Genomic DNA, 72,089 nt, shown 5'->3' with positions numbered 1-72,089 from the left:
TAATGGAAAGAAAAAAAAATGCTTGAAAGTCCTCTATTTCATAGAATGACCATTTTTTCCCCTGAAGAATTATGTTTAGGTTTGAAGGGTAGGAGATTCTTGATTCTAATCTTATTGCCTTTGACCTCTGGGGCATCATATTCTAAATCCTTTGATCCTGAAGTGTAGAAGCTACTAAATCTTGTGTTATCCTGACTGTATTCCCACAATACTTAAATTGTTTCTTTCTTGTTGATTACAATATTTTCTCTTTTACCTGGAAATTCTGGAATTTGGCGACAATACTCCTACAAGTTTTCCTTTCACAATTGCTTTCAGGAGGTGATTGATGGATTCTTTCAATATTTACTTTACCATCTGATTCTAGAATAACAGGGCAGTTTTCCTTAATAATTTCATGAAAGATGATGTCTAGGGACTTTTTTTTTGATCATGGCTTTCAGTTAATTCCATAATTTTTAAATTGTCTCTCCTGGATCTATTTTCTAGGTCACTTGTTTTTCCAATGAGATATTTCATATTGTCTCCTATTGTTTCATTTTTTTGGATTTGTCTTGCAGTTTCTTGGTTTCTCATGAAGGCATTAGCTTCTTTCTGTTCTTTTCTAATTTTTTCACATTCATTTTACTTTTAATTTATGGAACAGACAAGCATTTTCATAACATAGTATAATAAAAAATGATTACACATGGGAACAGAAATCTATGTACAACTTGCTATTGTTATTGTACATGTATAATAAAGTTATCATGTAAATTTCTTTTTTTCTTCTCTCCCATCAGAGATGGTTACTAGACACCAATATGTGCATATATATATATATATATATGTATATACATACATATATATGTATATGTAAAACCTTTCTATACATACTTCTCTTCATCTGTTTTTTCTCCATATGCAGATAGCACCTTTCTTTATATGTCCTTTATAATTAATTAAGATATCTATAATAGTCAAAATAACTTAATCGTTCAAAGTTGTTCTCAAAATCAATACAATGTTGTTTTGGTTCTGCCCGTTTTACTCTGTATTATTCTGCGCAAGTGTTTCCATGCATTTTTTAAAATCACTGCACTCATCATTTTTTTGTTGTTGTTATTTACCCCATTGCCTGTATTTCTCATTTCCAAGCTGTATGCAAAAACAATTCTCAACACTCATTCCTAAGACTTTGAATTCCAACTTCTCCCCCTCCTTCCCTCCTCACCCATCCCCAATGAGAAGGCAAGTAATTCAATATAGGCTATACATATGTAGTTTAGCAAAAGACTTCAATAATAAGCATGTTGTGTAAGAAAAACTATAGTTCCCTCCATCCTATCCTGCCTCCATTTATTCTATTCTCACTTTTGACCTTGTCCTTCCCCAAAAGTGTTTTCTTCTCTTTGCTCTCTCCTCCCTTTTGCCCTCCCTTCTATTATACCCCCCAACTCACTTATCCCCTTCTCCCCTCCTTTCACGTAGTGTAAGATAGATTTTTATATCAATTTTTTAAAATTTATTTTTCATTTTTAACGTAGTTTATAACAGATAAAACAATTCAGACTTTTGGTTTGAATTTTGGTCTTTTAAAAATATTTACAATATAGACAACAAAAGAAGTTTTTTTAAACATTAACCAACTGAGACACAAATAATATTTATGTTGCTAACTTCACAAGCTCTTGACCTAATAGTCTCCACAGTATTACTAAGAATTAAAGGACCCTAACTTATCGTTGTTGGTTTAAAGTCCTATGTCTAATAGCATAATTTTAGACTTAACTTCAGATGTTCCCCAACCAATAATCTATAATTTTATAGATCTGGTATTAAGCTTACAAACCTTTTGACTATAGGAAACTGACACCACGTGTAGGGACACTGCAGGGAAACAATATCTCCCCAACTTCATGTCAATTCCAAGCAGGAGTAGATTTTCAGCTTGCATTCAGTCAGGCTTAAAGTCTGCCAAGTATCAGTGGGGAAATTGAGTAAGAAGAATCCTACCTCAACCCAGGTTGAACATCTGCCCCCCCCACCCTTTCCATGAGATCAAGTTTTGCGGTTCATACGTGCATCTCACAGGCTTACTGGCATCAAGAATTGGAGGCACAGACCACCATTTTTGCTATTCATATCTGGTGTTAGACTCAGAGGAACAATCACTTAATAGTCCCACAGCATCTTAAAATAGCAAGTTCAAATAACAAGGTTTCAAATATGATTGTAATTTCACTTTGGCTAACGAACATCTTTTGAAGCAAGTCTTAAGTGGGTTACATGCCTTTCTATACCTGTTCTAGTTCATGATTAAGTAGTAATCATAAAATCAAATTTACCATTAAAACCTTAACTTTTCCATCAATGCCAAATTTTACCCGAGGTTACTTCCCTCTAGGAAATTTAGACTAAAACTCTTTTCCCCAAAATAAAGATGTCATTGATTTATTTTTAGTAATTAATTCAGTCAATTGTTATATTGCTAATTGTTTTTACCTCACTTTGTAACAGGTCCAATTTTTCTCCCTATCACTTCCCTCCCCCCGCTTCCTAATACCTTGCATTCTGATTACTCCTTCCCTCAATATACCCTTTCTTCTATCACACCCCACCCTTCCCTTGTCCCCATCTTCTCTCTTTCCTTGTAGGGCAACATAAATTTCTACACCCCATTCCCTGTATTTCTTGTTTCCCGAGTATATGTAATAAAAATTTTCAGCATTCGTTGCTAATACTTTGAATTCTAACTTCTCTCCCTCCCTCTCTCCCTCCCCACCCCCACTGAGAAGGCAAGCAATTCAATACACTAAATATGTGTCCTTTTGCAAAAGACTTCCGTCATAATCATGTTGCATACTACTAATTATATTGCCCTTTGTCCTACTCTATCCCCCCTTATTTTTCCCCCTAAATTTACCTTATCCCTTCTCAAAAGTGTTTATTTCTAGTAACTCCCTTCTCCTATTTACCCTGCATTCTATCATTTCCCTCACCCCACTTCTTGTCTCCTCTCCTACTTTCCTGTGGTGTGATATAGATTTGCATATCAAATTTAGTGAGCATGTTATTCCCTCCTTCAGCCATATGTGGAGAGAGTAGCTTCATTTTTCTCCTCTCCCCTTCTCCCTTTCTCCTCCTTTGAAGAAGATTTTTCTTATCTCTTTTATGAGTTATAGTCTGCCCCATTCCATTTTTCTCTTTCTCCTCCTAGCATCTTCCTCCACTGCTTAATTTTCATTTTATTTTACTTTTCTTATTTTATTTTATTTTTTGTGTGGATATCATCTCTTCTGATTCAACACACCCTGTACTGTCTGTCCATATGTGTGTATGTGTGCGTGTGTGTATGCGTATGTACAATCTCTCCATCTACCCAAATACTGAGAAAAGATTGAAGAGTTAAAAATATATTCTTTCCATTTAGTAATGTAAACAGTTCGTATTTAGAGTCTTTTATGATATTTTTTCCTGTTTACCTTTTCATGCTTCTATTGATTCTTGTATTACAAAGTCAAATTTTCTATACAGATCTGGTCTTTTCCTCAGTATGATTTATTGAAAGTCCTCTAAATCATTGAATAACATTTATTCTCTTAAAGTATTATACTCAGATTTGCTGGGTAGTTGATTGTTGGTTTCAATCACAGTTCCTTTGACCTCTGAAATATCCCATTGCAAGCCCTTTGATCACTTAATGTTGAAGCTGCCAGATCCTGTATTATCCTGGTTGTATTTCCACAATACTCACATTGTTTCTTTCTAGCTGCTTGCAGTATTCTCTCCTTGATTGGGGGACTCTGAAATTTGACCACAATATTCCTAGAAGTTTCTCTGTTCGGGTCTTTTTCATGAGGTGATCAGTGGATTCTTTCAATATTTATTTTGCCCTCTGGTTCTAGAATATAAGGGCAGTTTTTCTTGATAATTTCATGGAAGATAATGTCTAAGCTCTTTTTTTGATTATGTCTTTCAGGTAGTCCCATAATTTTTAAACTGTTTCTCCATGATCTATTTTCCAGATCAATTGTTTTTCCAATCAGATACTTCACGTTATCTTCCATGTTTTCGTTCTTTTGTTTTTGTTTTGTGATTTCTTGGTTTCTCATAAAGTCATTAGCCTCCATCTGTTCCATTCTAATTTTGAAAGAACTATTTTCTTCAGTGAGATTTTGAAACTCCTTTTCCATTTGGCTAATGCTGCTTTTTAAAACATTCTTCTCCTCATTGGCTTTTTGCCCCTCTTTTGCCAACTGAGTTAGCCTATTTTTCAAGGTGTTATTTTCTTCAGCATTTTTTGGGGTCTCCTTTAGCAAGGTGTTGACCTGCTTTTCATACTTTTCTTGCATCTCTCTCATTTCTCTTCCCAGTTTTTCCTCCACCATTCTAACTTGATTTTCAAAATCCTTTTTGAGCTCTTCCATGGCCTGAGCCCATTAAATATTTGTTTTGGATGTTTGGGATACAGAAGCCTTGACTTCTATTTCTTTCCCTGCTGGTAAGCATTGTTCTTCCTCATCCAAAAGGAAGGGAGGAAATATTTGTTCACCAAGAAAGTAACCTTCTATGGTATTATTTTTTTTTCCTCCATTTCTGGGCATTTTCCCAGCCAGTTACTTGACTTCTGAGTGTCTTCTCCACACCCACCTCACCACCAGATCCACCCAGCCAGCGCTTGGGAGCTGAGATTCAAATGCTGCTTCCCATCCTCAGAGCTCTCAGTGGAGGCGGGACTGCTATTCAGTATGAGATTAAGTTCAGGTGCTCAGGTGGTGGCAGGGCTGCCACACAGGTCTCATTTCCCTCAGGGGGGTTATGCTGAGACCTTCAACAATGGATCTGAGCTCCTGCCTGCTTTGGTAGCCCCTTCTGCTGCTGCCTCTGCTGCTGCCTCCCTAGGGGGCCTGAGTTTGAGGACTCCCCATTCCCCTCTGGATAAGCTGAAAAAACCCTCTCACTGACCTTTGGCACCTGTGAGTGGAGGGACCTGAACTGCCATTGGAGATTCTGTCCCTGAAACCTGAAGCCTGCTGAGATCTGCTCCTCTTGGTGCTGCGTGGCCAAGGCAGGGCTGGGCTCTACTCTGGGTCTGAAGCGCGACGGACCTTTCGGGTCAGTTTTTCAGGTCTCTCTGGAACAGAAATCTCCTCCACTCTGTTGTTCTGTGGCTTCTGCTGCTCCAGAATTTGTTGGCAGTTCTTCTTTACAGGTATTTTTTGGGCTGTAGGTTGGGAGCTAGAATATGTGTATCTTTCTACTCCACCATCTTGGCTCCTCCCCCTCAGTGTGCTTTTGAATTTTCTTCTCCATTTGGTTAATTCTGCTTTTTAATGCCTCCTTCTCTTCATTGGCTTTTTGGACCTCTTTTTCCAATTGAGTTAGTCTCTTTTTAAAGCAGTTATTTTTCTCAGCATTTTTTTAGTTCTCCTTTAGTAAGCCGCTAAGTCATTTTTCAAGGTCTTCTATCGTCTAAGGCCAGTTTAAGTTCTTTTTGGAGACACTGGGTGCAGAATCCGTAACTTCCTCTGACAGTATGCCTTGTTCTTCCTCACCCAAAAGGATGGAGGGAGACATCTCTTCCCCTAGAAAGTAATCGTCTATTGTCTTGTTTTTTGCCCTGTTTGGGGGCATTTTCCCAGCCAGTTACTTGACTTCAGAGTTTCCTCTCTACAACCACCTTGCCTCCAGTTCCAAAAAGTCAGCACTGGGGTTGAGATTTGGATAAGCTGATCCAGTCTTTCAGGGGTTTTAGGCTGGGTCAGGGCCCCTATTCAGTGTGAGATTAAGATCAGCTTCCCAGGTGGGGTCAGGGCTCAGTTCCCTCAGGGCCTTTAAAATGAGACTTTTAACAATGCGTGTGGGCTACTGTCTGCTTTGGGAGCCCCAGTCAACTGCTGCCTCCACTGTTGCCACCTGAGGACGCCTGAGTTATGGGGATACCCTGCTCCCTTCTTGGTCAGCCAAAAAAAACCCTGTCATTGACCTTTAGATCTTGTGGGTTGAGGGATCTGCTCTGCTGATGGAGATTCTGTACCTGCAATCTGCTCGGTTCTGCTCCTCCAGGTGGCATGTGCCAAGGCTGGACTGGGCTCTGCTCCTTGTCCAGTGTGACAGACCTTTCCTGTGAGTCTTTCAGGTCACTCTGGACTAGAAATCTCTTCCACGCCTTTGTTTTATGGCTTCTGCTGCTCTAGAATTTCTTGAGAGTTCTTCTTTACAGGTATTTTATGGGCTGTGGGGTAAGAGTTAGTGTATGTACATCTTTCTACTCTGCAATCTTGTCTCCTCCCCCATTTTTATACTAAATTGAGTGAGGATGTTATTCCCTCCTTAAGCCAAATGTGAAGAGAGTGAACTTCACTTTTTCCTTCTCACCTATTCCCCTTACTCCTCCATTGAAAAAGGTTTTTCTTGCCTCTTTTATGAGAGATAATTTATCCTACTCCCTTTCTCCCTTTCTCCTCCCAATATATTCCACCCTTGCCCCATGATTTTTTTTTAGATATCATCTCCTCTTATTCAATTCACCTTGTGCTCTCTGTGTATATGTATATGTGCATGTGTAAGTGTGTGTGTGTGTGTGTGTGTGTGTGTCTGTGTAATCCTTCAAACTACCAAAGTACTGAGAAAACTCTCAAAAGTTACAAATATCATCTTTCCATGTAGGAATGTAAACAGTACAACTTTAGGAAGTCCCTTATGATTTGTCTTTCCTGATTACCTTTTCATGCTTCTCTTGATTCTTTTGTTTGAAAGTCAAATTTGCTGTTCAGCTCCGGTCTTTTCATCAAGAATGCTTGAATGTTCTCCAGCGCAGTGGAGTGTGAGGGTCCCAGGGAGATCTGAGACAGCAGCAGGCAGAATGGCAGAATAGCAGCTCAGGGCCAGAGATCAACAGACTTGAGTGACAGCTGTTGAGCCACAGAAATCAGCCACAGCAGTTCCTGAGAGTTTCACCCTGCACATTAAACTTCTGTAAGTCACCTATTTCAACTTCCAGGAGCCAAGATGGCAGAATGATTAGTACATGATCTCTCTTCCCCCTTTGATTACCTCAAAAGGACCATAAAATATTTCCCCAGAAAAGTCCTGGATCAGTGGGAACAGCAAAGGAGGCAAATAGTCTCATAACACCTGAGGCTAGGAAAATAGCTAAGGGGGATTCCTCGTATTGTGGCAGAGGCGACCTGGAAGGAGACAGGCCCTAGGGCAGTGGAAACTCACACTAGGATCCAGGCATGTTTCAGAACTCCAGGGGAAATAGGAAGACAATAAGGCAGGTAGGATCACCAACCCCTGGACTTTCCTTTGCCTCAGCTCAAATGAGGAGGTCTCCCCTGATCAGACCAGTGTCTTCACCCATGCTTAACAAGCTAGCCCCAGGGCTGATCAGGGAAAGAGAAAACAAAAAGATAAAAAACAAACAAACAAACAAAAACACTTGCCCTTAGTTTTATCACACCAGTCAGCTCAAAATCAAGTTCTGTAGCTTCTAACTGAAAGAACCAGAAACCACAACACACAATCACCATCATGAGCAGGAAAAAGCAAAATAAAGGTGAAAAAATCATAGAATTTTTCTATGGAGATAAAGACCAAAACATAAATACCAAAGAGGTCAGTTGTGAGACTGTACTTCCATCTGAAAGTTCAGAATGGTCTATGAACTGCATGCATGCACAAAAAGATCTCTTGGAACAACTGAAGAAGGAAATAGAAGAAAAATTCGCCAGTGATTTTAAAAGCATGAAAAAAAAATCCAAGAAGAGAATATCTCTTTAAAAAGGAAAATTGAATAAATGGAAAAGGAAGTTCAAAAACAAACTGGAGAAAATAATTCCTTTAAAGGAAAAAAATTGGACAGATGGAAAAGGAGATGCAAAAGTTCACTGAAGAAAACAATTTGATAAAAATTAGAATTGAGCAAGCAGAAACTATTCACTCAATGAGACAGTAAGAATCAGTCAAAGAAAATCTAAAGATTGAAAAGACAGAAGAAAATGCAAAATATCTAATTGGAAAAACAGCTGACTTGGAAAATAGATCCAGGACAGAAAATATAAGAATAATTGGCCTGTGAGAAAACCACGATGAAAAGTGGAGTCTGCACAATATTTTCCAGGAAATCATCAAGGAAAACTGCCCAGAAATGCTAGATACAGAGGGCAAAATAGTCATCGAAAGAATCCACCATTCACCTCCCAAAAAGGATCCCCAAACCCCAAGAAATATTCTTGCCAAATTCCAGAACTATCAAGTGAAGGAGGAAATACTACAGGCAGCCAGAATGAAAACATTCAAATATTGAGGAGCTACAGTCAAGATCACACAGGACCTTGCAGCTTCTACATTAAAAGAATGAAGGGATTGCAATTCCATATTCCTTAAGGCAAAGGAGCTGGGACTACAACCAAGGATCAACTCCCCAGCAAAGTTCAGCATAACATTTCAGGCAAGGAGATGGTCATTCAGTGAAGTAAGGGATTTCCAGACTTTACTGATAAAAACACCACAAATTAATAGAAACTTTGATCTTCAAACGCAGGTTTCAAGAGATGCATAAAAAGGTAAAGAGGGAGAAAACAAAACAAAACAAAGACTTGTTACTCAATTTGGGCAAATTGCTTACCTCCTATAAGGGAAGATTATACCTATTAATCTTGAGAATTGTACATCTATTATGAAATATAAGAGGAATTTACATAGAGGGAAAGTGTATAAAGTAAATGAATTGATGACAAAAAACATGACTTAAGAATGTGAAGGGATTGTAACAGGAGGTGTGAAAAAAAGGAAGCAAAAAATGGTAAATTATATCACATAAAGTACCAATTTATAGTAGAGGGAAAGAAAAGAGGGAGAAGAGCATTATTTGAGAGGTACTCTTATCTTATTTGGTTCAAAGAGGGAATAATAAACTTAATTATGTATATATTCTAATTAATTCTGTAGACAGTAGGAGGGGAAGGGGGAAGAAAGGAGAGGGGAAGCTAAAAGAGAGCAGAGAAGTAGTAAGGGTAAAGAGGAGTAAAAGGGAGGGGGCTAAAAGAAGGAAGGGAAGGCTGCAGGAGGTGGTGGTGAAAAGTGAAAACTATTGAGGAGGGGAAGGGAGAAGGGAGAATTAAAAGTAAAAATGGGTGGAAATAAGATGGAGGGAAATACACAGATTGTAATCATAACTGTGAATGTGAATGGAATAAACTTTCCCATAAAACGGAGACAGCAGAATAGATAAAAAGTCATAATCCAACAATATGTTGTTTACAAAAAACACATTTGAAACGGGAGGATACACATATGGTGAAGTTAAAAGGTTGGAACAGAATATATTGCACTTCAGCTGATGTAAGAAAAGCAGGAGTAACAATCCTAATCTCAGACAAAGCAAAAGTAGAAATAGATCTAATGAAAAGAGATAAGGAAGGAAACTATGTCCTGCTAATAAATTGTGGTAAATGAATATAAGGAATACTATTGTGTTATAAGAAATGATGAACAAGGAGACTTCAGAGAGGCCTGGAAAGACTTATATGATCTGATGCTGAGCGAAAGGAGCAGAACCAGAATAACTCTGTGCGCAGCAACAACCACAGTGTGCGAGAGTTTTTTCTGGTAGAGTTAGATCTTCATAGCAATTCAAGGACTTAAAAAGAAAATTCCCAATGATCTTCTAAGGCAAAATGCCTTCCACATCCAGAGAAAGAACTATGGAATTCAATTGTGAAATGTAGCCGATCAATTTTTGTGTGTGTATTTAATGTTTTGCTTTGTTACATGATTTCTCCCATCTATTTCAGTTCTTCTACACATCATGACTATAGTGAAAAAGTATTTAATAGGAATGCATGTGTAGATCCCATATAGAATTATATGCCATCTTGGTGAGAGAGGGGGTAGTGAGGGGTAGGTAGAGGGGAAAAAATCTGTTTTATGGTACTGATTATAGAACATTAAAAATAAATAAAATTTATATAAGTAAAAGAATGCTTGAAAGTCCTCCATTTCATTGAATGACATTTTTTAGGGGAAACCCTGAAGTATTATACTATGTTTTTCTGAGTAAGAGATTCTTGGTTTTAATACTAGTTCTATTCAGTTCTAGAATATCATATTCCAAGATTTTTGATCCCTTAATGGAGAATCTGCTAGATCTTCTGTTATCCTGATAGTATTTTCGTAATACTTGAAGTGTTTCTTTCTAGTTCCTTGCAATATTTTCTCCTAGACCTGAGACCTCTGGAATTTGGCTATGATATTCCTAAGAGTTTCTCTTTTTAGATCTCTCAGGAGGTGATCAGTGAATTCTTTCAATATTTCTTGAAACTGAATTTGCACTTTGGTTCTACAATATCAGAGCATTTTTCCTTGGCAATTTCATGAAAGATGATACCTAAGTTCTTTTTTGATCGTGGCTTTCATGTAGTTCCATAATTTTTAAATTGTCTCTCCTGCATTTATTTTCCAAGTCAGTTGTTTTACCAATGAACTATTTCACATAATCTTCTATTTTTTGTTATTCTTTTTGCTTTGTTTTATAATTTCTTGGTTTCTCATAAAGTCTTTAACTTCCATCTGCTCCATTCTAATTTATAAGGAACAGTTTTCTTCAGTGAGCTTTTGAACCTCCTTTTCCATTTGGCTAATTCAGTTTTTTAAAATATTCTTCTGCTCATTGACTTTTTGAACCTTTTTGGACCATTGAGTTATTCTCTTTTTTAAATGTGTTATTTTCTTCAGCATTTTTTGAATCTCCTTTAGCCAGCTGTCAACTTGCTTTTCATGATTTTCTTGCATTGCTATCATTTCTCCTCCCAGTTTGTTCTCCACCTCCCTTACTTGATTTTCAAAATCCTTCTTTGAACTCTTCCATGGCCTGAGGCCATTGCCTATTTATTTTGGAAGTTTTGGGTGCAGAAGCCTTGACTTGCTCTGACAGCATGCATTGTTTTTTCCTCATCTGAAAGGATGGAAGAAAATACCTATTAACCAAAAAATTTACCTTCTCTAGTCTTATATTTTTTTCCCCTTTGGGGGCATTTTCCCAGCCAGTTGCTTGACTTTTGAGTCCTTTTTCAGGAGAAGGGTATACTCTGGGAACTTGTAAGTTCTCAGTTCCTCCAACGTGGTACAATCAAAGGAGAGGAGTAAACTGGCTTGCACACTGGTCTGAGAGCAACCAAAAACGTTTCTGCCCAAAATCTGTGAGTACAATTCGCTCTCCACAGTCACCTCCAGCTCCACCATGCCAAGGATCCTTCTCACCCCAGGGCCATGCTCAGGACTGAAATTCAGATAAGCTGCTCAATTCCCCCTGAGCTTTAGGCAGAGGGCTCCAGAAATGGATGTTGCCACTACAGCAGCTGCTACCAGCGTTCCAGACCACTTTCCCTTCTCCTGGGTGAAGCAGCTTTCTCACTGACATTTGAAGCTGTATTTGGCGTTTGTGGCTTGAGCCGTCTGGGAACTGCTGCTGCAAGTGGAGTCCTGAAACCTGTACTGGATCCTGTCCCTGCCAGGCTAACCTCCCCATACTGCACAGTGTTCCACTCCACACTCAGTGCGATGGACCTTTCCTGTTGCCCTTCCAGTCTGCCTTGGGCTGGAAATTTCTTTCACTCTGTCATTTTGTGGCTTCTGCTGCTCTAGAATTTGTTTAGAGTAATTTTTACAGATGTTTTATGGGGTATGTGGGGGAGTTTCTACAGTCCATCTTTGTATTCTGCCATATGGGCTCTGCCCACTCAATATAAGCCTTTATTCTGAATCTTAAGGAACTATTTTCTTCAATGAGAATTTCCATTTGGCTAATACTGTTTTTTAAAGCATTTATTGAAAGCATTGGACCTCTTTTGCCATTTAGGTTAGTATATATTTAAATGTGTTATTTTCTGCAGCATTTTTGGGATCTCCTTTAACAGACTGTTGACTTGCTTTTCATGGTTTTCTTGTATTGTCCTCATGTCTCTTCCTAATTTTTCCTCCCCTCTCTTATTTGGTTTTCAAACTCCTTTGGGAGCTTTTCCATAGCCTGTATATTTTTGGAGGTTTTGGATGCAGAAGGCTTGACTTTGATATCTTCCCTTGAGGGTATGCATTGTTCTTCCTCACCTGAAAGTATGGAAGAAAATACCTGCTCACCAAGAAAGAAGCCTTCTATAGCCCTATTTTTCCCTTTATCAGGCATTTTTCCCAGTCAGTTACTTGACTTTTGAGTCAAAAGTGGAAAATATACTATGAGGACCTCTACTCTCCTACAAGGTTGCACAATCAAGACAGAGAAGTTCACACCTCTCCTGGCCTGTGCTCTGGTCTAGGAGCAACCACAAGCACTCTTCTGCTCAGGATTTGTGAGTAGGATTCCTTGTCCAGAGACTCCACCAGTTCCACCAGACAATGCTCTTTCTCACCCCAGGAGAACAGCTCAGGGCTGAGATCCAGATTAGCAGCTCAATTCCACCAGGGCCTTTAGGCTGAGGGCTCCAAAAATGAAAACTGCAGCCACCTGGGGCCAGGGCAGGTGAAAGAGCTTTCTCACTGGTCTTTGAAGCTGTCTTTGGCATTTGTGAGTTGAGAAATGTGGAAACTGAAGCTGCTGTCCTTGATTCCATGGCATGAAACCTATTCTGGTCCTATCCTTGCCTCACCCCAAGGCCAAGGCTGGGTTGTGCTGAGTGGGCTGCACTCCCCTCTGAGAACAATGCAATAACCCTTTCTTGTCAGCCTTACAGGCTGTTGTGGGTTGTAAATATATTTCACTCTGTTGTTTTGTGACTTCTCCTGGTCGAGAATCTGTTTAGAGTCATTTTTAAAGGTATTTTATGGGCTATGGGAGAAGAGCTACAACAAGAAGTCCATCTTTCTACTCCATCATCTTGACTCTGCCAACTTTATAACTTTAAAGGTAGTGGCCTATTTGTTTTTATAATTCTAGTAGTAAGAAAGTCATCCTTTATGTCATGAAGAAATCTTCTTTATAACTTTATTTTATTTATTTTCAATGTTCTACAATCACTATCATATAACTTAGACATTTTTTCCCTCTCTCACCCTCCTCCCCCTTCCTTCCCTCCTACCTCCTGGTTTGCAATTTTATATAGGTTCTACACATACATTCCTATTAAATGCATTTTCACCTTAGTCATGGTACACAGAAGAATTAAAGTAAATGAGAGAAATCATAAAGCACACCAGAATAGGATACAAAAGAAAATGATCTGCTACATTCTGTCACTGAATTCCATAGTTCTTTCTCTGGATGTTGAAGGCATATTGTCTTAAAGACTTGAGAATTTTTTTAAGTCCTTCCATTGCAATGAAGTTCTAAGTATACCAGAAAAAATCCTCACACATTGGGATTGTTGCTGTGTAGAAAGTTCTCCTCGTCCTGCTCCTTTCACTCAGCATCAGATCATATAAGTCTTTCCAGACCTCTCTGAAGTATTCCTGTTCATCATACAGTCCTAGAATCTGTATTGCTGGGTCAAAAGGTATGCACGTTTTTGTAGCCCTTTGTGCATAGTTCCAAACTATTTTCCAGAATGGTTGGATCAGCTCACAGCTCCACCAACAATGAATTAGTGTTCCAACTCTCCCACAGCTTCTCCAACATTCATCATCTAACTGTTTTGTCATGTTAGCCAATATGAGAGGTGTTATGTGGTATCTCAGAGTTGCTTTGATTTTCAGCTCTCTAATCAATAGTGATTTAGAGAACATTTTCATATGACTATAGAAATCTTAATTTCTTCCTCTGAAAATTTCCTGTTCATGTTCTTTGATTATCAATTGGGGAATGACTTATATTCTTGTACAGTTTCCTCAGTTCTCTATATATTTTAGAAGTAATGTATTTATCACAGAATATTATTGCCAAATTCCAGAAAAATACTACAGGCAGCCAGAAAGAAACAGTTCAGATACTGAGGAGCTACAAACAGGATCCCACATGACCTTACAGCTTCTACATGAAAAGATCAAAGGAATTGGAAATATGATATTCCATAAGGCAAAAGATCTGGGACTGCAACCAAGGATCAATTATCCAGTAAAGATGAGCATAATATTTCAAGCAAGTAGATGGACATATAATGAAATAATGGATTTCCAAACTTTACTGATAAAAAGGCCAGAACTCAATAGAAATTTGATCTTCAAACGCAGATCCCAAGAATGCCATAGAAGGGTAAACAGGGGAAAAGAAAAACTTGTTTCTCAATATGAACAAACTGTTTACTTCAGTAAAAGGAAAATGATACTTGTTTATCTTGAGAACTGTATATCTATTATGAAATACAAAAGGGATATACATAGATAGAGGGAGCAGGAATAAAGTAAATGATGTGATGATATAAATGTGACTTAAGGGTGGAAAGGGATTGTAACAGGAGAAGTGAAAAGCAAGAAACAGAAAATGGTAAATTACATCACAGAAAGAGGCACAAAATTATGCAATAGTAGAGGAAAAGAGGGGAGAGAGATTAACAGTGTTTGAGAGGTACTGTCTTCTGATTTGACTCAAGGAAGGAACAACAAACTTTATTAAGTATATAAATCTAACTAGCTCTATAGGCAGTGGAAGGAAAAGAGGGAAAGAAGGAGGAGGGGAGGTTAAAAGGGAGGGAAGAAGTAGTAAGGATAAAGGGGATTAAAAGGGAGGGGGTCTGAAAGAAGGAAGGGAAGACTGCGGGAGGTGGTGGTCAAAAATTATTGTGGAGGGGAAGGGAGAAGAGAGAACTAAAAGCACAAATGGTGGGAAAGTGAACGAAGGGAAAGACCTAGATAGTGATCATAACTGTGAATGTGAATGGGATGAACTCTCCCATAAAACGGAGATGGATAGCAGGATGGATTAGAATCCATAATCCAACAAGATATTATTTACCAGCAACACATTTGAAAAGGGAGAATACACACAGGGTAAAGGTAAAAAGGTTGGAGCAGAATATATTGTGCTTCATCTGATGTAAAAGAGCAAGGGTAGTAATCCTAATTTCAGACAAAGCAAAAGCAGAAAATAGTCTCATCAAAAGATAAAGGAGGAAACTTATTCCTGCTGAAAGTCATCTTAGACAACGAAGCAATTTCATTACTAAACATCTATGTCCAAGTGGTATAACATCCAGATTCTTAGAGTGGAAGTTAAGGGAGTTACAGGAAGAAATATCACAACTATGCTAGTGGGGGGCCTCAAACTTCCCCTCTCTGAACATGATCATTCCAACTTCAAAATACACAAGAAAGAAGTTAAGGAGGTGAATAAAACTCTGAATAAGGTAGATATGATAGCTCTCTGGAGAAAACTGAATGGGGATAGAAAGAAATATGCCTTTTTTTCTCAGTGGCACATGGCACATACACAAAAATTAACCATGTACTAGAGCATAAAAACCTCAGAATCTAGTGCAGAAAGACAGAGATAGTCAGTGCATCCTTCTCAGATAATAATCCAATAAAATTATATATAATGAAAGCTCATGGACAGATAGACCAAAAATTAATTGAAAACTAAATAATTCTAATGATTGAGTGGGTTAAACAACAAATCATAGAAACAATCAACAACTTCATTCAAGAAAATGACTATAATGAGACAACCTATTAAATCTTATGGGATACTAAGAGAGCAGTTTTTAGGGGGAGCTTTATATCTTTAAATGCCTACAGCTTTCAACTACTGCTCCTAGACAGTCATTCTGAGGCCAAGGAGAACAACTTTAAGTCACTATCCAAATGACAGACTATCAAATCTTTGAAGATGTTTAACCTGCCACCATTAAGTTTTTCCTTCTCCAGACTCTACATGCCTAGTTCTTTCCATTTGTCTTTATTTGTCAGGCTTTCTAGTCTGTCCATTATTTTCTTTATTCTCTTCAGCTCACTCTACAGACTGACTATAACATACCTAAAATGATAGAAGGAAGATGAAATTCAGTTTTATGTTGACAGTAGCAATCCAAAGCAATGAAAGCTATTTTTGGACCAAAATCTGTGGTGCATCACAGCTATTCAGTGTTGATGGAGCCACATTGATTAGTGAGAAGATCATGATCCTAGAGAGATGAGGTGAACACTTCTATAGTGTTCTCAATAGACCATGATGAATTAATGCTGAGGCCACCGACCATTTATATCAGGTTGAACTCAATCTCCCTTTAACTTAGCTTCCAACTGAAGAAAAGATGTGGAGGCCATTAGGCTTCTTTCATGTGGCAAAGCAACTAATGCTGATTCTATTCCAGCTAAGATTTACAAGAAAGGGGGACTATGGCACTTGCAAAAGCTGATTGAAATTTTCCAGGTTATATAGGAAGAGAAGGTTATCTCCCAGGAGTTCAAGAATACCTCCATTGTCCATCTCCATAAAGGTAAAGGTAATAGATAGTCCTGCGACAGTCACAGGGGAAGTTTTTCTCTTAGTCATAGCTGGCAAGATTCTTGCTAGAGTCCTCCTTAATGGGCAGTTCCTTCACCTGGAAGATGGTCATGTACCCGAGAGCCAGTATAGCTTCAGAAAGGGCCAAGGAACTGTCAGTATGGTGTTTGCTCCCTGGCAACTCCAAGAGAAATGCTAGAAGCAGAACAGAGGTCTGTAAACAATGTTTGTATATTTGACCAAGGTCTTTGACTCTGTTAATTGTGAGAGCTTAAGGAAAATTGTGTCAAAATTTTGTTGCCTAGAGAAGTTCATCAGTATTTTATGTCAATTTCATCATGGCATGTTTGCCTGGGTTCTGGATAATAAACAATGCTCTCTTGCCTTCCCAGTCACCTATGGAGTGAAACAGGGTTGTGCGTTTGCTCCAGTGCTTTTTAGCATGATGTTTTCAGCCATGTTGTCAAATTCTTTCAATAAGTATGAACACAGCATCATGGTCCACTATGGTAATGATGGCAAGTTCTTCAATTTGAAAGGTTATAAGACAAGACCAAAGTGGAGGGAGTGTTCATGCATGTTTTTCTGTTTGCAGAGGATTGTGCACTCAGTACAGCCTCTGAAACTGAGATGCAACAAAGTACGGATAAATTCTCTGCTGCCTGTGCTCATTGTGGCCTAATAATTAACACCAAGAAAACACAGGTGCTCCATCAGCCACTATATGTGGAGCCATCAGTTAGAACAAATGGAGAAGTTTTGAATGCTGTGGATAGGTTCATTTACCTTGGTAGTGTACTTTCCAGGGATGTACACATTGACAATGAGGTTGATGCATGCATTGCCAAAGCTAGTTCAGTGTTTGGGAGGCTACAAAGAAAAGTTTGGGAGAGAAGAGGTATTAGACTGAGTACCAAAGTGAAGGTCAACAGAGCTGTTGTGCTGACCTCATTGTTGTATGCCTATAAAACATAAACAATCTACTAGTTCCATGGCAGGAAACTGAATTGCTTCCATTTGAACTGTCTTAGGTGGATTCTGTGAATCACCTGGTAGGATAAGGTACCAGCCAATGAAATCCTTGCTCAAGCTGAACTGCCAAGCATTCAAACTACACTGCAAAGAGCGTAACTCCAATGGGCTGGCCATGTTGTTCAAATACAAAATGTATACTTGCCAAAAAGACTATTTCATGGAGAACTTGCATGGGGTAGGAGATCACATGGTGGTCAGAGGAAGAAATACAAGGACACTCTCAAGATCTCTCTCAATAACTTTGGATTTTATTATGCAACACAGGAGACAATGGCATAGCAGTGCACAGAATGGTGTGCCCACATCAGAAAGAGTGCTATGCTCTATGAGCAAAGCAGAATTGAGACATCACAAAGTAAATGTAGGATGCACAAATTTGGAGTGTCTACCCAAAATGTTCTCACGGGTTATCTGTGCCCAATCTGTGGTTGAACATTCCAAGCTCTTATTGATCTGATGAGACACAGTTGGACAAACTGAAACTTGAGTTTATCATGGTGATATCATTTTGGTCCTCTTCTATAAGGAAGGATAGCAACCAATCAGCCAGCTACACAGAATGGAGCACCGTTGGCCATATATGGCTTGACCATAGCAAAGTAAGGCAAACCATTCTATCCCTCCTTATTCTAAATCTTCAATATATCTTTGTCCTCTCCTCTTATACCTCCACTTTTTCTATGTGTTTCATGCAGCTTCTAATTTTGTACAAGCTAGGAAATCTGCTAACAAGATTTTTAAAACATCATTTCAAAGGACAAGGCATAAAATTTGGGATTTCACTTGACTTCTAATATGTTAATTCTATGGCCTTTTGCAATTATTTCTTACTTAGTAGCTATGATCCAAAGATTTGTAGTTACTGAAAATGTGTGCTCCAGTTAAACTGGGGATATTATAATCTCATACAAAATTCTTTAAACTAAGTATTCCTCAGAATGATTTTTTTCTTTAAAATGTAATTAATCTTCTTGACTTTCTTTTGACAGTTTTTTTCTCACTTAAGAATACCAAAGATAACAGTATTAATTCACTTTTAACCTCTGAAGATCTGCATCTTGAAAGATCTTAAAGTTCTTTTGTGTGAATCATGTAATTCAAATAGAAATAATAGAATGTCATTTTGATTCCATTAATTGGAAGATATATTCAGGGCTTATTTTTCATTTATTAAGGGAATCACAAAATTGTTATTACTGAGTATATACACATATTATATATATATATATATACATATATATGTAAACTACGCATATTATACATACATGTGTATGATACACAGATACATAATAGATAAATAAGATAGATACCAACAGCAGTAACAATAACCAAGAATTACAATATACATGAACAGCAAGCAGCTTGTATGGCGGGAAAAAGTACTGAACCTGGGGTAAAGAGGGCCTGAATTCACATTCAGTTAGGAAATAATACTGCTAGAAAAACTGTCCAGTGCTTCTGAATATAAAAAATAAAGCAATAATTGAAAGAACTTGTATTGCAAAAACAAAACCATACTCCTTAAACTCCAAGTCCCAAATTACACGGATAGGACAATGTCCTTCAAATATACAGGGAAGGAATTTGAAAAACACAAGGCTTTCAACAGCAATCACTGCAAGGAATGGAATCGTATATTCTGAAAAATCAGAGAAACTCAAGCTACAACCTAAAACGATACACCTTAAATCCTGATTCTAATCATCTGTGAAAGAATATGTTCATTTAACTAAAGAGAGACATTTGAGTCATTTTGAGAAACTGAAAAAAAAATAATGGAATATCTGATATCAGATACCTCAGGCAATAGAAAAACAAAATAAGTACAGTTATTAAGGAAAGAATAATGAAATAAATTGCTTCATATTTAAAAGCTATTTGGAGAAAGAGAGAGAATAAGAGTGAGAGAGATAAAAATACAGAGACAGACAGAGAGAGACAAATAGAGAAGCACAGTATCAGTGATAAGGATGATGGTGATGATGATCATGCATGATCACGACGATGATTATTCCAAAAGTCTATTAATAAAAAGGGCTACTCTCAGAGAATTATAGAAACTACAGAAAAGAAGAATTGAATGAACAATCAGTGCTTGGAGTAAATAACTATTGCATACAAAACTGCTGCCAAAACTACCCAGCCATAATAATAATCCTTAAAAAAAAAAATTCATATCATTATAGCAAAAACTCAAGATGTCTAATTTATGTGGAGCAAAAAATTTAAAAATAGAGATAGAAAATATATATATATATATGTATATATATATATACGTATATATATTTAGAAAAGAGAATAAAATACATATCACCCTCACAATCCTGTCTGCTCCTAGAGTTTTCCTTGAGATGCTTTAAGTGAACATAAGGAAAAGGAGATTTTATCTCAATACTCTTATTAAATATGAAAAATAGCATTTTTCCATCTGCAATATATGTTTTGGGAATATTACATATAAGTGTAATAGATGACTACAACTTCATTGTATTCACTTTCTCTGTGCATTGTGTAGGAAAAATTTAAAGAGAAAAATGCAATTATAATAACAATAATAATTGGTATTGAAGAAATCTAGAAAAGAGGACTCAGCATGCAAAAACTTTAATTCAATGACTGATAGCAGTCATGCCATCCATGCATCAGCCCAATAGCTGGCCAAACAAAGACAAGAAGGAACAATCATATCAAAAGACTTAAAGGCATTGTTTTTCTTATCTGAGTTCCAATAAGCTTAAAGATGAGAACAAGAAATAATGAAGATTGTGTTAATTATGCTGATGGTAGCTTTCCTTGATGCAGTGCTTTAAGGTTTGTAAAAAACTCCATTTTTTAAAAGGTTTTATTTTTCATTTTTTATTTAATATATTTTTAGTTTTCAACATACAAAATTTTGAGTTCCAAATTTTCCCCCCATCTCTTCCCTCCCTCACCCCAAGATGGCATGCTTTCTGAATACTCCTTCCCCCAATCTGTTCTTCCTTCTCTCAGTCCCCATTTCTTATCCCCTTCCTGTTCTATTTTCCTATAGGGCAAGAAAGATTTTTATACCCCATTGTCTATATATCTTATTTCCCATGTTGCATGTAAAAACATTTTTTAACATTCTTTTTTAAAATTTCATTTTCCAAATTCTCTCCTTCTTCCTTCCCCACCCATGCTCCTTGAGAAGACAAGGAATTCAATATAGGTTATACATGTGTAGCCATGCAAAACATTTCCGTAATAGTCATGTTCTGAAAAACTAACTGCATTTCCCTCTAATTCTGTCCTGCCTTGCATAAATTCTATTCTCTCCTTTAATCCAGTTCCCCCTCAAAAACGTGTGTTTCTGAGTACTTCATCCATTAATTTGCCATCCTTTCTATTTCCTACCCTCTTCACTTCTTCCCCTCATTTTCCTATAAAATAAGGTAGATTTCCATACCCAATTGAGTGTGTATATTACCCCTTCCTTAAGCCAAATCCAATGAAATGTTCACTCATTCCCTCTCACCAAGCCCTCTTCCACCCCAATGCATTTTTTCTCTTTTCTTTTAAGTGAGATAATTTAGCCCATTGTATCTCTCCCTTTCTCCTTCTTCCAGTGCATTCATCTCTCTGCCCTTAATTCTATTGTTTAGATAATAACTCTTTATGTTAAATTCATCTTGTGTCCTCTATCTATCTATCTATCTATCTATCTATCTATCTATCTATCTATCTATCTATCTATCTGTCTGTCTGTCTGTCTGTCTGTCTGTCTGTCTGTCTGTCTGTCTGTCTGTCTATCTGTCTATCTATCTGTCTGTCTGTCTGTCTATTCCTTCTAACTACCCTAATACTGAGAAAGGTTTCATGAGTTACAAATATCATCTTTCCATGCAGGAATGTAAACCGTTCAAATTTAATGAATCCCTTATGTTCTCTCTTTCCTGTTTACCTTTCCATGCTTCTCTTGATTCTTGTATTGGAAAGTAAAATTTTCTACTTATTTCTGGTCTTCACATCAAAAATGCTTGTAAGTCCTCTATTTCATGGAATGTCTAAGTCCCCCACCAACGATTATACTCAGTTTTGTTGGGTAGATAATTTTTGGGTTTGATATTCACTCTTTTGACTTCCAGAATATCATATTCCAAACCCTTTGATCCCTTAGGGAAGAAGATGCTAAATCTTGGGTTATCCTGATTGTATTTTGACAATACTTGAATTGCTTCTTTCTAGTTGCTTGAAATATTTCCCTTTGACCTGGGAACTCTAGAATTTGGCTATAATATCCCTAAGAGTTTTTCTTTGGGGATTTCTTTCAAGAGGTGATCTATGGATTCTTTCAATTTCTGCCATGGTGGTTTTCCTTGATAAATTCTTGAAAGATGATATCTAGACTGTTTTTTTTTTTTTATCATGGCTTTCAGGTAGCTTAATAATTCTTAAATTATCTCTACTGCGTCTATTTTCTAGGTGCAATAGCAATTTAAATGGAAAAATCTCTCGTTCATTAATAGGCGTATGTGACTTGCTTATGTCACCTACTAGCCTAAGTCACATGTGGTGGAGAAGCTTACTGGATAGGTGGAACAGGAAGAAGAGAGCACAGCCTGAAGGAAGTGAGTGAGAGTGGTCGTGGCAGAGAAGAGAGGACACAGGCAGAAAGGCACACCAAGGCTCAGGCTCCTGAGTTCTTGTTTGTTTGTGAGAAAGCCCTGGCAGAGGGGGTGAAGCTTAGGAATGGTTTTGCCCCCTTCAGTGATCATTTTTATAGACTCCCTGGTCACTATAACACATTTAGCTTTCTGGTTCTGGAATTTGACTCTGGTGTCTAAATAAATGTTTTTCTTCTGCCTACTATATGAAAAGTCTTTCATACCTTGTGACTGAGAACTATGCTGGCATATTTATAATCATCACCAGGGCTGTGAATATTGCCTTGGCAATACATTAAGTCTGTAGTTTAATTTTTTTCCCAATGATATATTTCACATTGTCTTCTATTTTTTTTCATTGTTTTGGTTCTGTTTTATAATTTCTTGGTTTCCCATAAAGTCATTAGCTTTCATTTCCTCCATTCTAATTTTTAAGGATTTATTTTCTTCAGTGAGCTTTTGGACCTCCTTTTCTATTTGACCAATCCTACTTTTTAAGGCATTTTTCTCCTGGTTGGCTTTTTGTGCCTCTTTTGCCATTTGGGTTAGTCCATTTCGTAAAATGTTATTTTCTTCAGTATTTTTTGGTTCTCCTTTAGCAAGCACTTGACTTGATTTTCTTGCATCATTCTCATTTCTCTTCCCAATTTTTCCTCTCCTCTCTTACTTTATTTTACAAATATTTTTTGAGATGGCCTGAGACAAATTTATATTTTATTCCTAGAGGCTTTTGTTATCTTCTTCTGGTTGTATGTTTTTATCTTCTTTATCACCAAAGTACAATTCTATAGACTGAGGAGGTGTTTTGTTGTTGTTGTTTTGTATTTTGCTGTTTACTTGTCTTCCCGAGCAAATACTTGGCTCTTGAACTCTTTGTCACGATAGGACTTTGCTTCTGGTGGGGATGGGAGTGGGGTCAGGAGTACTGTCCCAAGTTTCAGGGGTTTTGCATCAGCTACTCAATCTCACTGCCCCCATCTGTGGGCCCAGAGTTCTGGAAGCAGCTTTGAATCTAGGAGCTTTGATTTTGTGGTCTTCTTCTGGTTGTATGTTTTGATCTTCCTTGTCACCAGAGGAAGATTCTGTAGTCTGTTTTTTTTCCTTTTTTATGCTCATTTTTCCAGCCAATTACTTGACTTTTTAGCCCTTTTTAAGGTAGGACTCTGTTTCCAGTGTGGAGAGCATACTATTCCAAGCTTCAGGGGTTTTGTGCAGCTTTTTTTCAGGAATATTTCTAGGGAATGGCAAATTTTCAGTTATTCCAAGATTGTAAGAGTAAAAGACAGATGTTTTCTCCTTTCCTGGTCTTTGCTCTGATCAGTGAGTGATGATAAACACTCATTTTTGCCATGGAACTGTGAGAAGGACTGCCTCCACAAGCTCTACTACACCATCACTCCTCCTCATCCCAGGACCACCACCAAGGACTGTGACCTAGATGCAGGCATGGACAAAGCAAATGAATCCTGCCTCAGTGAGGGCAAAGAGATCCATGAAAAACCCCTCTTATCAGTCACTTGGTGTGTCTCCACCCCCCCCCCCCCCCAACATTGTCTGTGGTTGGAGAACAGAAGCTGCAGTCACCCTTGGACTGGGGTCAGACTACACTCCTCTCTCACCAAGGTCCAACAGACCTTTTCTACTCACCTCCTAAGTTGTCTTTGGTATTTGTGGGTTGAGAATTCTGGAAGCCAACACAGCTGCCAATAACTCAGTTGCTGAAGCCTGCTCTAGATTTGTTGGGGCTAGGTCTTCATTGTTGGTCAGCACTCCTCTCCACCACTGCAACAGCCCTTTCTTCTTGACCTTCCAGGTTGTTTGGGCTGTAAATTTCTTTCATTCTTTCATTTTGTGGGTTCTGCTGCTCTAGAATTTCTTTAGAGTCATTTTTACAGATATTTGGGGGTGTTTAAGAGAGAGAGCTCTGGTGAGTCCCTGCTTTTACTCCTCCATCTTAGCTCTGGCCCCCTACATATATTATTTGGTGTGAAATTTACAATAGCATCATTAATTATCATCATCCCCATTTAACAGATGAGAAAACTTAATCTCAGAGTGGTTATGAACTATGTGTATTTAGTTGTTGAAATATAAAGGAGAGAATATTCCTCCAAAGTGAAATAGAGAGCATTATGCATGTAGGTGCTCAATTCTTGAGTTTAACTTCCAATTTTTTTCTGTCAGTAACTAGTCTGTGCATTGTAGTAACTTAGAGTGATTTCATGGACAATGACAAATTGTAGAGCTTCTTCATAACCAGATAGTTAGTGGATATCAGAGAGAGGGTTTGAATCTGTCTCTTTCTGACTCCAAGGACAGCTCTTTTGTTTTCTTTCTTTTTTTTGGCAAAGGGAAAAGTAAGATAATTGGAGGTCCAAGTTCACACAGCTAGTAAATGTCAAGTGTTTAAAGTAGAACTTGAACTCAGGTCCTTCTTATTCCAGTCTAGAGTTCTATTCACTGTAACACCTAGTTGCCTCTCAGATTTTCTTCTAGTATGCATCAGTGTGTCTTTGAAACTGAAAGACAAGAACATCAGCAAGAAAGTCTTAGTGGCTTTGAGTGGGAGAAACCATATCTACACATCACAAGGTTTGAATGCATTTACCAAAAGAATCTATTTGAACCTATTAAGAATGTAATCAGGCAGAAAAAAAGTACATTTTCTGAAATAATTGAACTATTAAATGGATTTAGAAATTTTATAAGCTGCTACTACTGATTTACTTGGATCACAGATAATTTTTATTCGTTATGTACTGCAATGAGTATATATGCATCTGAAAATCCTTCCTGTAATGGCAGATAACTTCTAGCTACCTCTAAGTGGCAGAAAATTTTACATGTTTCTTCTTAAGAGATTTTGAATTACCAGTTAGTACGTAGGTTATACTTATCATACACACACGTATACATACACACACATATATGCATGCCCACATATGTGTACCTCATTCTCTCCCCCTCTTCTTTTTTCTTCTCTCTCCATCTCTCTTTCTTTCCTTCCCCCTAAAATTGATTGTAAACAATGGTTATCCTACCTTGAATATAATATACAGCTTTTGCATTAGAATGGAAATGGACTTCAGGTTCAAACAGACTTTTATAGATGATATGTATATAGAAAATCTATAGAAATGATTAATTTATAGCATAGATCATTGGATTGAAAGATGGAAGTTCCTTTTTAGATAGTATCTATTATAATCTTATTTTAAACCCTTGAGTCAAGTGAGGTTCAGAGAGACTACAGGTCTTTTTAAAGCTCATACAGGTAGCAATTGGAAGAACTGGGATTTGAACTCAGATTCTCTGACCCCCAAAACAGTGGTATTTTTAACACTGTATAATTCATCCAGAGTTTATAATTTTTAATTCTCTTCGAAAACATTTGTAGAAATACTGGAAACATAGAAGAGTGGGAAGTAATCTAGTTTGCAGCTTCTGCCCTTGCCTCAACATAAAGTGTGTGAATAATCCCTAAATATACCAAATATATCATTGAGGAGCAGATTAGTGGTGCACTGGATAGAGCATGAGTGCAGGGATCAGGAGGACCTGAGTTCAAATCTCCCCTCAGATACTTGATATTCACTAAATGTGTGACCTTGGGCAAGTAACTTAACCCCATTTGCCTCATCCTGGATCATCTCCAGTCATCCTGATGAATATCTGGTCACTGAATTCAGATGGCTCTGGAGGAGAAGTGAGGCTGGTGACTGGCACAGCCCTCCCTCATTCAAAACGAAGTCAAGTGCAAGTCATATCATCATTTCTCTGATGGCATGGTCTTCTTCAGCAACAAAGGATGAACACACACAAATACTTTAGTGCCAGAAAGGAAAGAAACTATCCCAAACTGATTCTCACATAAATAATAGCTGGAAATCATCTCATCTTCTGTCCCTTCCAGTGCTCCCATCCAGTCATGCAGTGAGATTCAAATGATACAATGCATGTAAAGTATTTTTCAAACCTTAACTTTCAGTTTTGTTTTGTTTTGCTTCCACAATAGTTGCTGTTAAACTAAAGCCACCAAATCTCCAATCTCTTCATGATTTCATTCTCTCATCTTCATATATCATCCCTGATATTGCTGAGCTCAGTCCATGTTTATGATGTATTACTTGGAAGTACTAGTAAATGTTTAACTGGACTCTCTAGAACACACAGATGAGTTTTGTTTTTGTTTGCTTTTTGGGCAATGGAGGTTAAGTGACTTGTTCAGTGTCTCATAGCTAGTAAAATGTCTGAAGCCACTTTTGAACTCAGGTCCTCCTGACTCTATGGCTGATGCTCTACAGGGTAATACCTACCTCTGAGATGAACTTAGAGAAGTTAAAGATTTGTCCACATTTATCCAGCAAGCAAGTGAATAAGGTAGAATCTCAGTTCAGGTCTTCCTGACTCTAAGTCCAGTATATTATTCAATAAGCTATATTTCCTCAAAGACTGAAAGATGATTACAAGTACACAAATTGCCAGAATGACTAATAAAGACAGAAAAGCTAAGTGACTAAGAGAATTAAACAATATAAGAAAGCCATTTCACTGAATGTCTGCTTCATACAAGAGGAAATTGAACAAAAATCTCCTCAGTAAAATGAGTTTTCCCCAAAGTTATACAAAACCTCAGAAACAAGAAAAGAACAATTCCACAAACGAGAATTATTCTGAAAAAGCAATTTTAAAATGATAAAAATAGGGTTAATAAGGAAGAAACCAACAAAGTTAACATGAGAATAAATGATCAGAAATGCAAAGCAGATGCTCTTTCCAAAACAATATGGTCTTAAAAAAGAGGTCAACAGGTTGGAAGATAAAAATGTAGAAAGAGAAGGAAGATCAGTTGAAGAAAATGAAAAGACAGCCATATTGGAAGAAAACATGAGATCTATATAAAACCAGAGATCCATCCTGAACAACACAATACAAAGAAAGAATATAAGGATGTGTCTTCCAGAAAATAAAATCATGAAAAAATTTTTAAAAAAACCTTCAGAAAAATATATGATACAATTGCCCAGAAATATTGTAAGTAGGTGGCAAAATATAAATCAAGAAAATCTACAAAACACTAGCAGAGAAAAAAAACATTCCAAATATAGCTTATCATGAAACATTATAGTCAAATTTCAAAGTAATCACGTCAAACCCTTTTTCAGTATTTTCTTAGGAACGAGGAACAAGGACAAAGCTTTCATAGTTCAAGGATAGTCAATCGGTATAGTACAGTATTATTCCTTGTTTATAAGAAGTTAAATTAAATATGGAATGTAATGCTCTGAAAAGCAAAAAAAAAGAAAGAGAAGGCAATTTATAAATTTAATTTTTTATACAATTGTTTAAATCTATATTAAGACGTCCAGAGAATAAAAAAAAATATTTCTTCAAAGAACCAAGAAGTCAGGTATTCAGCACCATTCAGAAAACAAACTTACACCAAAGAAAACCAGAATGCAAACATGCGCTGATAGGACCAAAAGACTAAAATATTAAATGTGCTTGTATTGTGGCTAGGCTTAGCAAGACACTTAGTATAATCTGAGAGTGGAGGTGGAGAGAGTTCTATTTTTATATTTTTAAAAAATTTTTAAGTCTCACAAATTATCCCATAGACATGGATAAAGCAAAAAAAACCAATGAGCTAAAGACTTAAGAAAAAAAATCATGCTCTGGGGGAGGGGTGAGAATCAGAATGAAGGTGGGTGAAAATATAAATCAAATGCTTCAGGGCAATATTAAAAAAAGAAAAAGAAAATTACAAAAATCCCTTCTTTCATAACTCAATGTTATTGACGGTATAATAAATAATACAGAGGATTTGTTTCAGCAGAAAACATGTTCATGCTGGCATGGTCTTATAGATACCTTAGCTATTTTGACGAGGGGAAAAAAAATTCTCTACTATTTTACTGAAAGTCAGTGGGAGAGTCAGCATTAGTTGTATCCTAACAAAGAGGCCCCTTTGAAAGAAACCAAAAACACTGTATCTCTTTGGTCCTTACAATACATAGATAGTGCAGGTCTTGGTTTTATTGTCCCTTTGACAAAGATCCCAGTCATGGGAGCAGAAAAGTCTTGAGGGAGGTGGAGAATAGGATCTACTAAGACATACTCATCATGAAATTCATTTATCAAGGAGCCAGAGCATGTGGCTTACCAAAAGGGGCCACAGTACACTTTCACCCCTTGGAAAGTTTTCTAGTTCAATTCTTAATATGTATAGATCAAATGAAATTACTTTTAAGTTGTTAAAAGAAAACCTAGTTATGTTAACAAATGATGAAACTTTTGAATTTCTTAGAGTTGAAAAATATAATCTATTAAATTTTTAAAATTGGAAAATATAGAGAGCTCAACAAATTGCTGGAGAATTAGATATGACTATATATGATAATTTCTGAATACGAATATTCAATAATTAGACTAAATCTTGTCATTACAAATAATAATAATAATTTTGTTCCAGGAAAAAAAAGAAATATGTTGAAAATTAGAAATAATAAACATAGCATTTTATGTCATCAAATTAAAAATTTTCAATTAGTAAGTTAAGATCAAAAGATGTAGGCCAAAAATGAAAACAAAATATTATAACCTTGATTATGTTTAACTCTGGAAATGACACAGCAAAAAAATTTAGCTAAAGCAAAAATAAACACATGTATGTATGTTTACATGTATATATGTATGCATGTATGCATAAATGTATTTGTGTTATATATTACAAATATAAATATATATTGGTATTATGTCTGTGTATATGTATATGTGCACACACGTGCAAGTGTATGTGTGTATACATATATATATGCATGCATACATATCTATCCATATACATATATGCACTCACATACACACATACATAGTCAAGACAAGCATTCTGTCTAAGAAAGATGAAAAGCATTAGGCTGTATCTGTATTTTATTTCTGTCAAGCTGGCAGCATGAATGCAGAGCAGCAATCAGAATTAACCTTGCTTTGGAATTATGTTGTACAGATTATCAACTTTTTTTTTTTTTATGCAAAGTTGTGTGGGAATGGTACTTTTGTGGTCCAATCAGGCACTGCCACCTTTCCTGTGGTTTGATTTTCTCTGTGAAAGGGTAGTTTCACACAAGTCATGAGACATCCCAGGGTATATGAAATAAGAAAGAAATTCAGGATGAAAAGTCCTTAGAGTTTATTGTGGTGGGTGGATCCCGGATGTGAACAAAATTCTGGAGGCAGCTGAATGTTCCTTGAAGCTGTAGAATTTGGCTATGGGGTTTCTACCTTAAAACGCTGACAGAGAAGACATGGTTTAAAGGAGTAGAACCTTACTCTTCCCCAGAGGGTGGGAAGGGGAGACCTAGTTACCCTCAATTGTTTCACCAGATTTCTGCCTAAATCTCTGTATGTATCTATATATCTATATGCACATATCTCCATCTTTATCTGTCTACCTACCTACCTACCTACCTACCTACCTATCTATCTATCTATCTATCTATCTATCTATCTATCTATCTATCTATCTATCTATCTAAACAAATATGGGTGATTCCCAAAGCTAAATATTCAACCCTACCCTCTCTCTTGAAATGTGTTCATATATCACCACCCCATTTGGACATCCAGAATTGAATATTTTAAAGCAACATATTCAAAACACATCTTGTTAACTCTCTCCCCAAACCATCCTACTTTTTTTTTTTTAACTTTCACATCACTCAATAACACCACTGTGCTCCCAGTCACCCAGGTTCACAATTGCAGTATCATCAGCTCCTCACTCTAATTCACTCTAAAATTTCAAAAACTTATCATTTTTATTTTCACAAAATTTATTAATCTATCTATCTATCTATCTATCTATCTATCTATCTATCTATCTATCTATCTATCTATCTATCTATCTATCATGTATCTATCAATCTACCTGTCTGTCTCTAATATATATCTATAAATGGAGATGTTTAGATCTCTTGCGTAGTTTCTCTGTCTCTCTGTCTCACACACACACACTCACATGCGTACACACACACACACACACACACACAAACAAAGCTACCTCTTGAATGAATAATCACAGCATTGTTCTAATTGTTTCCCTCACTACAACTTTCTCTCTCCATTCTAATCTGCTCCTACTCCTTTGATATGATTTTTCTAAGTATTAGGTCTGACCATGTCATTCCCCACTTAATGAGTTTTTGTGCTTCCTGGTACTGCACTAGCAATTTGAAGATCTTCAAAATTTTTCTCTTCCCAATTTTCTGCTCTTCTTACATCAATTTTCTCATAGACTTTATGATCTGTCTACACTGACCTATTTACAATTCCTCTTACATTAACCATTTCTCTGCCTTGGCTCTGGATACCTCCTATGCCTAGAATAAATTGCCCCCTCATATCCACCTCATTGTTTCCCTGACTTCTTTCTACACAGCTAAAATTCCATCTTCTGCAAGAGGCTTTTCTCTTCTCCCTACCCCCTGCCCCCAGCCAGATGCAAATGACATCCCATGCAATCATGTGCTACTTATGCTGTATATTTCTTGGGTATGCATAGCTATTTTAATCTTGTCTTCCTCATGAGAATGCAAAGTCTTTGGAGACAGAGGCTATTTCTACCTTTCTTTGTATCCCATCACTTAGCACATTGGTTTGTTGTTGTTGTACAATCATTTCAGTCATGCTCAATTCTTTATAACCCCCTTTTAGGTTTTATTGGTAAGATACTGGGATTGTTTTATTGATAAAATTGCCGGAGTGATTTGCCATTTCTTTCTCTGGTTCATTTTATTTTTTTTTAAATTTATTTATTTATTTATGTAACATTCATTTTAACAAAATTTTGGGTTCCAAATTTTCTCCCCTTTTATCCCCTCCCCCCCCCAAACACCAAGCATTCTAATTGCCCCTGTGACCAATCTGCTCTCTCTTCTATCATCCCTCTCTGCCCTTGTCTCCATCTTATCTTTTGTCCTGTAGGGCCAGATAACTTTCTATACCCCTTTACCTGTATTTCTTATTTCCTAGTGGCAAGAACATTACTCGACAGTTGTTCCTAAAACTTTGAGTTCCAACTTCTTTACCTCCCTCCCTCCCCACCCCTTCGCCTTGGAAGGCAAGCAATTCAATATAGGTCAAATCTGTGTAGTTTTGCAAATGACTTCCATAATAGTTGTGTTGTATAAGACTAACTATATTTCCCTGCATCCTATCTTGTCCCCCATTACTTATATTCTCTTTTGATCCTGTCCCTCCCCATGAGTGTCGACCCCAAATTGCTCCCTTCTGCCCATGCCTTCCCTTCCATCATCCCCCCCCACCCTGCTTATACCCTTATCCCCCACTTTCCTGTATTGTAAGATAGTTTTTCATACCAAAATGAGTGTGCATTTTATTCTTTCCTTTAGTGGAATGTGATGAGAGTAAACTTCATGTTTTTCTCTCCCTTCCCCTCTTTATCCCTCCACTAATAAGTCTTTTCCTTGCCTCTTTTATGAGAGATAATTTGCCCCATTCCTTTTCTCCCTTTCTCCTCCCAATATATTTCTCTCTCACTGCTTGATTTCATTATTTTAAGATATGATCCCATCCTCTTCAATTCACTCTGTGCACTCTGTCTCTATGTGTGTGTGCGTGTGTGCATGTGTGTGTAATCCCACCCAGTACCCAGATACTGAAAAGTTTCAAGAGTTACAAATATTGTCTTTCCATGTAGGAATGTAAACAGTTCATCTTTAGTAAGTCCCTTATGACTTCTCTTTTCTGTTCACCTTTTCATGCTTCTCTTCATTCTTGTGTTTGAAAGTCAAATTTTCTTTTCCGCTCTGGTCTTTTCATCAAGAATCCTTGAAAGTCCTCTATTTCATTGAAAGACCAATTTTTCCCCTGAAATATTATACTCAGTTTTGCTGGGTAGGTGATTCTTGGTTTTAGTCCTAGTTCCTTTGACTTCTGGAATATCCTATTCCATTCCCTTCGATCCCTTAATGGAGAGGCTGCTAGATCTTGTGTTATCCTGATTGTATTTCCACAATACTTGAATTGTTTCTTTCTAGCTGCTTGCAATATTTTCTCCTTGACCTGGGAACTCTGGAATTTGGCCACAATGTTCCTAGGAGTTTCTCTTTTTGGATCTCTTTCAGGCGGTGTTCTGCGGATTCCTTGAATATTTATTTTGCCCACTGGTTCTAGAATCTCAGGGCAGTTTTCCTTGACAATTTCATGAAAGATGATGTCTAGGCTCTTCTTTTGATCATGGTTTTCAGGTAGTCCCAAAATTTTTACATTGTCTCTCCTGGATCTATTTTCCAGGTCAGTTGTTTTTCCAATGAGATATTTCACATTATCTTCCATTTTTCCAATCTTCTCGCTATGTTCTGTGATATCTTGCTTTCTCACAAAGTCCTTAGCGTCCATCTGTGCCATTCTAGTTTTGAAAGAACTATTTTCTTCAGTGAGCTTTTGAATCTCCTTTTCCATTTGGCTAATTCTGCTTTTGAAAGCATTCTTCTCCTCATTGGCCTTTTGAACCTCTTTTGCCAATTGAGTTAGGCTAGTTTTCAAGGTGTTAATTTCTTCAACATTTTTTTGGTTCTCTTTTAGCAGGGAGCTGATCTGCTTTTCATGTTTTTCTTTCATGTCTCTCATTTCTCTTCCCAGTTTTTCCTCCACCTCTCTAACTTGATTTTCAAAATTCTTTTTGAGTTCTTCCATGGCCTGAGCCCATTGAGTGGGCTGGGATACAGAAGCCTTGACTTCTGTGTCTTTGCCTGATGGTAAGCATTGTTCTTCCTCATCAGAAAGAAAGGGAGGAAATGCCTGTTCACCAAGAAAGTAACCTTCTATAGTCTTATTTCTTTTCCCTTTTCTGGGCATTTTCCAAGCCAGTGACTTGATTTCTGAATATCCTCTTCACACCCACTTTGCCTCCTGATCCACTCAGCCAGCACTTGGGGTCTGAGATTCAAATGCTGCTTCCCAGCCTGAGGGCTTTTTGTGGGGGTAGGGCTGCTATTCAGTGTGAGATTAAGTTCAGGTGCTCAGTTGTGAGCAGGGCTGCCTCACAGGGCTCAGTTCCCTGATGGGGTTTATGCAGAGACCTTCAACAATGGATCCAGGCTCCTGCCTGCTTGGGGAGCCCTGATCTGTTGCTGCCTCAGCTGCTGCCTCCCAAGGGGGCCTGTGTTTTGGGGGCACCCCACTCCCCTCTCAACCAGCCAAAGAGATCGTCTCACCAATCCCCGTCACCTGTGGGTGGAGGGACCTGCGTGGCTGCTGGAAATCCCATCCCTGAAGCCTGCTAGGAGCGCGGCAGGGCTGTGCTCGGTTCCCAGTCTGCAGCTCCCAGTCTGCAGTGCGAAGGACCTTTTTCAAGAGGTTTGCAGGTCCCTCTGGAGCAGAAATCTCCTTTGCTCCACTGTTCAATGGCCTCTGCTGCTCCAGAATTCGCAGTGAGTTCTTTTTTACAGATGTTTTATGGGTTGTGGGTTCGGAGCTATGTGTATGTGTGTCTTTCTACTCTGCCATCTTGGCTCCACCCTCTCTGGTTCATTTTACAGGTGAGGAACTGTGGCAAAAAGTGTTAAGTGACTTGTCCAAGGTCATTCAACTAGCTACTCAGATCCTCCAGAACCTAGAATTGGCACTCTATCTATTGCCCCACTTAGTTTCCTCAAGCCCAGTGCTAGGCATATTGGAAATGGTAAATAAATCTTTGTTGACTAGACGACTGACAACTATAAATCAACTATAAAAAAAAGAAATCTTGAAAAATTAAGTGTAAAAATAAAATTAAAAATATAACAGTGCTAAAAAGCCTTGGATTAAAAAAAAAACTAGCAAAATCAAAGAACTATTAACTTGTTTGATAAAGAAAAAGAGAGCTGAATATTAACCTAGCATTCTAAAGGAAAAAAACTCTCTCCAGATGTAATTCACAATATAGTAGAAGTAAATGAAATTATTATATGCAAATAAATGACAAGACATAAAATTCAAAGTAAATGCATTGTACAATTATAAAAGTAAAAAAAAATAAAATTTTCTAATGAATACACACACACACACACACACACACACACAAGACAAGATTATGAATAATCCAATATGTGGAAGGATAGGGATCAAGGAAGTCATACAAGAATCACAAAAGAAAAATTTCCATTTGGTCAAATGGATTTTTAGTTGCATAATAAAACAAAAAAAAAATCTTAAAAAATAAAATACCAATGATAAAACAAGCAGACAAACAATAACGAAACAACTCAAGGAATAAGAAGGCACTCTACAAACATTTTATGATCCAAATATAGGCTTGATACTCAAAGTACACAGAAATTAGCAGAACAAAGAACCATAAAGCAATTTATTTAGTAAATATTGATGAAAATCCTTACCAGTAAACTATGGAAATGTATTCAGAATGTAATTCACATAAGTTAAGTGAGATTTATACTTGGGATAAAAAATCCACAACTTTGGAAAGCAATTATTATAAAAAAGCAACAACTATCCTCACATGATTAACAGATGTTCAAAAAACTTTTGTTTAAATACTACATTAATTTAGGTTAAAAATCCTAAAAAGCAGAGACAAAAAAAATCCCTTTTTAGTAACAGAAAAAGTATTTCTCAATCCAAGTTCTGTTTTTATTTGAAGTGGGAAAGCAGTAGAAATTTTAGTGAGCAACGATATTGCTTTTCCCCATTATTATTTGGCTTAATTCTACAAATGCTCTTTTAAAGAAATTAGACAAAAGAATAATATTAAAGTATACACATTAGAAAAAAGAGACAAAGTTATCCCTATATGAAGATAGCATACATAGTACTTTGCTTAGAAAACCCCAGAGAATCAGTGAAGACATAGTTTGAAATGATTTATAGCTTCAGTATAGTATAGAAAAATCCAAAGACATCATACAAATTTCTATAGAGTACTAACAAAATCCATGAAAAATATTACATTTTTACATATTTCTGTTACATATAAATATTATATTTCTATTATGTTTGTCTTATTGGATACATTTTACTCACAAAAACTACAAAATGCACATATTTTGGAGTTGCCCTACCAAGACATCCTCTTGGGTTATATAAAAATAATTACAGAACTCTCTTTATAGAAATAAAGGAAGACAGACAATTGGAAAGATTTGAATTGCTTGGGGGTTGGATCATTCCAATATGATAAAAAGGGAAATACTGTAAAAATATATTTACAGATTTGGGCTATAATAATCAAATTTCCATGAGAATGCTTTATAGAACTAGAGAAAACAATTTTAAAATGCCTTTGGAAGAATAAAAGTTATAGAATCTCAAGAGAGAACAATTTGAAAAAGAAAAATAGAAATAAAGAGGTCAATGTCTTACTACAACTCGAATTGTATTATAAAGTAATAAACAATCTAACTTTTTAGTATTCATTAAAAAAACAGCAAAGTAGATCAAGGAAACAGATAATGTAATAAAAACAATAAGCAAAAAAAAGCCCAGTAATCCAGTGTTGGATAAACACAAGAAGGTAAATTACTAGAGAAAGGACTCCTTATTTAGCAAGAGCAGCTTTCATAATGTAAAAGTAGTTCAGCAAACAGAATGTTTACGCTAACATCTTCATAAAATGCATCAATTTACTCCAAATATACACACATCCTGAATATAAAGTCACACAATGAAAGAATAATTTGAAGCGAATGGAAACAGGTATCATTCCCAACTTTGATTACAGACTGAATTCTCAGTGCAAGACAAAATACACACACACACATACACATACACTATATGTATGTATGTACACACATATAACATTTACACATATACACATATGATCACACACATATAATATAGATAGGTATATATGTATACATATAAAAATATACACATTCATACACACAAATCCATGCACACACATAGAAACATACTGTGTACAATACATGTGCACACATACATATTCACATACATATACATACATCCACACCTATACATATATGCATACACATGCATGTGTGTGTGTGTAAAAATTCTTTGTAGCAAAAATGAGGTAGGCAAAGAACCAACACCTATATTCATAAGGCTACATATCAGCCTCACAGAAAGATGGCCAAATCTTTTCCCTTTAAAACAAAGTCTAATCAAGAAGACAGTAATGGAGGAGAATTTCCAACTAAAATTTTTTAAAGGTATCTTTTGGTTCCAGGTCTACAACTACCACCATTGGAAGAGACCTTTGTGATCTTTATTGTTAGCAGAGTTAGACTGTTTGTAGAATATATGTAGACAACCTTCAATCTCTCCAAGGAAATTCTATTGCATATCATCACGACATTCTTGGAAGCAGGCTCCCAAGGGTGTTTCATGTGAAAGGAGGAGGACTATATTAGCAACATTCTGTGCATATTCCACTTTTTTCATGTTTTCTCATTTCATCTCCAAAACAACTCTGTGAGATAGGTGCTAGTATTATTTCTATTTCACTAATGAGGAAATAGGCTAACATGTCCTAAAATACACATCATATATAACTATTATAACAAATAAATAAAACAATACATAATACTAAAACAAATTATATTACATATAATATATTACCTTATATAAAAATAATTTATTATTATTGCTTTATTATTATTATTATTGTTAATTATATATAAAATAATAAATAAAATAAACAAAAATGAATGTATAAATATATGAGCAAGATTTGAACCCATGTTTTTTCTCTCTATGAGTCTAGCAATATAACCACTGTATCACTCAGATGCCTAAGACCCAGGGTCAGACTTTTCCAGGAAGGACACATTCTTTTATTGTCATATGCTTGGCAGTGTAACATTTCTCCTGAGGTCAAGGAAAAGGTGACTTTTTCTCCACCTCTCAAAGGAAGAGTACTTCCCACACAAAGTCTAAGGAAGAATGTCAGATACAGAGCCACTCTCTTTTTAGAGGAGTTCTTGTTATCAATTTTTTCATGGTTAATAGCCAATGAAGATATTTCATCATGAGCAACTGAGCCCTTACTTGCTGAATTATGCCCCTTTGCAATAGACTCCATTAACATGGATAAAAGGAAACCAGACCTGCTTAACATCCCAAACATTGAGCCGGTATTACATATATTTGGACAGATTTAGGGAAAATAACTTTTTACAGGTTCCATATCATGGCCCTGTTACAGAAAAATATAACTAGGACCAATGGGAATGGAAGAGGACTTCAAAGGAGATATTTTTATTTTGATAAAAGGGGGAACTTTTAATCAACTGTAGATGCCCTCAGGAGATCATGGACTTCATCAAGTAATGAGAAAATCGGTGGAGGTGTTCAAGCAAAGTACAATGAATATCTACCCAACATACAGTAAATAGATTTCATATATCAGTTAAGAAGTTGGATTTGATTTACTCTAAGATTGCCTTTGGGTAGCAAGGTGGCACAATGATTAGAGAACTGGACCTGGAGTCAGGAAGGCCCAACTTCCTGTGTTCAAATCCGGCTTCAGACACTTACTTGCTATGTAGCCCTGGGCAAGTCACTTAATCCTTCTTGCCTCTATTTTCTCCTCAATAAAATGAGTTTGAGAATGAAATGGCAAACCACTCCAGCATCTTTGCCAAGAAAACCCCAAAAGGGATCATAAAGAGTAAGATATGACTGAAAAAATTACTGAAAAACAACAAAAATGATCACTTACAATAATAGTATCTAGCTGAAAAGGTAAAATCTCATTCAACCCCATTTGTCTTATGTATGCAACTTCAATCAATTGACTTAGCTACATGACTTTGTTTAATATTGGGTTTTTAATTAATTATTGTTACCAACAGACTTAGTTTGGTGCTTTAGAATGATTTCATAGACATTCTAGGACTGCTAGGTTATTGTATGCAGAAAAGGTATGTGTACTTTTAATAAAAATAAATACATTTTGTTTATCATACTGATCTATACTACCCCATTTCTTATATTCACAATGACTTTGAAGAGTACACTCTTTAATCAAAAGTTCAGATGAAACTGCTCAATCTGGAACAAGTCTATCAGCAAACTAAACTTTTATATTGGTATGGCAGAATTCTTAAGTTCATTAAACATGACTAAATGGCCAGCCTGGTGTATTTCTCTAACTCTCTTAAGCAGAATACCATGAAATTGCATCTTTGGTAGTTGGAAATGCAAGGTTCCTTTTAGAACTGATGTAAACAAAATGAAAAAGACTTTAATTAACTTATTGCTGACAGCTCATTTGTGATGCAGAGATTGTCCTTACTCCTCTGAAAGCAGAATTACAAAACCAAATGGAAACTAGTGTGATGTTTTTTCTACTTGAAAGCCAGGTACTTGATGAATGTGAATGAATAATAATGAGAAATACAATTTATCAGATGTGTCTGGAATCTAGAGACACTGTGATGTAGTGGACAGAGCACTGGGCTTACAGACAGTAATGTTGGGGGTCAAATTCTCTATCACACACATACCAGCTTTTAGATCCTGGTACCTAAACTCTCTGGTCCTTAATTACATCATATGTAAAATAAGAAAGTTCTACTCAGCGACCTAAAATTTCCTTTTAGGTCTCAAATCTATCGTTCTTTGATATAATATTTGAAAGAACATTGGATTTAGACTTAGAAAACTTAGATTTAAATGTCATTTCGATTACTTAGAACCTGTGTGACCTTGGGCGTTTGCTTAACCTCCAAAGGAATTTTTTCCTCATCTAGTGAGAGAAAGATTAGCTGACCTCTAAAGTGCTTTTCACTTCTACATCTCTGATTCCAATGGCAAGTTGTATTTATGTAAGCTAGCACAAAAATTAAATTTTAAAGGTTGTACTTATGTACGTTCACCATGAGTAAAAATTATGGTGTATTGAAAGATTAAAACAAGTATCAATCGACAAGGTCTGAGGTTATTCTTATAGAGGTGCCAAGTTAGAGTTATGGAATTAACTTTTTTGAATGTTCTTTCCTGTCTTCAACACATAAAATGTTAATCAAATTTAAAATCCTTTTTGTAGACTATTCAAGTCTATATCCATTCATTTTATATCTTATCTCGAACTTTGGAGGAAAGCATTGAACTAATTCAAACTATCAAAGAAATATCAATTTCTCCTTTAATCAGTTTGTCAACATTTTAGGATTTTTGCAAGGAATTCACAACTACACAGTCAATCTCTGGCATTATACTACTACATCCCCTTGCTTTTCTCATCCTCATGGGATTAACAGTTCTTTCAGTTGTTCACCACTGCCACCACCACTACCAATATTACTACTGCCACTACTACTACTACTATTACTACTACTACTTCTACTACTACTAAATAGTAATTGTTTCTCTATTACCCAGGAACCTTGAGGGTCTTCCCCTCCCAGTTTGATTTCTTTTTTGATTAAAAAAATCCCATCCCTTGAGTAACTATTTTAAAAAAACCTTTTCATTGAATGGGTGTATTTCACTCAAAGTGAGAAGGTAATAAGACCTTGGCCTGAAAGGGCCAGGGTCTCACATTGCATCGTAGACCATCACCAGTCATCCTGAGGAATATCAGGCTACTGAACTCAGATGGCTCAGGAAAGGAGAGTGAGACTTATGATCTTGCACAGCCCTCCCTTGCTCAAATCAAAGTCATGTCATCATCTTGATGTCATGGTCCTCTTCAAGAACAAAGGGCAAACACAACAACAGCAACTACTACTACTACCACTATTACTACTTATACTACTATGACTACTATTACTACTGTTGTTATTATTCTTATTTTATAATTGCTACTGTTATTAGTATTGTTGTTAATATTTTAAACTTTGTTCTAGACCTGAACGTTAATTCACATGCTGTTTAACACTGAGGAAATATAATCTACATATTGGCAATTGGAGAATGGCAACATATCTACAGTTTTGAATCTTATATTGCTGCTTCAGATAGTGGGAAATTAAGTGACTTGTCTGCAGGCAGTGTATGTCAGAGACAAGACTTGAATACAAGCTTCCCTCTCTCCCAGACTGGTCCTCCATCCACTATTCCATACTCTGTAACGTCCTTCGTCTCCTTCTCCTCCAACTTATCATCATCATCATCATCATCATCATCATCACCACTACCAACACCACCACCAACACTGAATACATACCACTTTTTACTCACTAGAAAAGGCATGGGTTTATTCTCAGAAAATATTGCCATTTCCTAATTTACTAACTATTTAAGGGCAGAATCACCCACTGAGTCATCTAGGATCACAACCTTAGATTGAGCCTTAAATAACCCTACATTATTGTTCTATATAAAGAACTTGAACCTTGTATCCTTATGTCCAATCCTACATACTTTTAAAAATTTCATTAATTCAGGAATTCTGAACATTTGTTTGTATGTGTCATGGACATTTTTGTCAATCTAGTGAAGCTTATGGATCCTTTGAAATGTGCATTCCTACTTTTCTCAGTGCCAGACAGAGACTGACATTATACTTCAGTTTTCCTGGTTCCTCATTTTTCTGGCTAAATATTAGCACAGCAAGAAAATGGGACCAAATTGAATTCTATTGCAATCCCAGGGATCAGTTTGTGCAGCTCAGTCAGAATCTGATGGCTATTGGGGCTACTGAGTAAGAGATTAAGGGTTTAGTGATCAGCTTTCTATGCTGTTATTTTATTAGATTTTCTCTCTCATTCAGGTCTTAATATTTTTGGTCTTTGACAATGTAAAAATGAAATTGTTTTATCTTTTGCTCATAATTCCTAACATGCAGAAGTTTGAGAGGTTGTGAATAACACACACGCACACATGCACACAATGTCTAATAATCTATCCTGTTGATTCTATGATCCAGAAGTTGTGAATCTATGTTTAAAAAACATTTTGACATAATGGTCTTCCTTTGTAATCGTATTTAATTTTGTACATTGTCAAATTCAGAAAGGAAAAATTTAAGTGAATTACAAGAAGACATAGAAATATGAGATAGTGGCAAGAGATATCATTGTCTCTCTCAGGTTTGGACATTTTAAACAGAATGATAAAAAAAAAATTGTTTCAGGAGTTGGGATTTCCCTTTTTCTGAGGCAGGATAAATGGTCTTTCTAAGCACAAAATCCTTTCAGATTATACACTTTGTAATAGCCCATCTTTGTTTATAGAGCATTTCGCTTCCCCCCAAGAAAACTTTCTTCAGTAGGACTTCCTCAAGCCACTGAATTACATAAGATTTATATGTTTCTTTCCCCCTGTTTCAATGCCTACCTTTGCCTTCTCACTCATTCTCTGGCAAACCCTCTACTTCCTAAAAGACTAGAGGAATTATTTTTCCTTCATTCTCCATTTCCAATCAACATTTGATAGAGGAAACTATAGAGCTGAATAACCTTCTAGAGAAACTAGATCTAAAAGACTTATGAACTTTTGTAAATAGAACTGCTAAAGAATATATTATTTTCTCTGTATGGTATAGAACTTTTTAAATATTTATAAAAATAACTAGCATTTACATATCTTGGTAAGATTTGCAAAGTGTTTTACAAATATTATCCCATTTGATTCTCACAATTAGCCTTTAAGGTCAGTGATTTATCATTCCCATATTACAGATCAAGAAACTGAGGCTGAAAGAACTTGATTTGACAAGGTTCATAGCTGTATTAGGACGAAGAAATATTGCATGTACATGTAAAAAAGAACACATAGCATACACATTCCTTACAGAACACATTATAAAAAACAGTAATCACTTCAGTGACCATACAAAATAGAAACAAGAGGAAATTTAACAATAAAATCCAGAGGATGAGAGAAAATGGTGAAGTAAAGGCAGGGACTTACCTGAAATCTCTCCCCAAACCCTCCAAATACCTTTAAATAATGAGTGACATAACCCACAAAAAGACAGAGTGAAACAATTTTCCAGCCCAAGCAAACTTCAAAGATCAGTAGGAAAAGTCTCTTGCATGAGGGTGAGAGAGGAGTATAGTCCAGTACAGGCCTTGCCAGCTTAGACCTGGCTTCAGAAAACCAGAAGCAGGCTTTGTGAGCCACTGAATCAACAGCAGCAGTGGCTGCTTCCAGATATCTCAGTCCACAGATGGTAAAAGCGTCAAACAACTGGTCAGAAAGGGATTGCAGAAATATCTTTTTTAGTACTGAGACAGGACTCTGTTGTGTTACCCATACTTAGATCTAGGTCATAGTTTTGGGTATCAGCACCTGGGTAAGGAGGAACACTAGCAAACAAGAGGTTGTGGCCACACTGGAGCAAAGGTCCAGGGCAGAAATAAGTACTTGTGGTCACCCACAGACCAGAGCAAAGGTCAGCAGAGTGGTAAACTCTTCTCCTTAGATCATACTACTTTGGAAGAACTGAAAACTTACAGGTCTCCAGAAGTTTCTGAAAAAAAAAATGCAAAGAACCCTTGAAACTTGGGATAAAATGGACTCCACCTTGGAAGCAGAGGTCTACTTTCAGAAAGAGTTAAAAGTCAAGTAATAAACTGAGAAAATGAGCAAAAAATAGAAAAACAATTCTAACCATGAGAAACTGCTACGATAAAAAGGAACATCAAAACACAAACAAAGAAGATAATAAAGTCAAAGATCCTACATCCCAAGCCTCCAAAAGCAAAAACAAACAAACAAAAAAAAAAAACATATGAATTTGTCTCCTGCCATGGGAGAAGTCAAAAAGGATTTTGAAACTCAAGTAATAGAGGTAGAAGAAAAATTGGAAAGAGAAATGAAAGTGACTTGAAAAAAATCATGCAAAAGGAATCAACAGTTTGATAGAGAAGACACAAAAAAGACTGAAGAAAATAATACCTTAAAGAGCACACTAGGCCAAATGATAAAGAGGTACAAAAAGTCAGTGAGAATACACAAAAAATTCTGAAGAAAATAACACCTTACAAAGCAGAATTGGGGGTTGAACCAGGATTACAGGGTAAAGGCAGTAAAGGAGCATAATCCTGTAGGGAGAAATTGGTATTCAATGAAATAGAGGACTTTCAATCATTACTTTTTAAAATTTATTTATTTATTTTTGGTTTTCAACATTCACTTGCACAAGATTTTGCATTTCAAACTTTCTCCCCATCTCTCATCTCCACCTACTCCAAGAAATCTTGCATTCTAATTACCCTTTAATCCATTCTGCCCTCCCTTCTATCATACTTCTTCCTTTTTCATTCCCTTCCTCTCTAATTTCTTGTAAGGAAAGGGAGATTTCTATCATTTCACGTATGTCTTATTTCCCAGTTGCTTATAAAAACAATTTTTAGCAATCGTTTTTAAAACTGTGAGTTCCAATTCTTTTTCTTTTTCCCTCATCAACCATGTCCACTGTGAAGACATGCAATTCAATAAAGGTTATACATATGTAGTCATGCAAAGCACTTCCATAGCAGTCATCATGTGAAAGACTAACTATATTTACCTCTATCCTATCCTGCCTCACCATTTATTTTACTCTCTTTTTTGACCCTGTACCCCCTCAAAAGTATTTATGCTAATTATCCCACTCCTCCCATTGGTCCTGCCTTCTGGTATTCCTACTATCCCTTGCTTATCCCTTTCCCCCTTACTTTTTGGTGGTGTAAGATAGCCCAATATGATCAGAGTAAAGTTCACTCTTTCCCTCTCACCTCCTCTCTCTTCCCCTCCATTGATAAAACTTTTTCTTATCTCCTTTGTGTGAGAGATAATTTATCCCATTCTGTTTCCCCTTTCTCCTGCTTCCAATATATTCCTCTCTCACCCCCTAATTTTATTTTTAGATGTCATCCTTTCCTATTCAACTCACCCTGTGCCCTATCTCTATATGTATATAATCCCTCCAACTACCCTAATACTGAGAAAAGTCTCAAGAGTTACAAATATTATCTTTCCATGTAGGAGTGTAAAGAGTTCAACTTTTGGAAGTCCCTTATGATTTCTTTTTCCTGCTTATGTTTTCATGCTTTTCTTAGTTCTTGGATTTGAAAATCAAATTTTATATTCAGCTCTGGTCTTTCTTCTCAAGAATGCTTGAAAACCCTTTATTTCAGTGAATGCGCATTTTTCCCCTGAAGTTATACTCAGTTTTGCTGGGTAGAGGATTCTTGGTTTTAATCACAGCACCTTTGACCTCTGGAATATCATATTCCAAGTCCTCTGATCCCTTAATATAGAAGCTGCTAGATCTTGTGTTATGCTGATTGTATTTTCATGGTAATTGAGTTGTATTTTTCTGGCAGTAATATTTTCTCCTTTACCTGGGAGCTCTGGAGTTTGGCTACAATATTCCTAGGAGTTTTCCTTTTGGGAGGTCTTTCAGAAGGTGATCAATGGATTTTTTCAATATCCATTTTACCCTCTGGTTCTAGAATATCAGGGCAGTTTTCCTTGATAATTTCTTGAAAGTTTATGTCTAGGCTCTTTTTTATAATCATGACTTTCAGGTCATTCAATAATTTTTAAGTTGCCTCTCCTGGAACTATTTTCCAGGTCAGTTGTTTTTCCAAGGAGATATTTCACATTGTCTACTATTTTTTTTCATTACTTTACTTTTGTTTTATAATTTTTTTTTTTATTTTTCAGTAAGTTACTATCTTCCCTCTGCTTCATTCTAATATTTAGGGAATTACTTTCTTCAGTGAGATTTTGAACCTCCTTTTTCATCTGATCAATTCTGCTTTTTAAGGTATTTTTTTCCACATAGGCTTTTTGAATCTTTTTTGCCATTTGGCTTACTTTGTGTACTGTTATTATCTTCAGCATTTTTGGGTCCCCTTTAGCAAGCAATTGACTTGTTTTTCATGCTTTTCTCACATCACTCTCTCTTTTCTACCAAAATTTTGCTCTATGTTTTTACTTTATTTTCAAAATCCTTTTGGAGCTATTCCATGGTCTGAGACCAATTCACATTTTTCCAGGAGGCTTTGGATGTAGAAGTTTTGACTTTGTTGTCTTCTGTTTGCATATTTTGATCTTCCTTGTCACCAAAGTAAGATTCTATAGTCTGATTTTTTCCCAATTTTGCTCATTTCCCCAACCATTTACTTGACTTTTGAGTTCCTTGTCTAGGTAGTTCTTTGCTTCCAGTAAAGGTGTAGGGCCTACTGTCAGCTGTTAGATCCTCACACAATCTGTGGGACTAGACCTCCAGAAATAGGCCCTGCCTCTGGTCCTCCTGGTGCTGTGACTCCTCTACCCCCTGAATGACCTGGGACTGGGGCCAGAACACTTTACTGTCTCACACAGTTCTGACAGATTCCACTGACCTTCCAATTTGTCCTCCGTGTTTTGGGTTGTGAAGTCAGGAAACCAACACAGGTGCTAGAGGATTAAATCCCACAGAGACCTGCTCAGACCCCATCTGCGATGGCCTGGCCTGTACTTGACTACATTCTGCTCCCAGAGCTGCACAACAGATGCTTCCTGTCAACCTTCTTGGCTGTCTTGGGCTGGAGATTTGCTTCACACCATCATTCTGTGGGTTCTGTAGCTCCAGAATTTGTTTAGAGTCATTTTTTTCTGGTATTTGGTTGGGCTTGGAAGTAGAGCTCTATCCAGACTCTGCTTCAACTCTGACACCTTAGCCCCACTCCCAACTTTCAATCATTCTTGATGAAAAAACAGAGACGAATTGAACATTTGACTTTCAAATACAAGACTGAAAAAAAGCATAAGATGGTAAAAAGGAAAGTGAATCATAAGGGACTTAATGAGGTTAAACTATTTACATTCCACAATGATACTTGCAACTCAAAAGAATTCCTTCACTATTAGGACAGATATAAGGAATGTAGAGGTATATGTATATATATGTATACATATGTATATATACATATGTACACAGAGGTTACTGGTATGAGTTGAATATGAAGGGATGATACCTAAAAGAATATAATTAAGGGGTGAGAAATAGGGAAAGGGAGACTGGCATAAATTATCTCACTTAAAAGAAGCAAGTACAAGTTAACAGTGGATGGGGAGAAGGGAAGGTGAAAGGGGGTGAGTGAGCCTTATTCTACTTATAATTGCCTCAAAGAAAGAATAACATTCACAGTTAAGTACATAAATCTATTTTACACTATTGGAGAAAGGGAGGGGAAAGGGATGATATAAGGAGGGTGAAAGAAGGGAAGGCAGATTATGGGGAAGAGACTGTTAGCAGCAAACCACTTTTGAGGGGGGACAGGGTGAAATGAGAGATGAAGTAGAATAAATGGGAGGTAAGGTTGGAGAGAAATACAGTTAACAGTAGTAATTATGAAAAAACAATGAAGGAGCTCTCTCTGATAAAGGCCTCATTTCTCATATAGAGAACTTAGTTAAATTTATAAAAATGAAAGTCATTCCCCAGTTGATAACTGATGAATAAATATGAACAGTTTTCAGATGCAGTAATCAAATTTATCTATTGCCATATGAAAAAATGCTTCAACTCACCATTGATTAGAGAATTGCAAATTAAAACAATTCAGAGATAATACCTCATACCTATTGGACTGGCTAATTGGACAGAAAATAAAAATGACAAATGGTAGACAGGATATAGAAAAAATGGGACATTAATGCACTGTTGAGTGTGTTGTGAAATGATGCAACCATTCAAATCATAGATCAATTTGAACTATGTCCAAAGGGTTATGAAACCAGGCATAAAACCAGGCATACCATGTTTGATCTATCAGTACCAGGACTATACCTGTATCCTAAAAAAACCAAAGAGGATAAAGATCTATATGTACAAAAATATTCATAGCATTTCTTTTCTTGTGACAAAGAATTGGAAATTGGGGGGATGCCCATCAATTGAGGACTGAGTGAACAAGCTGTGCTTTTTGTTTGTGATGGAATACTATTTTGCTGTGGGAAATGATGAACAGGATACTCTTGGTAATGAGTTGATGCAAAGTGGAATGCATGATCTGCAAAGTAATAACAATAATATAAGACGATCAAATGTGAATGACTTAACTATTTTCAACAGCAGAATGATCCAAGACCACTATACAGAATGTAGGATGAAAAATTCAATCCAACCTTAGAGAAAGAACTAATGATTTCTGAATACAGATTTGAGCATATTTTTTAAACTTTATTTTCTATGAAGTTTGTTTGTTTTTGTTTATTTTGGTCTATGTTTTCTTTCACAGAATGACTATTATGGAAATGGTTTGCATGACTGTACATGTATAACCTATATTGAATTGCTTGCCTTCTCACAGAGTGGAGTGGGGTGGAAAGGGAGGAAGTGAGATAATTTGGAATTCAAAGTTTTTTAAAAATGTTAAAAACTGTTTTTACAAGTTATTGGGAAAAATAAAACACTAAACTGAAAGAGTTCAGACCAAAAAGCTCAATAAAATCCTAAATAATGAGGAGATCAAAGAACAAATCTAAGAAAAAATGAATTATTTTGTAGTAGGGATATTATAATGATGATACAACATACAAATGTTTTGGTATTCAGGTAAAAGCAGTCCTCAAAGGAAAACTTTAATTCCTATGAACCTCCAGAACTATAGGTAGGCAGATAGATACAGAGATATGTGCATATGTATCCAAGTAAATATATATATATATATGTATATGTATATATATATAATCTTTCTGCTTAATAAAATGATTATTCATATTTTATTTCAAAGACAATTTAATTTAAAATAAGCACAAAAGATTAGATGTTTTATGAGAAATAAATGGCAACCCAAAAGGGGGAAAAATGAGAGAAATTACAAACTAAAAACTGATTCTTTGAAAGAACTAATAAAACTAACACACCGTCAGATAATCTGAGTTTAGAAAATCAAAATTTTAAAAAATTGCAAGTGATCAACTTGTAGAAAATCAGAAAAAAATGCAAAGAATTATTTCAGCTTCCCTGCACCTCTATGTTATCAAAATTGAGAATAGAAAATATATGGAGGAATACTTTCGCAAAAATAAAATTCCTACATTCTCAGAAGACCAAGCAGAAAATGTAAATACTTCCATTTCAGGTGAAAAAAAGAGAAGTACAAGTAAAAGAATTACCAAACAAATAGACTCCCTTTTTACTGATTCAGAGAATTGTATTAAAATTTTAAAGAAACAATTCATAGTAATATAACACAAAATGTTCCCCCAAGCTGAGAAAGAAAGCACACTACCAAAATCTTACTTTTTTATGAGACAAACATAAAACTAATACCAAAGGTATCATTGCCTTATAATCAATCAATATCATTAAACAATAATGATTTAATTTATTTAATAGAATCTGGTCAGACCAAAGCAATTCATAGAACAGGGTCTTTTATCATGAAAGAGTTGGATATATACTAGAGATGAAGTATGGTTCAATGTTATGGGAAAATCAGCATTAATAATCATATTTTTGAAAATTATCCAAAACACGTGATTAGTTTTGGTTCATCCAGTGTTATTCCAACCATATGCTAGACCAAAACACAATGTCAGTGCATAATTTAGTCTTCCAGTCTCAGAGAAACAGCATTTTCTATACTGCCATTTTTGATTATAATAATAGATAGCATAACAACAGATATTAATAATAGAATTAAAGGTTTGCAAGTATCTTCAAATATATTTCTTCAGCTTATCTTCCTAACAATCTTGGAAGGAAATGTTACTATTATTATTATTTTACAATTGAGAAAACTGAGACAGACAGAGTTTGAGTGACTTGTCCAGTGTCACAAAGCTGCTAAGTGTCTTTAGCCAAATTAAAACTCAGGAATTTCTAACTCATCGTCCTTTACTATATCCAGTTCCACTTTCAGCTCCAAATCTTCCTATTACAATTAATTATTCACTCTTTGTAATGAATGTATTTCACTTGATGGATTATAATACAAATAAATAAAACAAGAACAATAATGTATTTTCTTCCTCTAATTTTGCCTGTTGTCACTATTTCTGCTTTCTTTGTCCAAAATCTCACCAAACACAGATCATACTTTCTTTCATTGAAAGGATAAAAATTATAAAAAATTGTGTTTCAGTAGGTCACAGAATCCAAGTGAAAATATGTAAGAGATTCATGTAAAAGATTACATGAAGCAGAGTAATTTGAATAATTTGTTTGCCCATCATTTTAAAAGGTCAAAAGGCCATTAGAAATAGTGTTTCACAAAATACAACTTAAAGGTGATAAACTCTTTCTTTTATACATCTATCAATATTGTTTTCTTTTTAAATTCTCTCAGTGAAGTTGAAAACATTTTCATTAAAAATAAATGTCTGTCAGATCCACTCACACTTTCCATTTAGCACTTAGTTTTCAAATAATATGTTAGTTTATTCAATGTGTTGACATTTTGTAGAATCCAAGTGCAGCAGGGTAATCCAGGGCTGTTGACAGTAAAGTTAGACATCAGCCTGAGATACTAGATAAGAGACACTTGTGGATTTTGTCTACGAGTTTTGTAGAAGGAAATAGAAGGAAAATAATTGTTGGAAAAAATACTGGGGATATGTTGTGGAAGGGAATGAATAGTGAGGTTATTCATTATAAATAAAGCTTGCTAGTATCAGGTAAGGAACAAGCAGTCATTATTACATGCCAGACACTAGGCTAAACTCTGGGAATACAGATTCAAGCACTAAGTATGCCAGTCCTTGTCCTAAAGAAGCTTATGATCTAGTGGCAGAAGACAATCTATGGAATGAAACTGATAATTAAGAGTAAGAGGTGACCAGGAATCAAGAAAAGAACATTATCTCAAAATCCAGAAAATCAGAAGAAAGAAGGATCACCACCCTGGGTGTCTCCTTACAACAAAGATTCTGTATGAAGCTATGGGACCAGAGTGAAGAGATAGCCAGTTCTGAGAAAGGTGTTAGGCATTGAGAAAAGTTTGGGATTAATGAAGTAGCTGCATGAAGGACAAGTATAAAGTCCAGAGAGAGGAACAGACTAAACTTAGATTTACTAGTTTTGGATTTAGTCCTATCTTTGTACAAAGAATAATTCGTTTTTAGCTCTCCTAGGCCAGGACTAACAGAGTTATACAAAATGTAAATGAATCATAGGGTTTCCATTTGCATTTGGATAGGGAATGCCCATATTGGTGAAATCAGAGAGTATTCTAAATATAAAAAGTCACATCTGGTCAACAAAGGGGAAATGTGTTTTATTTGTTGTTGCTTGTTTTTTTTCAATGCTTCTTGCTGCAACTACAATGTATAATGATAAACATGCCTGAGGTGGGGAAAGTGATCACAGGAGAACATTTTCTCTAAAGAAAAATTTCTTGCCAATGTAGAGACATGGAACACAATAATAATATATTTAAAATGGAAGGATACATTAGACAAGTTATGATATTTGGCTCCTAGGATCAGTTCTGCTGCCAATTGCATGCAACACATTAGGAAATCATAATTCTCTCTTCACTATACCTCCATATGTAAAATTGAAGGAAAATACTGCTTAATGTGCCCCAGAGCTCAGAGATGAGAGGATAATCTTGAGAAAGACATGTGAAGTACTTTGTAATTTTGCACTTTGGGGGCACAAGGGGAAGAACTTATATTGGGGATAATTGTTATTGCAATTATTATCATTTTTGAATTACCAAAGAAATTGGAAATACTTTTTTTTTAACTCTTGAAATTTGGCACTGTTACTATCACACCTGCTAAGGCTGAATAGGGACAGGCAGGCTAGCCAATTTGGTAACATCCCATCACACTTTACAACTTTTTTTGAATTACAGTCTTTCTGTCTTTAGTGTTTCTAAAAGAGACATTTTAGAGGAAGGTGGGAAGACATCACAATGCCATTTCATGCAATTTAGTTGTCATTGGGATATCAACTTGGAAAGAATTCTTATTTTCAATTTTCCCCCTAAAGAAAAAAAAAGCCCTCCTTTCTCTCCTCCAAATTCATACAGATAATTCAAGAGATTGCTTAGATATTTACTTTGTGCTTAGTGATTCTGCTTTATACTACTCTTAACTTATTTGATCTCTGTATATACAATTTCCCTAGCTAGATGGTAGATAATCATAGAATATGGTATGTACTCTAAATTTTCTGTCCCTTTTATATTTGCTTTACCATAATGACTGCTGTTGCTGTAGTCTATACTTTCTTTGAATGATGAATATTTAATTTCATTTGGGAATTGACATAGCAGCTTAGTATAATTGATAAAGGGCTGGTTTGTTGTCAGAAAAGCTGGATTCAAATTCTGCCTTTGATATTAACTATGTGTACATTTGAATACCTTAAAAATTCCCTAGGACATGTTAATAAAGTGAGCAAAGAAAGTTTATGATTTTCTATGATAGAGGGAGTTACCACACCAGGAATTGTTACATTGGATAAAAAATAGCTCCTTCTCATATTTAAGTAGGGAAAATGAAGGGAATAAGCATTAATATAGAGCTTACTATGTGTCAAGCACAGTGTTAAATATTTTTTATAAATATTACTTCATTTGATCATCACATCAATCCTGTGAGATAGGTACAAATATTATCCTCATTTTATTATTAGGGAAACTGAGAAAAATAGAGGTATAGTTTTATCACACATTTATATTGTAAGAGAAAACAAACCAAACTTATCAAATTAGCTTATGGAGCATGGAAAATGACAGCTCAGGGTTATATATGATAACATATTTCTCATAAACAGTCAATGGACTAGGGATGTTATGAATTTTTATTACCATTGGGTATATGAGGAAATCAAAACCTAAAAAAATGTGGAATGACATAGAAAAAGTCATATGACTTGGAGGTGGCAGAATTCTTTTGATTTCAAGGCTAGCACTTCTTTTTAATTTAAACAGGTGATTTGTTCAATACAAAATGAGTTAACTAAACTAAATCCATTCAACAGTGAATAAGTCTTTTATATTATATATAATCCACTCTAATTATAGTCTAAATTAAACTTTATTAAATAAGTCAATCATGAATGTTTAAATGCTTATTATATGCTAAGTATTGCTTAATGCTTGAAACAAAAGTACTTTCCCTCAAGGAAGTTACTTTCTAAGGGGGGCAGGAGATAATGTGTGAAAGGGATTTGACAGAATGGGGAGAGTAGAAAGAATGGAAGATATCTAACTGAAGAAAAAAAGAAAAAAAAACAAAGGCAATACAAAATGGAAAAGCTTTTGTACAAATGAAACCTATTCAGCTGATCTTAGAAGGGGACACTTGGGGTGTTGGGGGATGATAAAAGGGAGTACAAATGAGAGAAAGGGAATAGTTAGAAGTAAACACTTGGTGAGAGATAAGGTAGAAAGAGAGAATAGAATAAATAGGAGGGCAGGATAAAATGGAGGTAAATATAGGTAGTCTTACACAACATGAATATTACAGAAGTCTTTAGCAAAACTACACATATATAGCCTATATTGAATTGCTTGCCTTCTCAGTGGGGATGGGTGGGGAGGGAGGAAGGGAGAGAAGTTTGAACTCAAAGGTTTAGGAATGAATGTTGAGAATTGTTTTCGCATGTAACTGGGAAATACAAAATATAGGTAATGGAGTATAAAAATCTCTCTTGCCCTACAAGAAAAGGGGGAAGTTGGGGATAAGGGAAGGGAGCAGTATAATAGAAGGGAAGGAGTAATCAGAATCTGTGGTATTTTAGGGTGGGGGGAGGGGGGAGGGGAAGAAAATTTGGAACCCAAAATCTTGTGAAAATTAATGTAAAAAACTTAAAACAAATAAATAAATTGGGAAAAAGAATAACATTATGAAGATAAACAGATGATTCTAAAAAAAAGAATTAATTCAGATTTTCAAAGAATAAGAACTGCTCCTCCATTGGTATATGATCAAATGATATGACTAGGCAATTCTTAAAGAAAATACTTTTCAAGCTGTTATGAGTCATATTTACGTACCGCAATTAACTAATAGCTATAGACGTGTAAATTAAAGAATTTCTGAGGTTTACCTCACACCCACCAAATATGCAAGGATTGCCAAAAAGAGAAAGGGAAGGAAGAATGGAAAAGAAAAAAAAAACAGAAGACTAAAAAGCAAGAAGAAAGGAAGGAAGGGAAGGGAAGGGAAGAGAAGGGAAGGGAAGGGAAGGGAAGGGAAGGGAAGGGAAGGAAAGGAAAGGAAAGGGAAGGGAAGGAAAGGAAAGGAAAGGAAAGGAAAGGAAAGGAAAGGAAAGGAAAGGAAAGGAAAGGAAAGGAAAGGAAAGGAAAGGAAAGGAAAGGAAAGGAAAGGAAAGGAAAGGAAAGGAGGGAGACAATATACATACACACTCATACATATATATGAACATACAAGACAAACTTGGACATATGTAACTATAAAATACATATGTTCTTCGGTATGTGTGCTTACACATATATGGCCACATAGAAGTTATAGACAGGCACAGGAGTTTATTGAGCAAATAAACAACATGATTGGACCTGCTCAGCTTTATGATTGGAAGCTGTATGAAGCATGGACTGAAGAGAAAAAAAGACTGGAGTTGGTGAAAACAATTACCAAAATATTTGAATACTGGAGGCCATAGTTGAGGCTACCAAAATAAAAGGGTTCTAATGGTTTAATTGAAGAGGAAAGGACAGATGTAAAAGAAATGAAAATCAACTTGTGACATCCTTCACAAAAATATTTCTTCTCTGGAAAATACAAATGAACACTTTTTTCTCCTACTTTTATTCCTAGAATGAGGCAGCAGCATATTTTCCCAAGAACATAGTGCTAAAGACTCCTTTATTCAACATTTCATTTTTTTTAAATAGATGAATTCTTTCCAAGAGCCACAAGTTGGTTGGTTGCAGTTTCAAGATGAAGACATTTGATTTATTGCAAACACTGTAAAGGAAAATGTAAAACCATGTGCTTGAGTGCTGAAATATTCATCCAAGAACTTCTGAAAAAGGAGATGCTTCCCACCAGCTTTTTAAATGGAAAACTAAAGTTTCTCACACCTGAAAGCATCTCATTAGCAGGAGTTATAACAGTTGAATATAAGACCAGGGAGTTAGGCTTTTATGTATATAAATGCTACTATTTTTTCTCTTACAATATCTGGTATTGTAAAGTTGAGAAAAAGAAAGAAAAGTATGACATCATTGTCATGATTAAGCCCAGATGTACTGGAAGAGAAGTGTATTCCTGGGTTTGTAAATTCTGAAGAAGATAATATGTTATGCTTACTCAGAAAATAAATAAATCTCCATAGATATAGGTGTAGATGTAGATAAGTATATATATATATATATGTATATATGTATTAATATATATATGAAAAAGTATATAAATATAATTTATATTAAAAGATTATTGCACTGATGTGGACATTAAACTACAAAAGATTTTTTTTTAGTACATTTATTTATATTTTATATTTACATTTTATATTTTTTTTTAGTGGACAAGACAATGGGTGGTATCTAGGCATACATCTAGATATACTAGGAAGAAGGTAGGGGCCAAAAGATTACTTTATTCCTCCTCTCTTTCCCCAGGTTTAGCAGATGTAATGAGATACTGACTAGCACAAGTACCCTTGTTTCTATCCTTCCACTGGAACTATGGTTTCAGGCTTCCTAGAACCCTTCTAATGCACTTGGACTTTATATCTTTCTTATTGTTTCTTTCTTTCACAACCTTTCTGCCAGTAATCCTTTTCCCTTTGCCTAACTTGACACTGACTACTCACATCCCCAAACCTAAATCAGGAAAATAAGAAAACACTTGCACTTCATTGGTCAGGTCCTTTCCATTTGTGGAAAATCTGCCCCCTTCACACCCCTTATCCAGCATATAGGTCCTGTCCTTGGCATAACCAACTAAAATATAATTATTTGGAAGATCACCAGGACTTACCATTTGCCCTGCCATGGTTGTTAAGGTCCTCTGTGTCTTATCATTTGACAAGTGACTGGGCCTTCCAAGATACTATATACTTCAATTTGATCTATTGATGTACTCTAAGGACTCTTAAGTTGATCTACCTTTAGGATTTTAAAATCCTTCTACCTTCTATTTGTCCCATAGTTGAAAACGTCTTTATGTTTTACCCCCTCCTATATTAAATCATGTATTCCTTGACAGTAAAGATTACCTCATTTTGGTATTTATATTCCTAATACTATCACATTTAGCATGTATTAAACACATCATACTTTTGTGCCATTCATTTTCATTCAAGGAAGTTATCTATCTGCACACATATATACATACATGCGTGTATGAAAAGAAATACATTTTATGTCAGGCAGACCAAGGAGAGGAAGGGAGAGACAGGGGAAAAGGGAAGGAGAGAGAGAAAAGAAGAAAGAGAAGAAGAAGAAGAAGAAGAAGAAGAAGAAGAAGAAGAAGAAGAAGCCTGTCTTTAACTCTCATTAGCTCTAAGACACTGTTAAAGCTTTATGTGCTCAGAAAACTGCATTGTACTTTTAATATAATTACATTTATGTCTTCTGTGTGTGTGTGTGTGTGTCTGTCTGTCTGTCTGTCTCCGTCTCTCCTCTCTTATTTCTATCTACTCAGACATAGACAATAAGAAGGGCATATTGGATGGAGGGAAGGACTTGGAGTCACAAAAGACCTAGGCGTAAATCTTGACTGACACTTAAGCTCTTTGATGATCAGTTTCCTCATCTGTAAAACAACGACACTAATCACTGTATCAGCTACCTTCTTTAGTTGTTTTGACAATTTCATGAGATGATTTTTATAAGATGTTTGGAAATTGTAAAGTGACACACAAAAAAACCCAATAAATATACTGCTGCTTCTGGTGCTGCTGCTGCTGCTGCTGCTGCTGCTGCTGCTGCTGCTGCTGCTGCTACTACTACTACTACTACTACTCCTACTCCTACTACTCCTACTACTCCTACTACTACTACTACTACTACTACTACTACTACTACTACTACTACTACTACTACCAATGATAAGTTACATTTAAATAATACTTTAAGTTTTGCAAAACCCTTTACAGATGTCATTTGACCTGATTCTCACAACAATCCTGGGAAGTATATGTTATTCTTATCCCCATTTTTCAGATGAAGGAACTGAAGCTGAGGCAGGTTGAATAACTTCCCCAAGGTCACTCAGCAATTATATGAGGTTAGATTTGAAGTCAAGACTCTCCAACTTCAAAGCCAGCTGCTACTTTTGATGTATGAAAAATCTTCTTGACCATGACATTTTCCCTTCCAGTCACCTATCATAAAGGCATATTTCCTATAAGTGATTAATTCAGAAGCAAAGGACCTGATGGGAAGTAAGTAGTAGAATCTTATATTTTAAGTTAGACTAGATCATGGAGTCATGGGATGACCCAATCATTGTCCTTCATAATTTTCAGAATTAGCCAATACCTATATTTATCATTTTTTTAATTTTCAGGGAGTACATGCCACTTGTCTTATTCTCTAAATTATTCCATGACTTTTGCTCCATGGGGTGACTTGGTGTTGTGTTTATTCCTTCAATGCAAACCCATCATTTTTTTTTTAATTTCTTCCTAACCCGAAAAAAAAAAAAGAAGAGATTGAACCAGATTGCTTCATTTCAACATGAAGACTATAAAATTCTATTTATGTGATGAAGTGAGCATATGGATATAAATATAACATGGCACAAGTGTGTTATTGACTGCTTACTTACTTTACCCACTGATATTTGGTGCATGTAAACAGGTTAGGTTCCTACAAATTTCTGTTATCTATGAAATTAGGAGAAAGATTCCTGAATCAGTCATAATAATTAATATTACAGAGGTACTTTTTATATAATAATTTCAAAGGGAGTGTGATGGCCTTTTATATACCTTATTCAAATTTTCATTACCTGATAACCATTTTATACGGAATAGTAAAGCAGTTCTGTTTTATAGGTTGATTTTTCCCCTTAAGACATACGCAGAATCTTAGTGCTTGAGACACTTTCACAATGGCATTCTGAATATATAATTAGTGATGCTAAAAGTGGCAAGGGCAAAATGTGTTGTGAATTCCAATGTGTTTGGTGACAGGATCCATCACATACCAATCCCTTATCCTCCAGCAACAAGATGGGTGAGATGCTAGTGGCAACCCTCTAAATCATATAGGATTTGATCAAAAGGGGAAGAATTTTGGAGAAGACTAGGGAAATTCTTGAGATTACTATAGGACCAAATGCATAGGTTTCTATAGCTTCCCATGACACTGTGCATTCTGATTACCCCCTCCCCCAATCTTCCCTCCCTTCAGTCACACCCCTGCCTTCCCTTATCCTCAACTTCTCCCTTTTCTTGTAGGGCAAGATAGATTTCCGTAACCCATGAGGTGTATTTCTTATTTCCCAGTTGCAAGCAAAGAAAAAAAAAATTCTCAACAACTGTTCCTAAAACTTTGAGCTCCAAATTCTTTTCCTTCCTCCCTGCTACCCATCCTCACTGAGAAGGCAAGAAATTCAATATAGTCTACATATGTGTATTTATGCAAAAGACTTCCATATAATTCCTATTGAGAAAGACTAACTATATTTCCCTCCATCCTATCCTGGCCCTCATTTATTCTGTTCTCTCTTTTGGCCTTGTACTTCCCCAAAAGTGTTTACTTCTAATTGTTCCCTCCTCCCATTTGTCCTCCATTCTATCACCCTCCCAACACCCCATTTATCGCCCTCTCCCCTACTTTCCTGTAGTGTAAGGTAGATTTTCATGCTAAATTATATGTGCATGTTATTCCCTCCTTAAGTCAAATGTGATGAGAGTAAGCTTCACTTTTTCCCTCTTGCTTCTTTTATGAGATAATTTTCCCCATTCCATTTCCCCCATTCTCCCCCAGATATATTCCTATCTCACTCCTTAACTTTATTTTTTAGATTCATCCCTTTCTATTAAACTCACCCTGTGCCCTCTGCCTCTCTCTCTCTCCATACACACACACACACACACACACACACACACACACACACACACACACACACACACATATACATATTGCTCCAACTAACCAAATACTGAGAAAAGTTTCAAGAATTACAAATGTTATATTTCCATGTAGGAATGTAAGCAGCTGAGTTTTAGTAAGTTCCTTATGATTTCTCTTTCCTGTTCTGGAATATTGTATTCCAAGCCCTTTGATATCTTAATGCAGAAGCTACTGGATCTTGTGTTATTCTGATTGTATGTCCACAATACTTAAATTCTTTTTTTTTTTCTGGCTGCTTGCAAAATTTTCTTGTTCACCTGTGAAATATGGAATTTGACAACAATATTTGTAGGAGATTTTGTTTTCACATCTCTTTTGGGAGGTCAGGGAATTCTTTCAATATTTCTTATCTGGTTCTAGAATAACAGGGCAGTTTTCCTTGATATTTTCATGAAAGATGATGTCTAGACTCTTTATTAATCATGGCTTTTAGGTAGTTCCATACTTTTTAAATTGTGTCTCCTGTATCTATTTTCCAGGTCAGTTGTTTTTTCCATTGAGATATTTCACATTGTCTTCTATTTTTTTTTTCATTCTTTTGGTTTTGTGTTTTTAATTTCTTGGCTTCTCATGAACTCATTAAATTCCACCTGCTGCATTCTAATTTTTAAAGACCTATTTTCTTCAGTGACCTTTTGAACCTCCTTTTCCATTTGGGTAATTCTCCATTTTAAAGCATTCTTCTTTTCATTGGCTTTTTGTACCCCTTTTGCCATTTGGGTTAGTATATTCCTAAAGATGTTATTTTCTTCAGCATTTGTGGGTCTCTCCTTTAGCAAGCTGTTGACTTGCTTTTCATGATTTTCTTGCTTCACTCTCATTTGTCACCCCAATTTTTCCTTCCGAATACCTTACTTGATGTTCAAAATACTTTTTAAGCTTTACCAAGGCCTGATAGCATTGAATATTTATTTTGCAAGTTTGGGATGCAGATGCTTTGATGTTTTTGTCTTCTTCTGATGGATGAAAGGATGGAAAAAGATACCTGTTCACCAAGAAAGTAACCTTCTATAGTCTTATTTTTTCCCTTTCTTCAGCAATTTTTCCAGCACTTGACTTTTCAGGCCTTTGTCAAGTGGAGGGTATATTCTGCGGTCGTGTAAGTTCTCGTTTCCTCCAAGGTTGCACAATAGAGGGAGAGAACTTTGCTCCTCTGCTAGCTGGAGATCTGGTCTGGAAACAACCTCAAGTTTTTTGTTTGTTTGTTTTTTTAATTGTTTTATTTATTTTCCGTGTTCAACAATCACTTCCACATCTTAGATTTTTTCACTCTCCCTCTAATTCCCCTCTACATCTCCACTCCCTCTGTGAGATGGTGTACAATCTTATTGTTCTGCACGCACATTCCTATTAAATATGCATTGCATAGAAAAATTAAAATTAATGGGGGAAACCATAAAGCAAAACAAAATATAACATAATACAAAATAAAATAGTCTGTTTTTGCCTGTTATCCAACTCCATAGTTCTTTCTCTGGATGTGTAAAGTGTTTTGCCTCTAGAGTCCATTGGAAATTTTTTAAGTCCATGTATTTCAATAAATTCAAATTCCAGAAAATACCAGAAAAATCCTTACACTGTGGTTGTTGCTGTTTACAAAGTTCTCCTCGTTCTGCTCCTTTCACTCAACATCAGTTCATTTAAGTCTTTCCAGGCTTCTCTGAAGTCTCCCTGTTCAACCTTTCTCATGGCACAATAGTATTCCATTACATCCATACACCACAACTTGTTCAGTCATTCCTCAATTGATGGACATCCCCTTGATTTCCAGTTTTTGTTCACCACAATGTGAGCTGCTATAAATATGTTTGCACATTAGGGACCCTTTCCCATTTCTATGATCTCTTTGGGATAGAGTCCCAGGAGTGATATTGCTGGGTCAAAGGGTATGCATATTTGTAGCCCTTTGGGCATAGTTCCAAGTTGCTCTCCAGAATGGGTGGATCAGCTCACAGTTCCACCAACAATGAATTAGTGTTCCAACTCTCCCACATCTTCTCCAACATTTATCATCTTCCTATTCTGTCATGTTAACCAATCTGATAGGTGTAATGTAGTAATGCAGAGCTGTTTTGATTTGCATCTCTCTAATCAATAGTGATATAGAACATTTTCTCATATGATTATAGATACCTTCAATTTCCTCCTCTGAAAATTCATATTCTTTGACCATTGATCAATTGGGGAATGACTTGTTTTCTTGTACATTTGACTTAGTTCTCTATATATTTTAAAAATAAGGCCTATATGACAGACACTATTTTGCAAAAATTCTTTCCCAGTTTTCTGCTTCTCTCCTAATCTTGGTTGCACTGAGTTTGTTTGTGCAAAAACTTTTCAATTTAATGTAATCACAATTATCTATTTTGTACTTCATAGTGTTCTCTATCTCTTGTTGGGTCATAAATTTCTTCATTCACCATAAATCTGACAAATGCCCTATTTCTTGCTCCCCTAATTTGTTTGCAGTGTCAATCTTTATACCAAGATCATATATCCATTTGGAATTTATTCTTCTGTACAGTGTCAGGCATTGGTCAGTACACAGTTTCTGCCAGACTATTATCCAGTTTTCCCAGCAATTTTTGTGGAACAGTGAATTCTTGTCCCAGAATCTGGGTTCATTGCGTATATCAAACAGTAGATAACTATGTTCATTAACTACAGTATGTTGAGTACCTAATCTATTTCACTGGTCTACCCTTCTGTTTCTTAGCCGGTACCAAGTGGTTTTGATCATTGCTGCTTTCTTATGAAATTTGAGATCTGGTGGGGGTAGGCCCCCTTCCCTAGTATTTTCTTTAGTTCCCTGGATATTCTAGACCTTTTGTTCTTCCAGATGAATTTTGATATTATTTTTTCTAGCTCTAGAAAATAATTATCTTGTAGCTTGGTATGGCCCTGAATAAGTATATTAATTTAGGGAGAATTGTTATTTTTATTATATTAGATTGGACTATGCACAAACAACTGATGTGTTTCCACTTACTTAGATCTGACTTTATTTGTGAGAAAAGTGTTTTGTAATTGTTTTCAGATCACCCCTGGGTTTGTTTTGGCAGGTAGACTCCTAGATATTTTATAGTGCCTACTTTTGCTTTAAAGGAGATTTTTCTTTCTATCTCTTGCTGTTAGGATTACTTAGTATAATAGAAATGCATATTATTTATGCGGTTTTATTTTGTAACCTGCAACTTTGTCACAGTTGTTAATTATTTCAAGCAGTTTTTTACCTGTTTCTCTGGGATTCTCAAAGTACATCATCATATCATCTGCAAAGAGTTATAACTTAGTTTCCTCTTTGCCTATTCTAACTCCTTCAAATACTTTTTCTTCTCTTATTGCTACAGCTAGCACTTCTAATACCATATTGAATAACAGTGGTGATAATGTATATCATTATTTCACCCCTGATCTTATTGGAAAAACATCTACCTTGTTGCCTTTGCATATAATGCTTGCTGAAAGTATTAGGTAGATACTGTTTATTATTTTGTGAAATGTTTCATTTATTCTTATGGTCTCCATGTTTTCAATAGGAAATTGTATTTTGTCAAAAGCATTCTCTGCATCTCTCGAGACAATCATACGCTTTCTGTTAGCTTTGTTCCTTGATATGATCAATAATGCTAATAGTTTTCCTAATATTGAACCAGGACTGAATTCTACATATAATCTGATCAAAATATATTATTCTCGTGATAAGGTGTAGTATTCTTTTTGCTAACATCATATTTAAAATTTTTGCATCTGTATTTATTAGAGAAATTGGTCCATAATTTTTTTTCTTTGTTTTGACTCTTCCTGGAGAAATCTAAGTTTTAAAAATGAATGTTAAAAATTGTTTTTACATACAACTAGAGTATAAGATTTATAGGTAATGGGGAACAGAAATCTATATTGCCATACAAGAAAATAGAAGAGAAGAGGATAAGAGAAGAGGATAAGAGAAGGGAGGGGTGTAATAGAAGTGAGGGCAGATGGGGAGAAAGGGTAATCAGAATGTACTTTCTTGGGGTAGGTAGAGGGGGGAGACAGGGAGAAATTGTAGAACTCAAATTCTTGTGAAAGTGAATGTTGAAAACTAAATGTAAATAAATTTTAAAAAATAAATTTAAAAAATACTTTATTTTCTCTATGTGAGACAATTTGCTACATTCCACCTCTCCCTTTCTCTTTCTCCTAATACATTCCTCTCATCAGTAAAATTAGCTTTTTAGGTATTCTCCTTTCATATTTGGCTCACCTTGTGCCCTTTGTCAATATATGCATGTATGTATGTGTGCATGTATGTATGTGTAAGTGCATGTATGTGTGTATAGATACACATATGCACAAATACACACATGTGTATTGTGTATATGTATACATACATGTGTATATACATATATACATGCAAATATATACTTACATGTGTATACATATATATGTGTGTGCTTTTGTGTATGTGTATTCCCTCTAACTACCCTGATACTGAGAAAAGTCCCATGAGTTGTAAATATCACCATTCCATGTAGAAATGTAAAGAGTTCAACTTATATGAGACCCTTGTGGCTTCTCGCTCCTCTTTACCTTTTCATGTTTTTCTTGATTTTTGCATTTGAAATTCATGTTTTCTATTCACCTCTGGTCTTTTCAACAAGAATGTTTGGAAGTCCTCTATTTCATTGAAATTCCATTTTTTTCCCTGAAATATTATGCTTAGTTTTGCTTGATTGGTGATATTTTGTTTTAATCCTAGGTCCTTTCATTTCTGGCATATCATATCCCAAGCCATTTCATCTCTCAGTGTAGAAGATGTAAATCCTGTGTTATCCTCATTGTATTTCCACAATACTTGAATTGCTTCTTTCTGGGTGTTTATAATATTTTGCCTTTGACCTTGGAACTCCAGAATTTGACTACAGTATGCCTAGGAGTTTTCCTTTTGGGAAGTCTATCAAGAGGTGATTGGAGAATTCTTTCCATTTCTATTTTACCCTCTGGTTCTTTAATATCAGGGCAGTTTTCCCTGGTAATTTCTGAAAAGATGATGTCTATGCTCTTTTTTTAATCTTAGTTTTCAGGTAGAACGATAATTTCAAAATTATCTCTCCTGACTCTACTTTCCAGGTCAGTTGTTTTTCCAATGAGATTCTTCACATTGTCTTCTATTTTTCATCCTTTTGGCTTTGTTTTATAATTTCTTGATTTCTAATACAGTCACTAGCTTCCGTCTGCTCCATTGTAATTTTTTAAGGTATTATTTTTCTTTGGTAAGCTTTTGAACTTCATTTTCCATTGGTCCAGTTTTGCTTTTAAAGCATTCTTCTCCTCATTGGCTTTTTCGACCTCTTTTTGGGTTTTATTTTCTTCAGCATTTTTTGTGATCTCTTTTAACAAGTTGTTGATTCATTTTTCATGATTTTCTTGCATCACTCTCATTTCTCTTTCCAATTTTACCTCTACTTATCTCACTTGCTTTTCAACATTCTTTTTGAGTTCTTCCATGGCCTGAGACTTATTTCATGTTATTTGGAGATTTTGGATGTAAGAGTCTTGACCTTTCTATCTTCCTCCAATTGTAGGCTTTATTTTTCCTCCTGTTGTATGCTTTAATCTTACTCATCTGAAAGGCTGGAAGGTAATATCATTTCACCAAGAAAATAACATTCTATAGTCTTATTTTCCCCCTTTTTAGACATTTTTCTTAGCTACTTACTTGACTTTGCAGCTCTTTGTTAAGTGGAAGGTGTAATACACCAAGTTTCAGAGATTTTGTGCAGCTGTTTTCAAAGATATCCTTAGAACTCTGTAAGTTCTCAGTTATTCTAAAGTGGTGTAATCAAAGGAGAGGTGTTTACTCCTTCCATGGCCTGCACTCTTGTCTGTGAGCCTCCATAAGCACTTTCTTCTGCTTAGTAACTGTGACACCATTCCCTTTCCATAGCTGCCACCAATTCTGCTACTCCAGTACTTCTCCTCACCACTGGACCTCTATTCAGATCTGTGTCCCAGATTAGCTGCCTTTAGCCCATTAGCTGCAGAAGCAGATGCCTCTTTTCCAGTGGCTGCCACAGTCCTGGGAGTGGGACTGGGGCTAGAGCACACTCCCCTCTCACCCAAGTAAGAGAACTTTCTCACTGATCTTTGAAGCTCTTTTTGATGTTTGTGTGTTGAGAAGTCTTGAAACCTCAGGATCTGTCAGTGATTCAGCTCCCTGAGGCCTAATTCAGTCCCATCTGTGATTGTGCTGTGCTCTACTCTGAGCCCTGTGTAATAGACCCTTCCTGTTGGCCTTCCAGATTGTCTTGGGCTGGAAACTTGTTCCACTCTGTCATTTTGTGGCTTCTGATGCTCTGAATTTGTTTAGAGTCATTTCTACAGGTATTTTGAGTGGTTGAGGGGGAGAGTACAAGTAGGTCCCTCCTTATACTCCACCATCTTGGTTTCACCTGATTTTTTGTACTAAGTAAAGAGGCCATCCTCTGCCTCATTTATTACGTAGCCTTAATCATTGGATGAGTGGCTCCTTTATCAATCTGAGATCTGTTAAAGACTTTAGTTTAAATAGTCCAAGGTCTAATATCATCCAGGGCCTTCTCCAGTCATCCTGATCTATATCTTACCACCAGACCCACACAGGGATCCAAAGGAGAAAGTGAGGCTGATGACTTTGCACAGTCCTCCCGTATTTAAATGAAGTTCACTTGCATATCATAGCATCATTTCCCTCATGTCATGGTACTCTTCATGAAGGAATGACAAACAATAACAGCACCATCAATAATCCTGCATTCATGAGTCACATCTTGGTTCAAGTTGCCAGGTATTTGTCTAATCTGAACAAATCTTTGGTACCTTGATTGAATCCCACAAGATTTAAAGAATCCAACATGCTGGGTGGTCATTTTCAAATACAGAAAGGCTTATAAAGCATGCTACTGAAGATTAAGAAGCAATAAATTAATTCCCTATTACCAATATTCAAAAAAGCAAAAAAAAAAAACCAACAGAAATATGAAGCAATTTTATCAATTTAGAAATTATCTTGCTTCCCTATAAACTTTTTCCAAAAAACCCCAACTAGTCAGTAATTACGTGCTTCTTTCTTATCCAGATTCATTAATAAGTATATTCCAGGGTGACCCATGGCAACACAGAAGCAGCTAATTTCACTATGTAACCAGGTACTGAGGTGTTCTTTAATAGTTTCTTTCCCATATTATCTGCCTATTCAACACAGGACTAAAAATCAACTTTCCAACTCATTTCTAAAAACTATTTGGATTCCTAATGATTCCACTAAGCAGGCAAATCTTATTATTTCATTAGAGCAGTTAACTGTTTCCATAGTTGAAAAAGAAACCAGACTATCAAGGTATTTCTCTTCATGTCATTAGATAGTACATGGAGTTTCAGCAGAGTAGAACCAGAATTTTTAGACCTGAAGCCAAACCAGACACTGAACATGCAAATCTCTTTATTGCCTTAAGAGGCATTTTATATTTACGGCAGTAGAGCAAAACATTGACTCAATACCTCTTTGCTATTGACTAAGACTGCTTAGGGGTTAAGAACTCTAGAAATCTAGAGATAATTTAATGATTTACAAAATGAGTTTAATACCAGTCCTTAAAGGCAACAAAATATTCAATAGTTTCTTATACCAGTTATTCATTTATAGATCAAAAATTTAACTAAATTCCAGAATAATTTTTACTTTCTTATTAAATATCAGGCACAGTGCTAGACTTAGATGAAACAAAAATAAAGTTAATCAGCCTCTGTCCTCACAAAGCTTACAGAATTATTTCTACTACTATTGCGCTCAGGTCATTAGGATAGATTCCAAAATCGTAGAATTTCAGAGTCATATAGGAGTTCAGAGACTCATATACAAATCAGAATACCCTCTGTAACTTACTCTGATCATGGACATCTAATTTTTCCTGGAAGACCTAAAGTAAAGGAAATCATGATATTTTAAGGCAGTTCATTCCTCTTTTCTTAGCTCTTTGTCGTAAGAGGTAAGTTTTGTTTGCTTCTTTGCTTTCTCTCATATCAAATTTAAATATGTCTTAATGTATCTCCACTCATTCCTCCCAGTTCTTCTCTTTGGGGCCAAGTAGGACAAAACTCAGTATACTTTGTCTTCTTTAATTATCAGCTGTGTATTTAATAAAGAATTGCTACTGAAAACATTTAAGTCACAACAACGATGAAAGAGGCTAATAAAAGTCTAACTGTTGAAGTAACTAGTCTTCTATTTTCTATTTATTTATCCATTCATTCTTTTATGTATTCATTCTCTCATTTATTGATTTTAATCAAGTAGAGTCACAATATACTGTTTCAAAGAAATGATGAAAATGATGTATTATTTGAAAATGCCATTGTTCTTCAATGGATACTCAGAAAGAGCAAGAAAAGCAGTGCAACGGCTTCTAATTCTTTCTTCATATTCACTCGATCTTTGAATTTCTTTCTTGAAGTTTCTCTTCAGAATTTAGAAGTCAAACAATGTGGACTCCTCCTTGAATCATAAGAGACCATAGTACATATTGTCGCTTATGTTTTCCCCATAAAAATCTGTGGTCAAGATGATTTTGAAATATATCTACTTTTTTCCAGTTAAGATGGTGAAAAAGAAAAGTGCACAGATAATGTTTTTTTTTTCTTTTTTTCCAGTGAAGGTCATCAAATACCACCATTCTGTCAGCATTTTTCTGTGAGAAAGTTACAAATCCTCCATACAGCAGAAGCCTTGAAAGGAATCTCTTGTGACTTTCCAGCTACAAATGTTTGCTACACTAATGATATTTCTTGGATTTATAGTTGAATTACAGACTGAATGGATTGAAGGACCTAATAGGGAACAGAAATCAGACTATTGTCTTACCATCTTACATTTTGAACTTTCATAACAAAAAAAATACATGATGCAATAAAATAATCTTATTTTCCTAATATATCCTGTCACTCAAATCAGTATAATGAAATTGACATCATGAGATTGATTCTCAGTGATCAGTGCAGGTACCCAAATGGAAATGCGTAAGGCAAGAAGGTGGAGGAAGTAATTTTCAAGAAGCAATTTGGAGAAAAGTTTCCATTGCTCTGAAATTTGGCATTTTTCACTTTTCTGATACTTTTTAAAAAAATCTTTACTAATTATGCTCATATATCTGAAAGGAAAAGAAACATGTACACATATTCTGTTTTACCAAGAAATTCTACTTCATGAAACACTTTCTCCCAATAACCCTAGGAATTGGGTAATTCAGGTGTTAGTAATATCCTTTTTAAAAAAAAAAAAGACAAGTAAGGAAAGATTTTAAAATATTGAAGGATTTGTTTATTTATTTGTTTTGTCTTCAGAATCACAATCAGAAAACAATTGAATTTCACTTAATTTCAGGTTTTCTGATTCCAAATTCACTATATTTTGGGGAGGGAGGGAATGTCACAAGATGTTATTACATATGGTATTTAAAATATTGGCTTTTACTTTCAAAAAACAAAATTTTCATTATTAAAAGATAAATTATTTTTTCATATTATAAAATAATTTCCCCTCAACTCTTACGACAAGTGAGAGACAATGTGGTATAGCAGAAAGAATAGTAGCTACCAAATGAGATCACCTAAAATCACATCCCAGATCTGAGCTCTAATACCAATATGACCTTGGGCAGATCACCTCACATCTCTTGATCTCAGTTTCTTTTTCTGTAAAATGAGAGTAAGGCTAAAGAGTCTCTGAGATCCATTCCATCTTCAGACTGATTATAAAAGGGAATGATGTGTTTATTTTTAATAACAAACAAGATAATTTAATAACAAGATAATTTAATAACAAACAAGATAATAACAAACAAGATAATTTAATAACAAACAAGATAAAACAAGAATGCTAAAAGTTTGTAAATTATTTGAATATTCATACATGTTCACTCATTTGGTCAAGATATTCTAGTCAACCAGGAATAATGAAGGTGTTCAATTTTGTTAGCCCCTTTTTGACAAGTAATGGAGCCGAGATTTCCATGTCAAGTCCTTTGGTAAAACAAAGAAAAAGAAAAAATTTGAACAACAAATAACAAAATTAATTTTAGCATAAATAAAAAGTGTTTTTTTAAACATATTTTGTTTGTTTTCAATAAAATCAATCTACATTGAAATGCGAAAGGCAAGTTTGTGTCAACCAGAGAAAAGGAAATAATCAATCTTTTGCACCATTGCTAGCCTGAACTAAATCATAACATCAAATGTAGCAGTATGCATTTTACATGGAAACATGCATGTACATATGTGTGCATGCATATATTCACATTCACATTTTTATATTATGGTTGTATACATGTATGTATGTGCATGGGTGTGCTTATATATGTATATATGTGTGTACACACAATTGTAATTTTATTCTCAACTGTTTTTTAATTTTTTTTATTCATTTTATTTATTTTCAATATTCTACAATCACTACCACATACCCTAGATTGTCTCCCCCTCCTTCCCCTAGAAGGCATAAAATTTTGTATAGGTTCTAAACATAAATTCCTATTAAATATATTTTCACTATAGTCATGCTCCATAGAAGAATTAAGATGAATGGGAGAAATAATACAACAAACCAAAATGTAATATAAAAAAAAAAATGATCATTCTACCATTGAATTCCACAGTTCTTTCTTTAGATGTGGAAGGCATTTTGCCTTCAAAGACAATTGGGGATTTTTTTTAAGTCCTTGCATTACAGTGAAGTTCCAAGTATACTAGAAAATCTCGCACACTGTGGTCATTGCTGTGCACAAAGTTCGCCTGTTCTGCTCCTTTCACTCAGCATCAGATCATATAAGTCCTTCCAGGCCTCTCTGAAGTCTTCCTGTTCATCATTTCTTATAGCTCAATAGTGTTCAGCCATTCCCCAATTGAAGGGCATCCCCTTGATTTCCAGTTTTTGGCCACCACAAAGAGCGTTGCTATAAATATTTTTCTACATGTGGGACCCTTTCCCATTTTTATGATGTCTTGGGGGTACAGTCCTAGAAGCAATATTGCTGAATCAAAGGGTATGCATATTTTTGTAACCCTTTGGGTACAGTTCCAAATTGCTCTGCAGAATGGTTGGATCAGCTCACAGCTCCACCAACAATGAATTAGTGTTCCAACTCTCCCACATCCTCTCCTATATTTATCATTTTCCTTTTCTGTCATGTTTGCCAATCTGATTGATGTGATATTGTACCTCAGAGTTCTTTTGATTTGCATCACTCTAATCAATAGTGATTTAGAGCATTTTTTATATGATTGTAGATACCTTTAATTTCTTCCTCTGAAAACTGCCTATTCATATGCTTTGACCATTTATCAATTGGGGAATGACTTGTATTTTTGTACATTTGACTAAGTTCTATACATATTTTAGAAATAAGGCCTTTATCACAGGTACTAGCTGCAAAAATTCTTGCCCAGCTTTCTGCATCCCTCCAAATCTTGGCTGCATTGGGTTCAGGTGTACAAATACTTTACGGTTTAATGTAGTCAAACTTATCTATCTTGAACTTCATAATTCTTCTGATCTCTTCTTTAGTCAAAAATTCTTTTCTTCTCTATAAATCTGATAAATACAATATTCCTTGTTCTACCAATTTTTCCATAGTATCAATCTTTATACTTAAATCTTGTACTCATTTGGACTTTATTCTTTTGTACAGTGTCAGGCATTGGTCTATACCTAGTTTCCACCACATTTTTATCCAATTTTCCCAGCAATTTTTGTTGTACACTGAGTTCTTATCCCAGAAGCTGGAGTCCTTTGGTGTATCAAACAATAGATTGTTTGATTTCATTGCCTACTGTGTCTTGAGAACCTAGCATACTCCACTTGTCTACCCTCCTGTTTCTTAGCCAGGACCAAGTAGTTTTGATAATTGCTGTTTTATAACAATTTGAGATCTGGAATCACTAGACCACTTTCCTTAGCACTTATTTTCATTCATCTTCTTTATATTCTGGACCTTTTGTTCTTCCAGATGAATTTTGATATTATTTTGTACTCATATTTTTACATTATGGGTATGTACATGTATGTATGTGCATGGGTGTGCTTATATATTTATATATGTGTATACACACAATTGGAATTTTTCTCTCAACTATTTTAACATGGGTGGCCATTCTGATTCACATTCCTACTATCTATATACCAGTGCCTTTTTAAGCTGTCTTCATAATCTTCATTGTTCGTCCTTTATATACCTTTACATGCCACTATACAATCCACTGCTATGTCATACGTCATCATGAAAAATGAAATGTCATGGGAACATAGATGACTATTAATGCCCTATTGAGGGGAAAAGATATAACATTAAGGGAGGAATATAAAATATAACATGAATGGAAAAAGGAAATGGATGATGAGATAAACAAACATGTCACTAACCTGACACAGAGGCAGGTTTGCTTTAGGATACATTACTGCAACTATCCAGATGTCTACAAGAATTTTCTCAGCATTAAAAACAGATAAGATGACAAATATTTTTAGTTGCTTTAAAGATTTTTTTAAAGGAGGAAATAATGAGGGTCATTGTTATTCTAGATGGGTGAAATGATTATCAAAGCAGAAATGATAGGAAATTGGAAAGAAGTGATCACTCTCTCTTAGATATTTTAAAAGATAAGAAAAAAGTTTTGGATTTATAAGACAAATTTCAAGAGAGTGGTTTTCAAACTCTTAAGGAAGAGAAGGTAAAACTTCTCTGTTTAAAACCTTAAAAGAATACGGATGGGATACTCTGAAAAATGAAATTCTGATAACAAAAACATGAAGGGTCACCTCTCTAAAGAGACTAATGTGATTGCACAGGAAACTCATTGATCATTTTTTAAATGGTGGGTATTGAAGATAGATGCATGGGCAGGTAGCTAGGAGGAATACAAATAAGTGTCATGTTCCTGTAAAAATAGTGTTGAGTGCTAAAACTCCAAATGAGCAGATGTAGGGAATGAATGTCATGATCAACATCATGGCTATTTTTAGTGAAGTTGTATGGCTTGCAATGTTTGGAAGAATAGTTTAGAATGCAGAAAACATGTATTCTTAAAAGTGATACTACTGACATGTGTTCTATTAAGTCCTAATAAGCTGGAAGGACTTTAAGTAAGAACATGGAAATAAATGCTTGAATCTAAAAAACTCAGCTAAATTTAGAAAGGCACATCTCAAATAAGCTTAACAATGAAATTGTGAGTGTGTTTGTGTTACATACTGCTTGCAGTGATCATCTACTAATATATAACCATGTTGTGGTGTCCATTGATAAAATAAATGTGCAAGAGATGAGTTGAGATCTTGAAGATAATTGGCACCAGTGAAAAGAAAAAAAAAACAACTGTTTACCTGCTTTTCCTCTAAGAGAATAATCTTCATGATAAAGGAGTTTTTGTTTTAATTATTAACAAGGGATCAAAATTCAACATACTCAAGAACATGGAAGGAGTATACAAAATTGTCCCATATCACCTTGACTTATGGAATCATATTTACCATTCACAACATTTAAAAAGTTTGTCATTCCAAACTTCAATATAATTGTTTGCTAGCTGAAAACTTAAAAAAGAGAGTTAGGAAAAAGGTTCCAAGGGAAAGATATTGGTTTAGTCTAATAGAGCTATGTGGATGTTGCTTGCAGAAGAGGGCTTCAGTTTTATTTAATCAAACTTGTTTATTTTGCATTGAATAATGTCCATTCTCCTATGGCTTGCTATGAATACTTTTTTTACTTACAATTGTGAAAAAATAATACTTTCTTTACCTACAATTGTGAAAAAAATATTACTTGATGTTCTCCCATATTTTTTACATGCCTGGTTATATATGTAATGTGTGTACTTTTAGAATGAGGGTTAAAATCTATTTCTAATAAACTGTTTACCACCTTTCACATAAAGTTTTATTTAATATAAGAAAATCTAAACAAAAGGAGAAATATGTAATAGTCACAGGAACATCAAGTGAGTTTAAAACGTCATACCAAGAGAAGTACCAAGGGGCCACTATGTAAAATTTGATGAAGATACATAATTTCTAGGGAAAAATAAAACTAAATAATGTCTATATAAATGATTAGGATCTGGCAAAGAAGTTCTGATTAA

This window comes from Notamacropus eugenii, chromosome 3, assembly GCF_028372415.1.
Source record: "Notamacropus eugenii isolate mMacEug1 chromosome 3, mMacEug1.pri_v2, whole genome shotgun sequence".
NCBI classification, from domain to species: domain Eukaryota; kingdom Metazoa; phylum Chordata; class Mammalia; order Diprotodontia; family Macropodidae; genus Notamacropus; species Notamacropus eugenii.
Note: the sequence above shows the minus strand (reverse complement) of the source record.